Consider the following 72089-nt stretch of genomic DNA (forward strand, 5'->3'; position numbering starts at 1 on the left):
ACAGGTAAGTATGATGGGGTGAGGGGATTTGGTATAGGCAACATTCTATCTTTGGATATGTGGAAACGGAATGTCACAGGAAAATCTGAAAATGTGCGTGAGTGCTCCAGCGATCTTGGTAAAGTAACTATGGGGTGGGGGGTGTTTAGCATACAGTAGAAATATTTTATCCAGGACAAGCCCTTTAAATATTCCTTCTTTATGTCTGTGCACACTGAAGTGCAAGGACATGCAAATTTTGTTGCCTTTGTGCTATATGGACATTATAATACATATATAGTACAATTAGAGCGTATTTAATGGTACATTAGATTCATTTACATAAAGCCTAGTAATCTTTCTTCTGGGGCTGTAAAAAGGGCTAGATCAATAGGCACACATTCTATATAGCCGAGCCGCCTACTGGAGCCTCACAACTGCTTGTTCTACATGTCACAATTCATCCACATTACCGTTATTTGTCCTGAATTAAACAGAACATTAAAATAAGCATTAAAGGGGTATTCCCACGTTGCATACTCACCAGTCTTCACTGCTGTAAAATCTTCTTTCTTCCTGGTTTCTTGCATCATTTGGTGGGTGGGGTTTCACATGCAACCTGCTGTTTAGCTCCGCCCCTAAATTAGCATCTAGCTCCGCCCACCCATATTGGACTATGAAGTACAGGCAGCAGCAACTCCATTCTGTGTTACATACAGAGACTGCCTGTCTCTGCCATAATGAACACAAATTAGTTAGCTAGCCTGATAACTGGGAGAACAGAAGAAATGCAAGCAGCTCCTCTCCCCTATCTGAGATCAGGAAGCTAGGTCACATGGTGTAGACACAGGAATAGCTAGATACACAGGCTCGCTGCCATGCACTTAGCCCCTCCTCCCTCCCCCTGAGAGCAGCAGATACATCACTTGACTCATGAGCAGCTAAGCCAGGGCTGTGTCAACAATGAATTGAATAAAGTGAGATTGTGGACAAACAAAGCAGTTTTGCTGAAGCAATGTATTTAGGAAAAGTCTTACATCCACATTAACAAGCAGTATAGATAGGATCCTTGTGATGGGACAACCCCTTTAAAGGAGATGTTTTATTGCTAAGCCAGAGACGGGTGCAGCCACGGAAAGACTGCGCCTGCCATACAATCACTTTGCTGGGTAAGGTAGTTTTGACCAAAGATTTACTAACACCTCCCAGTCTGAGAAGCGCTGATCTATTGCAATGCTCCTCAGCTCACATGGTGCTACTGGACTTAGGCATCATAGCCTTCGTACACAACAGATGGTGGTTTTACTGGTTTCGTTTTTAGGCACACGGCCATTTTTTCATGGACACTAGGTATGTGAAAAATGGCATGGCAGTGGGTAGAGATGGCTGTTATTCACATGGCAGTAAATAATGGCCATTATAGAACTCAAAATGCTACTATCTATGTCAGTTTTTCACGGCTGTCATTAAAAACTAACAACAAATGGACATCTTGGATAAAACCTCTACTTACTAAATCTTTGCATGAGCCACAGCAGGAAAGCATTTTGATTTATAATATAAATCAAATCATCAAATATAATATTACAAGAGCACAGAATTTTATTTCCCATAATCACTCTTTCTGGTCAATTCACGTCTGCTGACACCTGCTGAAGGCTTATCATGGGCTGTTAATGAAGATAAAGAATCCAGATTCTATGAAATTGGGAGCGGTACCTTGCTTCGCACTGTGTATGGACTTGAGCGTGAAACAAAGAGAGGATAGGACATAAAAAGCTTAAGCCTAGGCAACCCCTTTAAGGGCAAAACATAAGTGTACAGACATAGAATCACTTCATTATGAAGCAGATAATGTTTGCTTGTAATTGTCTGCACATAATCCTAACTAGGCTTTACACAGAGCCATAAAGATTAGAGAAAGCCAGTCAGAATTGCTGAAGTGCAGGAAAATACATATTAAGATATAAATATAAGATAACAGTGACACCTTGTGTCCTGTTGTAGTAACTACATTTAGGGCAAGTTCACATGGAAATTTTGTCACAGGGAAAAAATTTTTTTTGAAGATATTTATGGGGCAGTTTTTTAAAGCAGCTGTTTTCCGAGCAAACGGGGTTCTGTTTTTATAAAACTTCTAGCTGTTTTTGAAGCAGTTTCTGTCTTACATTTACTTCTTTGGTGGCATAAGGCATGACACTGGCTCAGATTGACATGAAAATTGAGGAGGAGTTTGAGGCAAAAAAACCCCTGTGTGAACTTATCCTTTGAAGGCAGTTTCCTCAGATAAAAGCTATCGTATCTTTAGAGACAACTTTGTTCCATTTAATAGAGTTGTCCTCAGGTTGCCCCCCACACAGTGGCGTAACTAGGAATGGCGGGGCCCTGTGGCGAACTTTTGACATGGGGCCCCCCCGACACCGAAGATCTTGACCGAGTCCCTCCTACGCATTCCTGCGCGCTCTATTATGTTCCATAGTGGCCCCTGCACACAGTATTATACCCAATAGTGGCCCCTGCACACAGTATTATACCCAATAGTGGCCCCTGCACACAGTATTATACCCCATAGTGGCCCCTGCACACAGTATTATACCCCATAGTGGCCCCTGCACACAGTATTATACCCAATAGTGGCCCCTGCGCACAGTATTATGTCCCATAGTGGCCCCTGCACACAGTATTATACCCAATAGTGGCCCCTGCGCACAGTATTATGTCCCATAGTGGCCCCTGCACACAGTATTATACCCAATAGTGGCCACTGCACACAGTATTATGTCCCATAGTGGCCCCTGCACACAGTATTATACCCAATAGTGGCCACTGCACACAGTATTATGTCCCTTAGTGGCCCCTACAGGACTAAATACTGTCATGTCACCCGCTGACCGCTATACCAGGACAAATTGTGGATAAAAAATCTGGTCATGTGCATTACAATTTAGTAACTCCATGTACCTCATATTAATAGCAGTTAACCCCATCATCTCCCTCACATTAACCCCTGTGTGCCTCACCATAAGAGTTACTGATATGTGAGAGACATGGAGGTAATAATAAAGTATCTTCATTATTATTACCCCCATATGTCTCACATATCAGTAACTCTTATGGTGAGGCACACAGGGGTTAATGTGAGGGAGATGATGGGGTTAACTGCTATTAATATGAGGCACATGGAGTTACTAAAACACAAGTAATCACCCCATATGCCTGACATTAATAAGTAACCCCAGTACGTACCTGTGTAGCTTTAGTTTCATTTTCCTTCTTCCTTTCTTCCTCCAGTGCAGGACGGCAGGAGCTCAGCAGGGATAAGCCCCGCCTCCTCCTCTCATTGGTGGGCAGAGGACAGCAGAGAAAGGTAGGGGGGAGAGAGGGGGAGCGTCCTGAAGCGCTGACAGGAGCCAGAGCTGCAGCTCCTGTGTCTCAGCCGTTGCTGCAGCTTCGGGGCCCCCTGTTGGTGGAAAGTATTCCACCAACAGGGGGCCCCGATCATTATACTCGAGGGTCCGAAAAGACCTCCGAGAATAATGATAGCAGCGGTAGCAGCTGTCACCGGGCCCCTAATGTCCCGGGCCCTGTGGCAGCTGCTACCGCTGCTATGGTGGTAGTTACGCCACTGCCCCCACAGTATCATGTCCCTCCCTTCCCCAGGTTTGCCCCCAATGTGTCATGCCTAGATCGCCTCCATATCCCCACCCCAGGTTACCTCCACAGTATCATGTCTCGGCCACCCCCTAGGTTGCTCCCATAGTGTCATACATCAATCTAAGGGAAACCCCATTTTTGAATGAACTGGTGAAAAACTTGGTTGGCAAGACACCTTCCAGGATTCAGGTCTTTCCAGCTGTCTGAGCCCTTTAAATCAACAGCCATGAGGGTCAGTACCGTATGTTTTGGACTATAAGACGCACCCAGGTTTTAGAGGAGAAAAATAGGGAAAAAAAAATTTCAGGCAAAAAATGGTAAAATATTTAATATATGGGAGTTGTAGTTTTGGAACAGCTGCAAGGCCACATTGACAGGTGACCCTGCAGCTGTACGGGGATGTATAGGGCGTTTTTTTTGTGGGGCCAGGTGTACTTTTTAGTTATACCATTTTGGGAAATGTGTATTGCTTAGATCACCTTTTATTTAATTCAGATGCAAAACAGAGAGAAAATCCTGGCAGTTTAGCACTTTTGATTTTGACGTTCACTGTACATAAAAATATTAGTAGACCGGGCATTTTCAGACACAGGGATTCCTAATGTGTATGTTTCACAGTAATGTTATACTTTTATATGTATTCTAGGGAAAGGAGGTGAACTTTTATTTTATTTTTTATTATATTTTTTTTTAAGTTTTTTTTTTTTTTACTATTTTATTATCCCCCGCCTAGGGGGCTTGAACCTGCAATCATTTGATTGCAAGTCCCATAGACGGCAATACAAGTGTATTGCCGTCTATGGGAGATTCTATACATTACTATCGCGGAGGGTCATAGACCAGCCGCGATAGTAATATATATCTATGACAGGCCTGGGAGCCTTCATTAGGCTCCCGGCTGTCATCGGAACAGGTCGGCTCCTGCGGCCTCGCCGTGCAGGAGCCGGCCTGCATCACTAAAGGTATGGGGCCGGTGGGGACCGGCCCCGGGGCTAACTAACTGCCGGGACCTGCGGAGGAGGAGCGGATTTGCAGCATGGCCGCGCTACTGCCACCGCTGGTTTTCTTCAGCGGCAGGATCGTGGCAATCTGCAGGCCCCGGCAGCTAAGACAGTCCCCGGCATCTGCTGTAATAGACCGGCGGATGCCGGGGAGTGTCTTAGCTGCCGAGGCCTGCAGATTGTCATGCTCCTGCCGCTGCAGGAAACCAGCGGTGGCAGTAGCGCAGCCATGCAGTAAATCCGCTCCTCCCCCCACATTCGGACTATAAGACGCACCCTCATTTTCCTCCGAAATTTTGGGGAAAAAAAGTCTTATAGTCCGAAAAATACGGTAATTTTTTCTCTGCGAGAAAAATATTTTTCCTGAGATGTATTTAATATATATATATATATATATATATATATATATATATATATATATATATATATATATATATATATACATATACACTACAATGTTGCATTGCCTTCAGGGCTTCCCTTATTGTTTGATGTTTCAGAAAGGTTGAAGACCCCAGTGTCATCTTCTCAGAACACTTTCCCCAAAAGGTCAGGTTCTCCGTACAAGCCAGATTCTTTGGTATCTCCAGATTTTTCTGGGATGTCCACTAATTTGGAGAAGATTTCACTCAAGCTAGCAGAAAAATCTCTCTAAAGACACTGAAATAATGTTAATATTTCCATGGAAGTGCCTGCATGCAGTTATCGAACAGAGAATTGGCACTCCATTCATATTGTTACCCAGATTTGTAATACTCATTTTTGAATAACATCTTGTCTCTTCTCTGTTGGGCAAAGAGGCATCTATCAGAATTTACTATGGTTCCTAGAAAGGGAGAACGTTTTATTGTTATAGGTTTATTATCCAGCCAAGATTTTGTAGGACTTGACCGCTTATACAGGAGGATTTAATGATTTTTTTTTTTTTGCCATAATCGGGATATTGTCTAGGTAATGTACAATCATATCTTATCTCTTAAGAAAGGATGTAACCATCATTTTCATAAATATCCATGGCGACAAAGGGAAGGGAGGTAAACTGGAAAAGCTGGACTTTTTGATCTCAAATTATCGCAAATCTCAAGAATTTTTGTTATAGTGGGTGAATAACATGATAATATGCATCATTCAGGTCCACCATTCCCATCATGAAGTTCTGCTTGATCAGAGGAATAGTTGATCTTATTGATTTTGAAGCAATGATTTTAGACATACTTGAGTAAAGGCCTCAGATCCATGATAGCTCTGTATTAAGTTTTTTTTACCCAGGATCCTGCTTGCTCAAATGTTCTTATAAAACGCTTAGGGCTAGTTCACACGTGAACTGCCCGCGCGGGTTTTGACACAGAGAGAGACGCGGCGAGCCGCGTCTCTCTCTTGTCAAAACCCGCCCGCCGCGACCATCGCTGTCGCGGCTTAACCCCCTGCTGTCGGCTCAAATGAATGAGCCGACATAGGAGGGAGCTGCGGGGGGCGGAAGCCGCGCGACTGAGACAGCGCGGCTTCCGCCTGAAGAAAGGACATGTCCTTTCTTTTCTCCGCTAGCAGCAGCTCGCCGCTAGCGGAGAACAGAAGCCCGGCGGTCTCCATAGACCACCATTATAAGGGGAGGTTTTGGACGCGAAATCCGCTGTCAAAAACCTCCCCTATTACTCACGTGTGAACTAGCCCTTAGGCTGAGTTCACACGGGGTATTTTGGTCAGGATTTTGAGGCCAAATCCACCTCAAAATCCTGACCAAAAAAACGGCTCCCATTGAAGTCAATGGGAGCCGGTCAGTTCTTTTTTCCAGGTGCAGTTTGTTCCGGCGCCTGGAAAAAAAGAAGCTCCATGCTCATTCCTTAGACACTCCCTCGCTCCTGAAGACACTCCCTCCTCCCAACTAGGCCCACTCATTTAGGCCTAATCCGGAGCAGAGTGTGCGACTGGATGTTGGTGCACTGCACCTGCATTCAGTCGCAGCTACCCGTATTTTGGAGCGGAATCCGAGACGGCCTTCACATCAAATTACGGTCCAAAATAACCTGTGTGAACCCGGCCTAAGGGTCCATTCACATGGAGTAACATGCCGCATGACCTAGCACGTATACGGCATGTGAGATTTTGAGCGCCGTATACACTCCCATTGATTTCAATGGGAGCTGGGATTGTATACGCAGCGTAATTTTGCGCCCACAAAATCACGGCCACAAAATAACGCGGCGTATACGATCCCAGCTCCCATTGAAATCAATGGGAGCGTATACGACGCTCAAAATCTCACATGCCGTATACGTGCCAGGTCACGCGGCACATTACTCTGTGTGAATGGAACCTTAGAAGGACAACAGAAACTTCATTGGCCTTTGGGATTAAGTCACCCACTCAACTGGAGCTAGTAGTACAAGGAAAGCAGGTGCTACTAAACCTCTGAATAGTTTTATATATATATATATATATATATATATATTAAAAAAAAACAAAAAAAAACTCCATGGCTCAACCTTTTATTCCAGGACTTTGGGTGGGAATGATACAGTTTATAAAATACAGATAGAAAATATGTAAGTCTAATATGATACAGAACGCACTAAGCTTCAGCAATACATCCATATGCAGCTACACGCACACACACTCTCAGGAGCTGTTATAACTAGCAGTGCACTACACAAAATAAGGAACAGCACCAGCGAGAACTGCACTCCAAAACCACATTAATTATAATAGAAAAAAATTTGAAATAAAAAAAGTAAAAAAAAAAAAAATGTATATCTTTCACAGAAAGCGTGCCAATATGCCCAAACAGTTTAAAAGGAGGCAATGTCAAGAAGCTAGTGTCATTGATATGACCATGTAAAGGCCACAACTATTAAAAATAGGGATGGGTAGATTTTTAACTATATTTAAAAAGTTTTCTCTGAAATTAAAAAAAAGTTTGCTTTTATTTGTGCAAGCAGAGCCCCAGTGCATGGTTTTGTAGTTGCAATATAAGGCAACCCATGTACAAGACAGGTGTGGTTCCTGGCGAAAAAATAATTAAAATGATAATCTCCAATAATGCATTTCAACAAGGACTTGGTCCTCTTATATCAAGATCTACTTCATCACTGAAGGTTTCATCTGTGTCCAGACCCTTTTCTAAGGCCAAAGCCAGGAGGCCACTGGTGTTGTATGTCTTCACACAGGGATATATAAAAATGTTAACTTATGTTGTAAACTATAATGGAGTCTGTGTGCTTGCTGCGCACTGCCCACACACAGACCCCATTATAGTCTATGGTGTCCGTGTGCTTTTACAGCACAGCGCTTGCAATTGCTATTGTATTCCATTCGGGGGTCTCCATGCAGACTCTATCCGTACGGAATACACATGCTAATGTGAACCAGGGGTAACTTGCATCAAATTTTGCTTTCTACCACTTATGGGTGGTGTCTGGAATTAGTGCAGTCAAAAGGTAGTGTCTGGGATCACAGCTACGAGAGCAGACACAACCCAGTAATTCTATTTAACCTTTAAAAATCAGTCACACCACACCATGATTGGTCTATATTAGAGATGAGCGAGTACTATTCGAAATGGCAGATGGCAAATGGACGCAGCCGGCATGCAAACGGGGCCGACGTCCTGCCGCTTAACCCCCTGCGTGCCGGCTGCGTCCTTTCATTCCTATGGGTACGTGCTATTTGAAACTGCCGTTTTGAATAGTACTTGCTCATCTCTAGTCTATATATGTGGGCTATATATTTTGTGGTAAAATGACTTGGGTCTCAGTTGGTGGGCAGCATTTTTTGCACACAATATAAGTTGCACTTGGACTGCTCATACAAAGCACCGAAAAAACTTAGGTACTAAAAATGCACATAAGCTACTCAATGGGCAGAATATCTGGGGGCTTTGAGAAACCAGAAGCAAGCAAGAAAATTTCCTTAAAAGGTTTCCACACTTAGTTGCTTCCACCTGCTTCAAAAGTAAAGAACCAGATTTATTTTAGCTATGGCCTGCACAAGATAACAGTGCCACAAATCCTTACAATAGGGGTATGGTGATACTACGGAAAATGAAGTGGAATATGAAGCAGGCTTCTACTTTAGATTCCTCTTCACTTTCCCCCCTTCCAACTCTCCGTGGCAGAACGCTGAAGCCGAGCATAAGCTCTCCGCTAATGATTAGGCCCAGATGAATGAGCGAAATCAGTGTTGAAGTCTTGAGAATTCAATGGGAGGTGGATCGTGCTGCGATTGTGGGGCAGATTCCACCGTGTTAACATATCCTTACAGTCTCAGCTGAAGCAGCCAAATGTGTATGAATCCTTTAACAGTGAATAGAATGACCACTCTGGGCGCTTTGGATCCCTGAATAAACCCAGGACTACAAGATCAAGCTGGCCTCTTGCAGGAGGAGTGGTTGCTGGACGAGTGACAGTTTCACTAGGCTGGCTGTGTGTAACGTCCATTTCTGGTATGTGCAAGGATGTAATTCTTGACGTTATCTATGTACCTCGATTATGTATTAACATTTATATAATATCTTATATATTTATATATACCTATATACATGAGCAGGTAAAATACCTAGCTTAAAAAAAAAAAAAAAAAAAAAAAAAGTGGCAATTACAAGCCATAAATGAGAATAAAACAAATAAGCAATACACTGCAAGGCAGGTTTAAGAAACTTCATGGGGAGGTAATGAGATAACCTGCAGCAACTGAGTACAAAAAAAAATAAAATAAAAAATCGTTGTGAGATGGACAATGTGTGGACAGAAGAATGTGATATTGAGCCTTCATTTGTTTTTACAGTGCTGGGCTAGTACTTCTGACTAAAAACTAGGATATGTGCAGCCCCTACAAACGTTAGGGTGAAGGATTAAGAGCCCTGGAAGACACACCAGGGGAGAGGGGTCCGACATATGCTTGTGCATACTTGGAATTACTATACGAGGTAAAAGATCAGTGTGAAATCACTGGATACAATACAGAGGCATGGAATGCTTCAAGAAAAACAGAGGCTGACGTGACTGCACCAACACACAAGAACACATTTAGAAAAAGAAGAGTCCATTTAAGCAGCAAGGCCCAAAATAATTGAGAATGAAAGCTGCAATGCTCAGCAGTACTCTAGTACTAGGAAAGACTACAGGGACACATTCCTTACTTTGAAACACTAGTCAACTGGCACAGACAGACCCAAAGGACAGGGGGAGGGGAAGGAGAAAAAAAAAAAAAAAAAAAGAAGGTGGTCTTGCATATTTGTGACAGCACCTTTCCCTTACAGAAGTATGATATTATTTCCATACTGAATTTTGGCAAAAATGTTGTGAGTCACAACTCTGTAGGGGGCTGTATTCTAGAGACCATCACATGAATCTTAAAGAAACCCTGTCACCTACCTGTCATTCATTCTACCCCAAAGCTTAATGATGGGGGAAGTGCTGAGATGCATATCACTATGTACTGAACTTCTGTCTGGTAGGAGGACGTATAAGACATGTAAAGACAGAGAACACACATGGAGGACAGAAGAACTAAAAAATACATAAGGACTACTGCTTTAGTTTCCACTTCACATCTTAACTGTGTGAAAGCCTTCAGGAATCGACTTCTTGTGTCCTTCTTATAAGCAGCATTTCTATTGTTCAGCAAGTGATATGCTTGCGGGTCAGCATGCAGACTCCTGATCCCTTATCCACAGTACAGCCAGCGGTGGCATGGAGAGAGGTGCCCTCTGTCTGCATTTCTAGAGGTCCTCTGCTTCATGCATCCCTTTCAGTCTAGTAAATTTATAGTCACAGCAAGAACAACAAAATCTAGTAGAACAACCACACATCTTAGGACGATAAGAATATTAATAGTTAGCCTTGTCTGTAACGTTTTTCTTCTTTTTTTGATATATATATTTTTTTTACAAGTTCTAAAGCCTCTTAGACTTTACTGAACATAGACCGCACGCACACCCACGCACGCATACACACACACACACGAAATAAGGACGATCTGCAGAGAGGGACCTCTGAAAGCACCACCTCTGCCATCACATGCACACAGACATTTGCTTGATGCATGGTAAACCCTCCTTGTAGTGTTTGCCAGTTTTACTGTCTTTAGCAACCACGTTCTTGTTGGCTTAAAACTGCTTGGATAAGAGCTCACATAGGTGCTTGGAAACACTTTCTTTGCTGGTTCTCAGTGTGAGTCGGTACATCTGAAAAATGGAGAAGATTTCATTAGTAGATTGCTTGTCTGTTCTAATTGTAAGGTATAGTTCTTATCTGCTGACTACCATGGGTACAGCTGCTCACGTGTAGGCATCCATACATTTTGATGCACAATTAGTGCCATTCATCAGTGATTAACAAAAGGTGGTCTGGAATAGAGTCCCTACCCTCAATTCATAATGTACTAAAATAGTTAAGATCAGCTTCTTATAAAAAAAGAAAACCTAGAAATGTATGCTGAAAGCAAACAAGATATACTGTTGGCCTGTTTGTCAGTCTGTATATGTATGATCCACATAAACAGTGTTCTAGAAATCCTGGTGATCTGCAATGTCTTCAGAAAAAGAGGGAAGGTAGTGGAGATACCTACTGAAGACCCGGCCCCTTACAGCCTTTTCACAAGACAGTAAGGAGAGGGAGGAAAAGGCTCGGTCACAGAGAATTAGGGCCAAGGAAAAAGGCAGATGAAGGGAGAGAGAGCAGAGGGAGGGGGAACTGGCAAAATTATAGGGGCCATAGTGGATGCAGATGCAATCAGGCATAGCAGTCAGGAGACCCCACGGTCTTCCTCAACTGCAGTGGAGCTGGATTATTTCCTCTAATGGTTAACAATCTGTGCACTGTAAATGTATGACCCTTGCCCTCTGGGGAGATGGAGTGAGAAGATTTATGATGCACGGCCCTTCCACTGGCAAAGAATATGCAAATAAGATATCGTTTATGGAAAAAGCAAAAACTAGCTCTAGTGTCATCTTGTAAAAGATTGCTTCCATTAGATCAATGCCTTGTTTTCAAGAAACCTAGTGTTATCTGGGGTTAAAGCCAAACCAGAATATCTCCTCCAAAATGAACAGACTTATTCACAGACTAATATTTCAGGGTTACTGATACTCATCACTGCAAAGTTAGATACTTAGCACTTGAAGATGTAAAGACTGTAACTCAACTTACCTGCGCTTGGATATTGGGTTCTAAACGCAGCAAACATCCAACATGTACAGATTTTGTCTGGATGATGCCAGCACCCACATAGTTGTCTGGATTAGGGTCCACTTTTTCTAGCAGTGCAGTGCCAAAGCCCAATAACTAGTAAAGGAACAAAAACAATGCAATAATGAACCAAACGTAACAGTCGGAAAGTAATCATTTCCCACAGAATGGTGATGTAAGCTGAAAATACCACTACATTTAATAGAAAATTAAAGAGGCTGGACCAAAGTAGCAAGTTATCATCTCCTCACAAGAGGGGTGACAATGTGCTGGTCGATTGAGGTTCCACAGGTTCCCATTTTGCCTGCATTAAAGGGAGTCTAATCACTTATGCCATCTATGTTAAACTATTGCTACAGCAATGTTGAAATTCCGTTTTTTTTTCCCGTTTGTTATTCTGTATTATATAAAAAAAAAAATTCAATAAAAATCAGTTAAAAAACCCCCAAAAAACTAAAACATACAACCAAATTTAATGCAAAAGGCTGAGAAAAATAACATCATCACACCTTGGTTATAGCAGTAGTTATACAAACAATGTGATGGGGTAAAATACAGCGTGATGGACCTCACCTTTGCTTTTGTCACTTCAGAGTCCATGGGATGGTTGGCTTTAAAAATCTTCTGTGCTTCTTGCTGTGGTCTGTAATTGTGGAAAGCATTGTTAAATGGACTGCTGAGTAGATCAGGTAAAGTGTCATTTACATGAAACGGGATCAGTTCTTTGTGAGTTACAGTACTGTTCTCAGAAAATTTCTGGCATATTTCTAGGTTTGAATTTCTAGGGTTTCAAAAATTAGATTTACACGATCATCTTCATGAGCAACAGCTTTAACAGAGTACCTCCCTTAAGAGAGAACTTTGCACCGATCCAATGTGCCAACTGAAGTTCATTGAATGCTACTGCATATAGTAACAGCAGACTTTCAATGTTTGCTGATCTCTAAATTTTGTCTGCAACACATTCTATCAGCAAAAAAAACTTTGGAATTTTAGAGGAATAGAAATACCCCTTTAAGTGATGGTATTACACTAGGGTATGAACTCTAGGACCCTACCAATTCTGAGAATACATACAGCAGTGTCCTTGGTATGCTTAGGAAAGGGAACTGCAACCGGTTGGTAGGACTACTGTTCAGGAAAAACTTAGAGGTTGTAGTTTCCTCCGCTGCATACACTTAATTTTCAGGACTAGTAGGGGTCTTCAATCAACTAAGTGATGGCACATCTTTAGGCCACCTTTTATGAGCTGGATACACACTATATCAGTTCCTCTGTTACTAATATAATTACATAGATAGGGAAGTTGATCGCCCCTGAATTTCACTTTATAGGGTCCAATATACCTGCACGCACACACACTAATTAACAATGTGGAAATATAGAAATAGACTCAATTACAGGCTAAGCTGTTTCCAGCGCTGAAAAAAGTCTTGGGACGGCATCTCGGTAGCTTGGAAGAACTTGTTGATGGTAATTGGCAGTTTCAATGTTATGTTTTGTAATGTTCCTCCATACCTAAAAGTGAAAGGTGACAACATTAAAGCACAAGGAATTAGAAAAGTGTGAAGTGTTAGAAAAAGCAAATGGTGGCTGTAGTACCTGAACTTAATATTAATAAGAGGAGCATCATCAAAGTCTGCCAAGCATTCAATGTTCAACACCTGCTGAACTTGTGCCCCTCCTTCTACCATGGGGTCAACTGGCTTCGTCTGAATATTAAGCTGTAAGGCAGGATGTTAAGGATGACTACAAAATAAATGGCGCTGTAGAAAATATACTTTGCTTTCTTGCTACTCCTACAGGTCCTATACTCTGTTTCTCCAAAGCAATTAGTGACTTTATAATCATCTTCACTAAGGGAACAAGGACAAGAATTGGTGATAGATTTCCTTTAAGTCATTGCCCGGTCCTTTAACAAGTCATGTAACATGACTTGGATAATGGCCAAACCAGAGTTTGCTCCATAAAGAAAGGACAATCATCTGCGTACACTGCAGGGTACTCACTGGCTAGGTGAGAGGCCTTTTGGGGAAGCACCATTTCCTGCCAGCTAATGGAAGGAGGTTTTCAGCTGACATAAAACTCCTTGGCCCTAAGACCTATTTCAGCCCTTGCAACAAGCACTGACGCTATCGCTAACCCAAGAGACAGCCTTCAACTTTCAAAACATACAAACTCCTTGTAGACATTGTCCTTGATAGGACTTAAACTAGTAAGACCACAGTGCTGACCACTGATCAACTTGCACAATGGCTTAGGGCCAGAAACTGGCCTACAAACAAGCTGATCCTCCCACTTGCTTAGTACTCAGTTGTAGCTTCCATCATGAGCAAAACACTATAAATCCTGAGGAACATGCAGAAACGTAGACTAATGCGATGAGGAAACTTTTTTAATCAGTGTGCCCAGAAATCTTTTTTTAAAGGATATGATTCTGTAGGTCAGCTGGATACGACACATTGGGAGTAAAGCTCTGGAACTGCACTGAGGTTTTGTTCCCATAGAACAGATACATACGACCTAAGGTAAAGAAAACAAAAAAAAAAAGTATTGATGGATACTGAGAAAGCAAAAGTAAGAAGTAAAAACCAACCTTTACTTAGAAAGCCAGTGTCAGTCAGATTCCATTATCACTGCTTACCCAAGTTCTGGCGGAATTCAGACTTCACTCCAATCTGCAAAAGCTGGTTCTCAAACAGAACTCCATTATTTTTGCACACAAATCTAATGTAAAAAAAGAAAAAAAAAACATTGTCTGGTTTACAAGGCAACATACTTCAGGGGACTGGAAAAGATGGTATCTATGCTGGAAAAATTCATGCAAGAAGAAATGCTGTCCTCTAGAAGACACATAACACATTCTAATATAGGGATTTTCATCTACAAGGATGCAGTAAATATGTAAAAAAAAACCTTTAAAATTATTGGATGACATGTTTGCCAAATACTGCAGATAACAATCAACCAATAATGTTGGAAATGCTCCAGAGAACGTACATGACAGGGACACAGTAATCCTGGCCCCTGCTGATAAAGGTGACATTTACTATGATGAATATCAGGGGTGAAATGAAAATAAAAGTTCTCATTCAGGTTATTAGTTATACTTTGTTAGATATAAGATTATGAAGCCAGTGGTGCATTGACACCCAAATCTTGCACTTCCCATGTTTAATGTCCATTATATATGAAAACATTAAAATGGGTTAACCCTAGAACGCATGACGTTAAAAATACATAAATTTTAACGTATTGGGGGCCTTTTATCCCCCATGCAAATAATATGGAAAAACACACTTAAATTACTTTCACAAGTTTATTTCAAAATTGTAAATTAAAATCTGAATAGTGGGCAAAATTTTTATTATAATGGAGCAATAAGTTAAGCATGCAGGCCTAAAAGGCCCCAGGTATGCGTTCTAGGGTTAATCAACTTCCCAAAATTATCTGCAAATACATCCACTGCAGGGTTAAATACTCACTGTTCCCCAGTGCACCCTTTGTTTGGCTTTATTTTACTTGCTACACCTTGCACCGCTGTTATGTACATACAGTGAATCTGTGGACAAACTACATTTCCCATGATTCATCTGCTTGTTCTCACTTAACATTTGTTTGTTTTTTTACATCAGTTAAACAAGTGTTAAAAAACAGATGTAAAAAACGTGAGCTGAAGAGAGCCTAAAAAAATGTACCTAAATTAGGTCTATGATCATGTTCTAGTGACCCTGAAGACTCCTTCACTGCTCTGAAATGTATTACTGGAGGAGGCACAGGCTCCTTAAAGCATAAAAGGCGCCACTTCTGCAATGTCTTGTTTAGTAAGGGTTTACTCCATGAAATAACACTAGCATCTACTTTCCATGTGCATGCACGGATATTATCCAATCAGTGTCATACTAGAATGGCAACACCCAACTGTTTATTCAAACATTTCCAGGAGTAACTACAGAGAAAGAAAAGAACACAAAAGATGCTCCAAAATTGATATATCAAGGAGAATGCAGTTCTGTATTATAACAGACATGTCAGGCGTGTTTGGTAGGTCTTAGGTTAATGAAACGATATAAGACACCAGAATCAAGTGTATATTGTATCCATCAGTATGTACTGAAAGCGTTACGCCTGGTCAGCCCATATTAATACTTATGTGTGAATGGAACTTTAGGTATTCAAGTTCATACTACAGAAAAGTTTGTGCACCCATGTTATACCATCATACAACAATGTAGCTCAGTTATCTGCAAAAAAAAATCTTGGCTCCAAGGTGAAGCTTTGCTTTAACCTTTGAGACAACCTTATATGAGCACCTATAAAACACAGACTGAACATAAGACAGCCTAAGCACAGTACTGGCTTATGTTCAGAAGGTGGCAGGACAGGGGCATCTACAAGGAATGACACACGCATCAGTACACATGCCTGTCTTACTTGTTTAGGAGCTCATCAGCCTCAGCAATAGGTAAAGCAGGATCCTCGGAAACAGCAGAGCCAGAGCTGAAAGTGAGGAGGGAAAGGAAAGGATGGAAATGGCGAGGATGCAACCAAAAGGGAGAAAAAAACAATTAAATGTATTTGTTATAGACACAAGTGTTAGTCCCAACATTAACACACCACAAGAAATTAAACAAAAAAAAAAAAAAGCACGCCATGATAGAAAAGGGTAACAGAGGCAGAGACCTTTAAAGCTACCTTTATTAATAGTGAATTCATAATGTAAAATGGCTGAATAAATCTCTTATTATAAAATTACAAAGGAATCACCTGCAATAATATATGCCCTCAATACCCACCACCATCCCATGGAAGGACTTTTCAACCCTTAGGGAGGGTTCACACGGTGTAATGTGCCGCGTGATGTGGCACGTAGATGCCGCGTGAGCTTTTGCGGGCCGTTCATGCTGCCATTGATTTCAATAGGAGCGGGGATCGTATGTGCCGCGCTATTTTGCGGCCGCAAAATTGCACGGCGCATACGATCCCCGCTCCCATTGAAATCAATGGGAGCGTGAACGGCCCACAAAAGCTCATGCGGCGTCTACGTGCCACATCAAGCGGCACGTTACACCGTGTGAACCCTCCCTTAGCCTGCTATTGAACCCTTTAAATGGATTTTCAGTCTACACAAGCAGACAGCTCTGTTCTCTATATAATGGTTGAACCTATTCAAATAAATGGGAGCTGATCTGCAGTAACCTGGCCAATACACAGAGCAGAGCTGACTGCTCCACTCTATGGGTACCAGCTGTTGAGAATAGTCAATGAGTGGTGTTAATGGGTCTCAAACTCCCACTGAATTAATACTGAAGACCTTTTGGGAACGCTCCTTTAGGCTAAGGCAGCACGTAGCAAGTCACAGGCAAAAAACGCCATGGTAAAGACCACAGCGAACACACACAGTCACCAGTCCCCGATGCTCCAGCGTTTCCCACTGTGGTCCAGTTCTGCTGTTCCGAGTCTTATGTTGATGGAAGTCCCCACCATATGTAACAACTGAGGCAATCACTGGCGTAAGTAATAGACCAGGAATGTCACAGGTTACGTGTGCGAGTGATGTCCTGTGTCTTTTCCTTAGGCCACTGATTGTCATCAGATATCATGTGCGGCGGCGATTTCCACCAAATCAAGACTCCAGTGGGAGATGCTAGGCACAAGTGAGTCAACCCCTTTAAGCTTGAAGAAAGAATGTGTTATTGTCACAGTGTTGACTAAGCTAACATTTATTCATGCACTTAAATTACTTTGCATACACAAATAAAATACCTGTTCATATACTGTATTTAAGGCTCATGAAAAGTAACCAACATGCTTGAAGTGTTACTAAATCAGCCCTTACTCTGGAGGCTGAGCTGCATCAACCAAGAAAGATGAGGGACTCTCAGAGGGCGGCTCCAATTCACTGTATACCATCCAACACAGGCAGGCACAGCAAGACAGACATAGACAAGAAACAAATCCACCAGCAGCAAGACAGAAAAAAAGACAAAGACCAAGAAAAAAAAGACAGAAAAACTGACATGCAATTAGACAGTCGACAGACAGAACAGCGGCATACACACAGCACTGTAAACTGGAGAAACCATGGATAGGAGTGCACACCACAATGAATCTATATACAGCAATGGCCAGTGTCAACTTTCCTTATACAGAATAGTTCTTTGACGTCATTGGTTCTGTGAGGAGAATTGGCTGGTGTACGGTTTTACAAGTAATGCTTCATGAGAAAAAAAACCTCTGTAAATTAATAGAGATGAGCGAGTAGTATTCCATCGAATACCTCGCCGCCATAGGTATGCGTGTAAGTGGCCAAACACCAAGGGGTTAAGCGCATCGAATATTCAATGCATTTATCCCCTTGGTGTTCGGCCGTTTACACGCATTCCTATGGTGGCGAGTTATTCGATCGAATACTACTCGCTCATCTCTATAAATTAACTCTCCTCCAAAATGCAGGAAACTGGTCTGTAGACCCAATTTGCAATATACAAGTCAAATCTTACTTTGTGTAGATAAATCCAAGTAAATCATTTCCAAAGCTATTTGTGCACTGATTATTAAAAATAAAAAGGTCACAATACTTAGTCTTCAAAAACTACTAACGACTCATACCTGAGAAAGTTGTCTTCAGCACCAGCAGCTAGTGAGGAAGTGGCAGATGGGGAATCTGAAAAGACGTCCACCAGGAGGTTGCCAGCACTTGGTGCCCCTGAACCTGTAACAGGGGCACTCCTCAGGTTCAGGAGGTCAGCAGATGGTGAAGGAGTGGACTATAAAACAGAAACACTGTGCTCTAAATTGGTTATTGTGGGGGTGTCTGGTGCTAACTCACTGATCTGATACGGATTATTTATCCTTAGATAGGACAGGCCATCAAAATCCAGTCTTGGAGAACTGCTTTAGAGGAACCCAGGACTAAGTGTTTTGGGATGGGGGAGAGGGTGGACATCCAGCACCCACTGGTCAACTGTTTGAAGATGTGGTGCTCAAGAGCACTCTGGCCATTTCCCTGTGCCGATGGAGTCACATTGTAAAAAGATTGTACAAGTCATAATTTTACAGTTTAATTAGACTGCTACTGGGCATATAAAGAAAAAGAACTCGCCTGGTCCTTAAACCAGTAACATTTTATCCCGCTCCACATTCCCACCGCTATAACTTTTTTTTCATTTTCCTTCAATTTAGTTTTACAAGACCTTATGTTTTGTGGGCACAAAAGACTTTTTGATCAGTTTTTGAGAGGTGAGATGAAAAGAAACATCTATCGCTTCTGGCATTTGAAGTTTAAGGTTTAGTGCATTTATCGTGTAGAATAAATAACACTTATTTTATACTAATTTTATTTTAGGGGTGGTTGCAGATGTGGTGATTTTCTTTCTTAAACAGGAGCAAAAAAAGTATATTTAATTTTTTTTTTCAGTACAATTTAGGTGCTGCAGTCAGCATACAAAGGGTTAAAAGGTAAGTATGTTTCTGATTGACAAAAGTCCAGGGTATCCCCTCCACTGGAGTGAAGTGACAGAGAATAATACAATCCTTTTCTCCTCTCCAGACACAGTGTCAGCTGTGTGTTCTCCTGCATTTATTAAATATCAGTTTTAAACAATGATTTCTCTTAATCTATAGGGGCTACAGGCATAATCTTGGTCTTGTGTTTTTAATGGTTCTAACTCCTAGGGTTTTGGTGTTAGAGCAGTTTAAAGCTACAGTGTCTCTGCACGTGCTTTACTCAGGGTGAACACTAACACTAACTAAAAAAATAACTGGACAAACCCCCCTTTAGTCACATGGTACAGCAACAGCTCAGTTCCATTCACATGCCTATACAATGTACTGTATGTGCTTGGTATTCAGTGTAGCACTAACTTTAGATGAAGCGGACACTTCGACTAGCTGATTGGTAAGGGTCCTTGGAATCAGACCCCCTACTGATCATATATTGACCTGGGGCTCAGGGTACCCCTGCTGATCTTTAATAACATATCCTAAAGATAGAGCATCATTTATTTAGCCTGGAAACCCCATTAATGTACAGGATCTTACTGCAGTGCTTGGTGTCGCCTCCACTCCACCATTAATTTCAGAGTTCTGATCTTTTTTTCCTTCTTCTAACTCGCTGACCGCACCAGGTCCCTTTTTTTTCTTAAGTTTGGCCAAGATAGAGGACTCCCTTTCAGGGAACGGAGGCATCTCTTCCAAGACTGTAGCCTACAAAAGACAGAAAATTAGGCCTTTAATAAATCATAAATAAATAGAATACATAGGACTTTTATCTTTATTATGAACCCCAGTAAAACAGCAGCCACACATTAGTGGATCCTTTTGCATAAAGCATAATTTTTACAGTCAACTGTACGTGTGCTGCAAACACCACTCAGTGACAAGTCATTGCTAACATGATACATATCACAGGTGCTCACACTTTCTTCATATATTTCAAATGTAAAAATGTCAATTAAAATGAGCTTACCAGGACATCAGTGCTTGCAATGGAACTGAGCTTGAGGTACTCTACTGCCCTCTGCTGGAGCTCCACATCAGCATTTCTGATTTGACTATCCGAGCGCAGAACATCTTGGATAGTAGGTTTGGTTTCAGGAAAAAGGTTAATAAATTTAATGTAAGTGGAAAGTAAAAGGGCTCGAGTTGATACACTGCAGAGATGGAATTTGGAGTGCAGGAGGTTAAACTGCACCAGAGGGCTGCAAAAAAACAAAAAATATACATATTATAAAAAAAGGCAAATAACAGAAAAAATTACACTCAAATAAAATAAGTTCTTACATTTATACATAGAGGAATAGAGGCCCATACCGCCACATATAACGTAGCCTAAAAGGTTGTTTTTTTTCCCATAGGGCAGTAGAAGAACTGGGGGTTTTTTTGTTTGTTTTTTTTTTTTTGCTTCTTTGTGGCAAGACTCAGTGTCTAATAATTTAGACAGCTAGATAATAATCTGAATGAATGTTATATATGTATACTCACACTTCAGTACAAAGGCTGAGTGAGAGGTTTTTTGCCGACTGTACACACCTGGTTTTGTCTTTTGGTAAAAATTACCTGGTAAGGGTGCCTTGAGACAAAAAAAGGAGTGGAGAGAGTACAAAAAGGTTGGGAACGCTGCTATATACAGATACACCAGAAGAGTTAACCCCAATTGCAGCAGTATGATAACTGTTGTTTCAAAAGGGTCTAAGATATTTTTCTGGAAGACAAGCAGTAGCCGATGACCATATCACACAAGATCAACATACTAAATTGGACCTTGCAGTGGGCAACAATATCTACTCCATAAGATCAAAGTCTTGCAAAGAAATCCCCAGTTCTCCAGCTACAATGTTCAATCCTCCCATACGGCTTCTCTATATAATAGAGGAGACCACCTTTGCTTTACGACTCCTCAGTACAGCCAGCAGCAAGGAGTGTTCCCATTAACAACAGACAGGCAAGCTTTATTGATATTTAATATCCAAGTAAAAAAATAAGAGATACATGTGTTTTGGGGTCATTACACTATACCTTGATCTAGGGTCCCCAGCAATAAGGTTACCAAATTCGCCCAAGATATAACCCCCAACTTTAACCATGTTCTCATGACACGCAGGAGCCTGTAGAGCCTGTAAACATAGTTGAAAAGTATGTTTACAGAGATGAATTATTATACAATACACTTCGAAAAAAATTAACTATAATAAATTTAATAAACTTATTGAAATCAAAAAGTATACCAAAGTGGCATTTCTATGCCCTTCATCTAATCTTCACAATTCAGCCGTAAATCTATGACTAAAGATTGTGCTTTATAATTTACTTTCAACAAGTCTTACCTCAAACACAGTTTTGGCAGCATAGCCTTGTACATCATCCCGGTTAATGACAATCTGGATGACACGGTACCAAACTTCTTCACTGACATAATCACCAGCAATACGAATCAGGTTAAGAATAGTGTCCACATACCAGCTGTAATCCACAGCATATTTCTCAGCTAGAATGGCTACCTTCAACACCTGGGAAACAAATACATTTGAAGACAGTGAACAAAGACATATGCCTGAATATACAAAGCAACATTCCTCCTCAATACCAGCCGATCCAGAATGTGTATTGTCCCAAAACCTGCACCATGCATCAGTGGAGTCCATATTACCATGAACAGCCCATTGAGTTTTTGCAGTGGTGACAAGGAAAACGGAATAAAAAACAAAAACAAAACAAAGCAAAAAAAAAACAAAAACAAAAAACAACTATGCCACATGTATGTAAACATAGCAAACTATGTATACCAATGCAGACACTTTATGGCAAACGCTGACCAAAAGATCACATTCAGTGTATGTGTCAGGAAAGTTAATGAATACAATAGCCATATTATCAGTGAAGAATCCATAAATGTTATTTATGAAAACGTCAAACCATAAAAGAGAATAACCAGTAGATAAAGGTCACTTACAATTTCTTCCCGGATTGAATAATCGGCAGTCTCCAGATAGCTCAGCATTTCAGAAACAATTTGCTTGGCATTTGTACGGTCACACATTGCATATAGGAGATCTGCAGCTCGCTGCCTGACGCTGACATCTCTCTCTGTCTATAGTAATAAAGTACCAGAAAGAAAAATAAGTAACAGCCATAAGAGGCGCTAGTACTGCTGTTATTAATAACACATATAACCCCAACTGTATAGTGGGGATACTACAATGCAATAAATTCTATATTAAAGAAGTTTAGTGCCTTCCAAAAAGCAACAATGGCATGTTGCTAGGCTATGCGATTATTGACGGCATAGTTTGGGGGACGGGAGGAGGGGGGGTGTCAACCAACTGTGGACCCAAAATCATTTAAAATAAAGGACCTGCAAGGCTAAGAACAGCACATGTTTCTCAAAATTTTTGGGAACGTCAAAGTCCAGGTTTCACCGGTAAGATAATACAGTGCATCTTACGGTGTAAAAATTCCTTGACCCCCCTTCCCGTCACAAGCACTTTTTCGTTTCTGACTCTCCACCTTGCAAACCCCCTTTTTTTTTTTTTTTGCGTGTGTGTGTTCACAGAGCCAAATGGGGGCTTAATGTTTGCAGGACATATTGTACTTTGTATTAATTTGTATTTGTATTAATATTCTGTATGATTTACTGGGAAGCTGGAAAAAAAAAATCAAAATAGGGTGGAATTTGAGAAAAACTTTAAAGTTTTAACCCCTTTACAACAACTTTGAAAATAAAATAAATAAATTCTTGGAGTCGCCACCATATACTGACATTTTTTTTAAATTTTTTTGTGTATGGGATGCAGATGTACTTTTCAGACATACCATTTTGGGGACTGTGTCGCTTTAATAGTTTATCAAATTATTATTTTTTTAAATAAAAAAAAAGCAAAATAGAGGAAATATATAAATATATATATGTATAGCTATATACATATATACACACACATACATATATACATACACACACAGGTTTAGCCATTTTGATTTATTTTCCCGCTACAGCATTTGCAGTATAAGAAAAATATTTTTACATGTTTGCAGACTAGGCGTTTTTGGATATAGGGATGCATAATTTGTTTATGCTTATTGATCTTTCAGCTTTAGCGAAGGGGGTGTGTGATTCGAGTTTTTCTATTTCCTTTATGTCTTAGAAAAAAAAAATAAAAAAAGTCTAGGGCGTTTGAACCAATGACCTTTAGATCACTTATCTCATACACTGCAAGTCTAAACATATCTTCACTTTCATGATTAATTAATACTTTGATTAATTGTTCTCTCACCTTTAGGGCGTTGATGACCGTTTCAATGTGTGTTTTCACAGCTTCATGTGAGAATTCAGAGCTGGCTAGTGTGCACATGCTTTCCAAAGCTAAATATCGCAGATTGGTCTCTCTGTGTTGTAAGAATTGACCCAGCTGGTTGCAGGCTCTTACCAAAAGGTTGGGCTCACTTAAAAAAGCAGAAAAAAAAAAAAAAAAGAATTTAATTTTAGTTTCTCTGCGAAAGACAGTAAGGCAAGAGAAAAACAAAAAACAAAAAGTGTAAATATACCTTTCACAAAATGGTATGAAGGTCTACATTATTACGTGGGCGTATATTTGTTAAGATGTAAGGTCTGGTTCACATAACATTACAGAACTACATTTGGTACGTCCACTGGGAAAATCCACCGGTCTATACGCCAAAAGTAGTCATAGGAAGCAATGAGTGCTCGCTTGGCCTTCATTAGGATGTTGGCTTTTTAGCTGACCAAGGCAGAAGATCTACTAGGGCGGGGCCGGGCCTGTGGGTGGGGCAGGCCTATGGGCGGGCTTGTATGTGGGCATGGCCAGGTAAGTGGGCGGGGCCAGTAGGATCGTGACAGCAGGAGACAGCGGAGTTCTGTGGCTGCCCAGGGATCCCCGCTGTCTGCTTCTTCACAGCACAGGCTGAGAGTTATCTCTGGACACTGGCAGGTTGGGGCTGCGGCAGCCCCGCCTGCCAGTGTCCGGAGATGACTCTCAGCCAGCACTGTGAACAAGCAGACACCGGGGATCCCTGCAGCCCACGATCGACCCATACGTCCTTTGCGATCTACCAGTAGATCACGATCGACGTATTGGGCACCCCTGCTGTAGAGAAAGGAGCATCATCTATGGTATTCAATGTCAAAACATCTAGTAATACACAGTATTTTTTTTTTCCAGCAGTCTATGGGTCTCTGTTGCTAATGTATGGCTATGCGGTGGTATACATCAGGGTACCTCAGCGATACATTGGGCATACTCACAATATATACTGCATGTCTGTGACAGAAGACTAAATGTGATGTTAATTGATCATTTTACAGCTACTACAGTTCCGAATAAGCACAAAAGTCACCAAATAATCCAGCATTGTGTTAACCCATTGACAGCGCTCCCCGTCCGCTGCAGAAGCAGGAACAACTCATTTGTTTGGGATCCGGATGTCAGACCGCCACAAATCACAAATGCTGTGGATAGGTCATCAGTATAGAAACTACAGTTAGGGTGGGAAAACTGTGTGTGGGGAATTTAAAAAACTAAAAAACCACAACACACACCACAGAATAAATATCTTCCTCAATACTTTTACATTATTTGTAGAGGGCAACCACTGCCAGAACTTGAATGGCTACTGTCCTGCAGAACAAGCAAAATGGCTTGCATCAAGTCAAAGGACTTGAGACTTGTGCAACCCTCTCTGCTGCCATGCTTGCAGAGGATATGCATATATCACTGTCAACAGAAGATCTCAGCTGTGGATGTGTACATCCTATGGACATTGACAAGAATGGAGCTGAAGGAAGGCCAGACTAGACACAGGCTGTTGTGGGAGGATGAATAGGTGCAAGTGGTTACTGTCTCATCCATCATCCCTTCAGCTTACAGTGTTTCTGTTGAACTACACACACATTTGAGATCTTATCTATACATTTTGTTCAGGAAGGCATAGCAGCATGTAATAGGTCAGTCTGAAGCCCCCGACCTGATACAAGCCATGAGCTCTAGAAGAAAGCAGTGATTGCCCCTATGAAAAATGAGCAGAAATAATTAAAAACTATTTCAATATTTACATTTTTTATTCCCACTCAACCCTTTGAATATCTACAGAACTGAAGATATGCATCACGACAACACCCATGCATGTTATTGCATACACCTACCTATCGTAATGTATAATAAGGCTAATAGCCTCAAAAAGTATGGCATTCTTTGCGTTGGAGTGTTGCACTTTTTTTGACTTTGGGGGTTCCTGGGCTTTGTTCAAGATGGTCTCTAGGCATTCAACAAGCCGTCCTTTCACAGCTGCGTCCTCTGAGAACAGTTACAGATATAGTTAGAAAGGTTCATAACAGGTTAAAAACAGGTTCATGAATTGTCTGCCCTCATAGCAGAGCAGAACAATGACTAATGTAAACAGTCTGAACCGTGCCCAATATTCTGTGTGTTACTCCTCTGTCAGGAGTTACTCACTTTATATTTTGAACTCCAAAAGGTAACTTGTCAAACAATACAAGGAAATGTACAAGTAAGATACTGAGCAAAGAGCTTTCTTACCAGGTGGAGGGTAACACTGAAGAAGGCGCAGCAACTTTACAGAAAGCCATGGTGCAGGGACAAAGTAATATGTGTAATCCTGCAGGTCAGTTGAGGCGGAAGACACAATCTGTGTAAAAGAGAGGATTCTGATCAGAGCCAGCGATAAGACATCTATAATTTTTCATAAAAAAAAAAAGTCAATTAGTTGGATTTCAGCAATATTACTTTCCAGATCTACCTTAATAATTTTGCCTAAAATACCCCTTTAAAAGTTATTATTTCATATATAGCACTAACCTATCCTCTAATGAAAGTTTTTAAATGCTTCTTTCTACTCTACTTATGTGCCCGTTTTCCCAGTCTCAGAAGCAGTGGTTTTTGAACATGCTAATTAGCCTCTCGGTGCACCCATAATGCCCCCCTCTGCCTATTGTTTACTATGTATGTATACAGGTGGCTGCTGCTGATGACTTCCTGCTTCCTGTTTGCACACACAGATAGGAGAGAATAGCAGAGACGAGTGCTGCTGGGAACTTCCTGTGCTGGCTGGAGGCTAAATAGCATATGAATAAAAACGGACTTATTCAAAAACCATTGAGGCAATTTACATACTAAAGGTAGGTGTGGAATAGACTGGAAAGACTAAATGACTTTTCCCAATGATAGAGCCCCTTTAAATTTGACTCCACGTAGGTAATAGAATATTTATTAACCATAAAGAATTATACGATGTGAAAACCTGGGCAAGCCCAAGGGTCAGTGGACTGAGTGGCAGGTACAGCCAGGTCTTTTTTCATCTGATCTTCTCACTTATGCTCTCGCTGCAGGGATTGAATCAATGTACTGCTTCTCTGTTGTGCTTGAGCAAAGATGTGGAGAGAGAAAATGGTGTATTGTGAAGTGCAGGGTGATGAATTTGAATGGTACGTTCTGCTGAGAGGAGGTTGTTGAAGTGTTAAGAGTGGGGAGAGGATGGTAGGGGTTTGTATTTATACTGTATTTGTGTAAGATTATGTATTTAATTGTATTTAAAAAAAAAACTATTAAGAAAAATTTCATTAAAAAAAAAAAAAGAAAAAAAAAAAAAAAAAAGAAATTACAAATTCCAAGACAATAATAAAATGGGAGAACCAAACATTGAAGAGCAGGAATAATCAGAAATAAAAACAGAACACTATATAATTGGAAATTAGATTTACCAAAATGAGAGTTTGGGGGGGGGGGGGAGGAGGAGAACAGCAGCTTAAACGCTTCTGTATGATGGAAGAGGGCAACACTGCTTAACTAGAAATAATACATACCCTACTAAGTCTAGAGACTGCCAAAGAGACGCATGTCTTGAAGTCATCAGGATTCTTCCTGCAGAGGCAGGTAATGAGGCTTACAGCTGCAGTCACCACTCCCTGATACAATAAAGAGAACATATATCAAGCAGACTGCAGGCAAACGTCCAATGTCACATTATATTCCCCTTACCATTATAAGAAATTATATATAAATAATCATTTTCTAAATCTGTTTCTGCAGGCTTATAGTTAAATGATTTGTTATTCCTACTCCACACCCAAGCCCTCATCATAAAACCCATCAATACACCACACATTAAACAGGATAATGTAGAACTGGACTAAGGTAATATTTACTCGCTGTGCTGCAGAGGAAGGCTACAGCACAGAATCATTGCTGAATAATTAAGTTTGGCTGTAACTTAGGAACATAATACAATATTGGCTCACATTTCCTAATAGTGTTAGACCACGAAAACAAGACTAGACAGTCCTAAACTGTGCCACATTTATCAAAGTGCTTGATGTGGTTTGATAAATCTGACATATTTATCATTACATCACTTAGTTGAGCACAAATTCCTGGATTATTTTTGGTGCAATGTTGCAATGCCTCCCCCCTTTTCTGCATAAATCGGAACCGTATATGTTACACATACACACACACTTTTGGGCCTATCTGCTATTTATTTTTCCTTTGGGTTTTATTGTTATATTGGTGTTTTTCATTAAGTTTCATTTCATGTATATGGTGTATATACAGGGCATATGTAGTTTGTTATTTAGCTCATGGGTTTTTCTATTTTGACACATGCACTTTCTAATTATCGCTTATGGAGTTATATGGCTTATATTTACCTTGCTACACTTGTGGGTTTTTTTCCCTGATATTTTAGTACAAGTGCCCGTTTCATTATTGTTGTCTATGGGAGGATATGGTCCATATTTAGCACATGTGCAATGGGTATACTTGGATGTACAGCATTTATGTCATCAGGCTTGTCGAGATGTGTAGTTATTTCCTACACATGAACAGTGTATTTATGAGGAGCAATATAATAACTTCTCTAAAGTCAGACAAATGTGAGGATCGCTAAAATATGGACCAGTGTTATTTTTGATTGTCTTATTTGGTGTATTTGAGGTATGACAATTTACTTTACCCTTCACTTCTGAGAAAGCAGCATGTAGCGTATCGCGTGGGTTGTGTGCTTTCTGATGATTTTCTTTTTTTTTTTTTTTTAACTAACAAAGAGGGGGGGGGATCTATCTTTACATTTTTTTGTCAAATGTCTTTACAAGGTATAACAGCAATTATGCTTTTGATTGTTAATGGGGGATGATATTGTTAACTAAAGTCCATGGTATCCCCTCCCGAGAATAAAATCCTTCTCTCCCTGTGCACTGTCATCGGCACGTGTTCTTCTAGCCAATTGCAGTTTGCAGATAAAGGTTCCTGCGGGAGCCATGTCCATTATCGTTCTATGTAAACACAAAGATAAAACTTAGCCTGTTCTCTGTAGAAGCATGGTAAGTGCTCTACCTGTGTAATGTAATATACATTTACTGTGCATATTATTTGATCTGCTTTAATGTCAGATGTCTAATAATCAATACATAATCTCTCATGGTAAAGGCAAAGTTTATGATACTTCAGTGTCTTGTTCATCAAGAAGAATACAGGAAATGACAAGAAGAATAGACAGCAGGCAAAGCTGCTGAGACAGAAAGATTGGAAACCCCTTTAGGCCGGAAACACTGTGGGAAAAATCGTGGTGTTATACATTAACTGCAAAGTGGATGGGATTCATGCCTACTTTGTGGTAAAAAGCGCAGCGCGGACACGCTGAGATTTCAAAAACTGGTTTTGGAAATCACAACATATCAATTATAACTACGGAAAGGCCAGTGGCTTCCCCGTAGATATAATGATAAAAGAAAATCTGCGGAGGAAAACTCCAAGAACTTTCTGTTTAAAGCACTGTGGCAAGAACCGCAATGTGTTCCCGCTGCGGTTTTTCCTGCAGTGCTTTAGCACTGTGGATCGTCCTGTGGGGCCTTAGCATCATAGACAAGATTCTAGCCCGTGCAGATTTAAGCCAGTTTCACACTTCCGTGTGCTATCTGGCAGCGGTGATTGAACGGAATGGGCGGCAGGTGGGTGGCATATGGATATCATCCGTGCTTCCACAGGCTCTTTCATTCTATGACTTGGAGCCGGGCTGCAAAAACAAACAGGAATAGGACCATATTTTGAGGCCTGAACTCTTGTCCCACATAGTAAAATTCACTGTTATGTGTACGGACCCAAAGAAATGAATGGGTCAGTGTGCTATCTGGGAAAAACCCAGATAGCCCACTGACTACTCATACAGTTGTGTGCAAAGGGGCTTACAGACATTTAAATTGCCTTCTGCTCTTGCAGCTTCTCTGAATGTCTCCTGCTCAGGCTAAATGGTAATGTACATTCGGTACATATATACATACTCAAACGCCAAACAAGAGCGGTTTAAAATGGTCAGGGGGTTAACCACTTTGTACTGAAAGTTGCTGCATGGTTGGATACCAATTTCACTTTGACGACTGATAGTTACCAGACTGGCAGTGACATGGGGTTGGGGAGAGGAGATATAAGAAAATGTTTTTCGGCTCGGTTTTTTGTGAGTTTTGATAAGAGATTTCCGTGTTCTCTCTTGTATATATTTCATCTACTGTGACAGTTTACTATTAAAAAAAAAAAAAAAAAAAAAAAAAAGTCTCATAGGTGAATTTCTGCAGGGAACTTTCAACAGCATATGAAAGAGATTTGTAAAAATGACTGTTACAACAATTTGTGGCAGATTTTATCTACATAAATCTGCACCATTTCCATCTCCTGCGGAAGTACCTTAAATGTTCACTCACATATGCCAATTGTTTTTCGTATTTTCTGCGATTGTCTGAAAAATTATGGCAAAAACTTGTAACAAAACTGGCTTGTCTTTGATCCAAACCAAAATTTTATACTTTGGAATCAAAAGGCACAGATTTAATCTTATACCACCCCACGCCATACTATATCATTGCAATAAAACCGCATTGTGATGGATTCGGTTCAGGAGGAAAAAAAGGGTATGTGATTTTAAATTCATGTACACTCCAAACTATAGCTGACCAAGAAATAAGTGCTCACAAGTCTGTCACTGAAAAAATTAAAACATTATGGATCCGAAAAGATGACGCTTCCGCACAAAGACAAATTGTTAATTAGTAAAATATAGCAAACTATATAAATCTACTATTGCTGTAGCTGGAATGATGCACAAAAAAGGTTACCATGTAATTTATTTACTGCATGTTAAGCGTTATAGAAACAAAACATCAGCCTCTATAACTCCCTTCTTCTGTAGTGTTAATTTTCTCTTGGGTAGCAGAAAATAATTTGGGCTCCTAAATGTTCTAAGTCATTGGAATACATTTTTTCCATATTTAGCCCCAAATACATCCTAAAATTGAAGATGTACAATAACATTTTCATAAACACCTACCATGTGCTGATCATTAAGAAGATGAACTACCCGTGACGTCCATTCACCCATTGGCACAAGGTCAGGTGAGGTCTTGTATAGTCTTAATAGGCACAGAGCAGCACTCTGCTTCACACTATCCATTGTGTCTCTGTTAAAGACATCAGATCATCATTAGACACATGGCCGTGTCAAAGGGATTCATGAAAAACAGAAAACAGCTATAAATTAAATACAGAAATAAATTCTACCCTGCAACAAGAATTCTGGGGATCTCTGATGCAAAAGCTTCAGCCATTTCCCTGCTACCAACATTAGCGATGCAATGCAGGGCCAGGCACATGAAGGTGGGGTTACGGCTGGCCAGGTCATTCTTGATGGCATTGTTAATAAGTCGAATCAGCTCACTGTTGGAATTCACCAGAACAGAAATAAAAAGATAACCCTAAAACAAGGGAGAAAGATTCATCAGGTACATCAAAGACAGCAACCTCATAAAAATACATTCTTTTCCAGGTCTCAGTATAAATCCCGGGAAGTCACGCACAAAGCGAACAACAAAGATATTACATGGTAGGTGGATAGACTTTCATAGGGATGTCAAGCAACCTTATCCATCAAGTTAAGCTTTAGACTATAAAATGTGACCTCGTATCTGAAGGGTAAATTCAATAGTGTCCCATAAAAAATAAAGAAACGGAGAAATTGTGGAGAGGATTTATAGTATATCAAAAGCTGTGATTTATTTATTTCCTACTACAACTCCCCTGAAAGAAGCATCACCAAATCTTGTGGCTCACGGCTGCAATAATTTAGGTAATAGGAACGTGATGTAATAGTCTGTTACTTAAATGACAATGATAAGGGGTTAAAGTGTTTCACTAGTGGTGGTTGAACCACTAAGGGCTCGTTCACTCAGGGCAAGAGGGGGCGAATTTTGATGCCGAATCCACCTCAAAATCCACCCCCTCACAACAGAGGTCTATGTAGACCGCTAGCATCCATTTTTCCCATGAGCAAATTTGTTCCCGCTCATGGAAAAAAGAAGCGAGCTACCCTTTCTTCAGGCGGATTCCGCGACTGATTCAGCCGTGGCGTCTGCCTCGCAACAGCACCCTCCGGACTAGGCACAATCATTTGGGAAGCCGCGACTGTCGGAAGCCGTGACTGTCTCGGCAGGTGCATTTTGGTCCTATTTTGACATGGCTTCCCGCGTCAAAGTCAGGATCAAAATACGTGGTACCTAGCCCCCTGTGAACTAGCCCTAATATGTCTAATATCAGGGGAAGGGGGATCTCATGAATGGAGCAATGGTGTGCGTTCTCAGCCACCATTTCAATGCCATTCTGAGGGATCCCTGGAAATATAAAATAAGTGAATGACTTCATATATGAATGATGTTACTTACTATCTGCTTTTCTGTGTATTTATTTGAGCTCAACAAGTTGACTGCTTCCATGTGCCCAAAATCAATGTCATGGCCGAGCAGGAAGATGAAGAGGAGTTTACACACATATTTCTTCTTACTGTAGCCATCCAGGGCTTTGTCTCCTAGTAAAGCAAAAATCAAAAGAAACAGGTCTTACGAAACATCAAAGACATCCTACTCTGACTAAACACATGAACATATATATGCTTAGGCAGAAGGTTATAGATTCACAACAAATAGTTGGAGACCACTCCAACATAGACTAATTTCCTTAGTTTTTAGAGCTCTTCAGATGATGAATTCTTGTATAAAGCCAGCTACATTGAATCAGTTAGAAGTGAATGAAAACTTCCTGAGAAGGAGTTAAATGTTTCCATACAATACTAACAAACTCAGGCCAGTGACACAATCGCCACAGTCCATAGTCAGGGGGCCATTCTACAAATTGTAGCTGCCAATTCCCTTTAACAACTGATGCCTACAACCTGCACATGCTTAGTCAGAAGGCTAGAACATAATGGAAACAGACATGCAGCAACTATAGGCAGGTATCAATAAGAAAAAAAGACAACAATATAATATACATTACAATAATAGTATTCTGCATAAAATACAGCACACTATATAAAAAGCTAGTATCGCTGTAATCAGAATGAAGCACAGAAAATAAGAAATACCGTAAATGACCAAGCAATTTTTACTGCACATAGAGCGTTCTAAAAACTAAACACAAGCCTTTATAAATCCCCCATTTCCTAACGTTAATTTTCTTTTGGCTAGTAATTAATTTTTCTTTCTTTTTCTTTCATCTTGCGCCCAACATTCTAAAGCTGAAGATATAGCTGTGGCTACAATGTATATACTGATGACTGAATACTAAACAATACTGGACACTGGTGAGAAAACACAAGTCATCTAAAATGTTGGTTACTTACCCTTAAATTTTGACCGGATGTTGGCCAGTTCCTTATTGATTCTTTTAATTTCCGCTTCTTTGCTCTTACCTAGAAAACAAAAACAAAATGGGGGAAATTTATCAGGCTAGATTGTTACATTGCTGCTTGTGGCACCTCTTTTACAATAGTTACCTATAGAGGAAAGGTAGTCACTATAGGTGAAATGAAGCTATTCATGGCACCCATTAAAATATGCAATACCACAATAATATATTGAAGAGTTTCTTGAATTTTTATTGTAGGAGAAACCAGGAGAAATTAAAAAAAAAAAACCCTGGCATAGAGGTGCGTAAAAACATTCTTTAATTGTATATTTGTAGACTGCTTGGTCTGCTGCCATTGGGGGATGTGAATGTAAGTCAAACATGTGTAGCTAGTGTAAGGGCAAATATGATTTACTGCAGTGATCAGTGAGCAAGGAATTAATTGTATTAACGTCCCACAGGTCTCTTCCGGCACTGCTTATCCAGTTACAGGAGCTTCAAGACTTACAAGAAACTATGACATCACATCTCTCATGCATGTAATCACTAAGTCAAGCGTACCATAGATGTGACATCACTTCTGGTCCAGCGGGGATTGGAAGAACAAGGAATCAGACCTGAAGCAAAAAATGATCTATATATCCAGCTGAAACATGTTTTCGCATCTCAAATAGCAATGTCAGAGATTCCCACAGAATCTAACAATGAAGTCATCCCAGTGTTGCTTTAGTGCAATGTCCACTTCTAAGCTCGGCCTGCACAGCATCACTCAAGGCCACCCAGCTTTCCAGGACACTGAGGCTTCCACTATAAAACTTCCTTCAGTTATCTGTGCAGCTGGATAGCTCTGTGCTGTGGTAAAAAAGTGAGCATGGTACAATGCTGAATCAGCACTGAAGCCCATTTGTATTGTGGATAGCAGGGTCCCGTTGCTCGCCCTCCCTACTGATTATAAACCGGTAACATATCCTAGCAATATGCAGTCAAATTTCAAGATGAAACACTCCTGTGCTTGTTAGGCTGGAGGTAAAACACAGTTTACACAACACATGAAAATGAAGATAAAATTAGGAAAGATTCAGTTATCCTTTATGGAGGAAAAAAAAAAAAGTCGCAATCATTCTTCAGGTAATGACGAAACTCCAAACTGCTGATAAATCTAGAACAATCTATATGATCATTCAGGATGCATTTTCCCTGAAAGGGATTTTAAACTAATAGCATGTTCTTATAGCCTTTATAAAGACTATTCATCTCTTAGCTTTATCTTGCATTTTTCTTCTTTATGCCAAGTGCGGTCAGACAATACAGGGGGCGTTCCATCACCGCCTTGTTTCTGCTCCGTTGGGCATTCTCCTCCTCCTTATACATTTTGCGGTAGTCTTGTGTAAGAAAAGGAGTGAAGAGGAGGAGAATACCCAACGGAGCACAAAAAAGGCAGTGTTGGAATGTTGTGCTCGTAGTGCCGAGGGCACGCCCCGTTGTTTATGAGCGCAATTAGCATAAAGAAGAAAAAAGAAACATTCGAAAATGGTGGTGCGGACCTTCAAGATAAAGGCAAGAGATGAATAGCCTTTATAAAGGCTTTTCCTATGTGCTATTAGTTTAAAATCGGTTTTTAACTATAGAATCCCTTTAAGAAACAATTGTAACTAACAATTTTACTGTTTCCAACATGAAATAATACGCGGCTGTGCACATTCACACCTGCTATATAGAGCAAGTAACAATAAAGTAAATAAAACTTGCCCACAAAAGTTAGGGTCAGTTCACATGTGCACCGTCCGCGCGGGTTTTCAAACAGAGAGAGCCGCGGCGAGCCGCGTCTCTCTCTGGTCAAAACCCGCCTGCCGCGACCATCGCAGTCGCGGCTTTCCCCTTCTATGTCGGCTCAAATGAATGAGCCGACACAGGAGGGTGCTGCCGTTAGGCGGAAGCCGCGGCCCAGTTTCCCGCCTGAAGATAGGACATGTCGCTTCTTTTCTCCGCTAGCAGCAGCCCGCCGCTAGCGGAAAAAAGAAGCCCCGCGGTCTGCATAGACCACCATTGTAAAGGGACGGATTTTGAAGCGAAATCCGCCCCTTTGCCCACGTGTGAACGAGCCCTAAAAATCTCCCATATTTGTTAATTATAGTAAATAAAAACATAAATGTATACACAGGGGGTAAATAAAGGGAGTACCAAAAATAACAAGCAGGTACATATGCCATAGGGAAGCAACAATTAATATATATGACTGACAAAAGGAGTATTAGTATATTAATATATATATATATATATATATATATATATATATATATATATTACTATAACAGCAACTATCATAGATAGAAATATATGCGCAAAGTAATATAGTTCTAGCGAGGTAAACAAAAAACTTCATAAAGGTGTCAAAGGAACTATAGATGGATTGACATATAGAAAACAACCGTAAGTAAAAATGGTAAAATAGTCCCTAGAGTAACCCACTTGGTTATCATACCCCTCAGTGAGTGCTGAAATGTTTCTCCTGGAATATCAGCCCATGGAGGTAATATAGATTTTTCCCGTTGGAATATTAGCTTGTCCATACTGCCATGCTCTGAATAGCCCATTTTACCTCATCCCAGAGATACTCTATATAGAAAGGGTCAGCAGCATTTTAGACATATCTAGCTGGCACAGGGCTCTCTCAGCTGTCCTGTATCCAGAGGAGGTACTGGGAGGGTGGGTGAAGCATATGGTGCGGCATAGTGTCTGGACATGATTTAGCCTGCTCAGAGGGCAGCAAGTGTGTTTATACCATGAAGAGAGTGTAAAAGTAGAATATTACAGCAAAACACCTTCAAGTGTTCATTGTCAAGTGGATTCTTCCCAAAATCAGCAGCAGATTTAATACAGACTACCTCCCATTGAATAGATAGGAAACAGACTCGGAAAAAGTAAGCATCCTGCTTGAATGTCCCGCAGAGTCCAAGGCTCGAGACTAGGCCCGTTCAGCAGAGGAAAGCCAAAACTCTGCCTTGACCTCCGCCATGGGGAGCGGAAAATGAAGATTAATGTGAAGTGGATGTCTAGGCGTATTTGCAGCACTGGTGGTTTAGTGTCGAACATGTGAAAGACAAGATCCTTTTCGGCTAAGCCCTCACACGGCAGAAATGCATCAGAAGAAAATGCTTTACTAAGAGTAGAAAGAGGGAGCAGGGCTAAATGTCATGAGCAACTGGCCCTACATGTACAGAAGAAACATGGCTTGCTTAGACTTTGTGGCCAGATGGGATGATACTAAAAGGAGTGATATCCATGCACTACTTATACCCTTAAGATGCCACTGTGAGATCTCAGCTTTGTAAACCCTTTGGAGGAAGGAGTATGAGCAGATATATTAGAGGCCGTCCCAAAGTTGTCAGCCAGTGAAATGTATAAGCTCTTCCAGATGTATTTCCTACACAGGATTTATAAGATGCCATCCCTGCTCCATAAAATGTGTTATAAGGCTGACTCCAATTGCTATAGATGTATGGGGGAGGGAGCAGACCTTATTCATGTTATGTGGAGTTGCCAGTATCTAAGATGCTTTCGGCGGGCAATAACTCAATATATTGGAAATGTCTATTACTATGGTACTGCTATGGACCCGATATTATGTGCGCTAGGCTATGTGACTACACTTTCTGTACCTTGATGTCCAAAGACTTTTAAATCTAATATCAAACTGGAAAGATCGAAATCCTCCTATTTTAGGTGACCTTAAATCTGGAGTGAATATGATTAGAGATGAGCGAGTACTGTTCGGATCAGCCGATACGAACAGCACGCTCCATAGAAATGAATGGATGCACCTGGTACTTCCGCTTTGACAGCGGCCGGCCGCTTAACCCCCCGCGTGCCGGCTACGTCCATTCATTTCTATGCAAGCGTGCTGTTCGGATCGGCTGATCCAAACAGTACTCGCTCATCTCTAAATATGATGTTTTACCTTGAGAAATCCTACTATTATAAATGTGAAAGTTTGTGTGTTTGGATGTTTGTTGCTCAATCACGCAAAAACAGCTGAACGGATTTGCATGAAATTTGGCACAGATAGTTTGTAACCTCGATTAAAACAAAGGCTACTTTTTATCCCAGTAAATGACATGGCTTCACGACTGTTATTAATTTATGTTCACATACTATATTAAACTGCTCTTGCAGCAGCTTATCTCAGGTTCTTCTCTGTCCAGTTGAGCCAGAGGGAAGAGGGTAGACACAAATACAGAAAGTCAAAAGCAGACTCTGGAGGCAGCGTGTTCGGACACTGACTCAAGAAAACACCTTTAATACAAATTGGCAGTTTCCCAATTTTAAACATGTTGAGGAAACAAAAATTGAATGTGTCACAAATTTCCAACCCCCAAGTACAAGTTGAGCAGCAGGCCAAGTTGAAAGCTGCCGAAACGCCATAGCAGGCGGGGCATCGACACCAGCAACACACTCACTATATGGTGGCCCAGCGAGCTGCTGAGATGTCGCAACAATCACAGGCACGGTGGTAGGAAAAAGTTCAGTGGCAGGCCAGCTTGAGAGCTGCCCAAATGCAGGAGTAGGCGGATCATCAACGGCAGCAATTTCAAGAATATAGGTGGATAATCAACATGAAAATGTCTTGGCCCCATAGTTTGATACTCCAGGATTGCTTCCTAGAAGGTTGCTAGTAGGAAGAACCTTATGTCTGTTGACCCTTTTTTTGGGAGATGAACCGACTGAGCTACAGGCTCCCGACTGATAGTATGTGGCTGTGCTTTGTTGGAGTGATGTGGGAAGGCCGTCATGCTGTTTACCCAGTTGAAGGGATAAAAACGAGAGAAGGAAACTCTTTAGGCAACTATTGTAGACTCATCAGAACAGATTCCAGGACTGATGGATGTGGCGATATTGGGGACCACTTCAGTTCACCCCTGGACTTGTCAACTCTGGTTTCATCTCATTATATATTCACAATAGCATTCGGCTCTCCGTCATTTAGGTCTGCAAGGGGACAAAGCCTGTCCACGTAAAAAGCAGTTACAAAATAAAACCAGTGGAAAAAAAAAAAGTCCTATTAGTAGGAGAATCCAATGCAGATGTGTCTCTATCCTGAATGGGCAGGAAAAGTGGGAAGGGGGGGGGACGGGGGACATATGTGGTTTTGTTACTTTTGAATCTTAATTAAAAGTAATATAAAAAAAATGTGTCCTCAGCACATAACTACACATGTCGTACCACACATACCATACTTTACAATGTACCCCTTTCAGGAAGCAGACTCTTATTTCTAACAGACCTGGACAATAAATCAGTTGTCATCATGTCATAAAGGTGACGGACAACAAAACATTACAACTAAGCAATGAAAGAGATTTTATATAATGTTCATCAGCTCAGTTGTGTTTGCTTTTGTGAATGAAATTTCATTGTTCTCTAGGTAAACGTTCACTTTTACAACTTTCTGACATATTCAGTGATGATAAAAAGGAAAACGAGGAAAAAGCAAATTAAGGGAGAGAAACACACACACACAAAGCCAGGAAATACAAAAAACCCGCCTGCTAAAACAGCAGGCACCCGTGGTAATCCAAAGACCCCATAGACTAGAATGCAAGGACTCTTACTGAGGCTGCGACGCAGATGTGAACAATGCCTAATACACAGCAAAGTATCTGAATGAAGTGTGATAACCTTGTATCCAAGTAAGGGGACATCAGAAGTATCTATCAGGAGGAACTGATATCACAGGTTTTTTTGTTTTTTTTCTTAAAGGGTGTCTCTGCCTAGAAAAGAGAGGAGACGCTCTTCTAGCCTGTGCTGTATACCTTGCAGTGAGAATTCAGCTCTGTGTATATTGCTGTTTAGCTGCAGCTTGCTTTATTTACCCAAGTATTTCCCAACACACAAGTGACTAATATATGAAACTTACAAGTTCCGCACAAAGAAGTCTGACATGGCGCCCATGCACATTACTAGACTTCCATATGTCTGCAATTCTGTACAGAATTCAACCGTAAAGTTTGGCAATATACAAAGAGATACTGGGGTAATCTGGTACATTCTAGAGACTCTGACATTCATGGAAATATGGTAGTCATGTGTGATTTTTATAGCTTTTTTTTTTTTTTTTTTTTTTTTTACATATTTTGGTTGAAGTAGTCTAGTGGTCACCAAATTTTTGCTGTTGTTCTACATTCACACCTGTGCTTGGGTTTCTGTTCTTCAAGTCTGCATGCTAATCCGAAAAATGAAAATCCAAAACGCAAAAAAAAAGCCCATAGATTATAATGGAGTGCACCCGGTACCAACCTGAAAAAAGCAAAAGGAAAAATACTTTTTTCTTCACATTTTTCAAGCAGATTCATGGGACAGGATCCCTGAATGAAAACCAAGCGCTGGTGTGGACACAGCCTAAGGCTACTTTCACACGGCAGTGTTTAGTCAGTGATTTTGAACCAGAATGTCGGGTTTTTCTGTCCACTTGAAAAGTCAGACATCTTTACAAGCGGACAGTGAAGAAAGGGCACGGAGTGCAAAAGAACGCCCCCGATGCCCATTTAAATAAATGACAAGTGTCACGGACACAGCTAGTGTCCGCTCCTAATGTCCGTGCGAGATTTTGAACGGACACTAGGAGCGGACACTACCTGTCGTCGGACACAGACGGTAGTGTGAACGCCCCCTTATATAGCTAAATTCAATTCTACCTGCTCAAGTATGCTCAGAAGCCTAATACACATGAATAGATAGACTTGCACATGCACAGCCTTCTCTCCTTCAACTGTGGTCACAAACAAAGATCTGTTCTTCAGGTATTTATGACATATCCTGAAGATATAGCCAGAAATTCCATGATGGGAATACCCCTTTACAGGAATATGGGGGGGGGGGGGAGTGAAAATTCAAGGTAACCTTTGAATTCAGCACACTGTCAGCTTTCTAGCAGTATATATACTGTATGTATGTATATAAATCCGCACATCTCTGAGGACATGAAAGATCCTGTGTCAGAGCTGTTTTGGTGTTGTACAGATCCACCATCTTGGCTTACGTTTACACAGTGTCTCAAAGCCCACTTCCATACTCTCTCATTCATTTCCTTGGGAGTTAGTAGCAGATTCTCTCCTTTAGCTGATTTTTTATAGCCGAAAGGCATCATGGCCCATTTTCAGGTGGATTCTGCTTTGCCATTGAAATGAATGGTTTTTGGCAGTTTTTGTAAAGACTATGCCATTGTTTTTCAGGCTCCCATTTATTTCAATGGGATTTGCAAGACAGAATCTGATGATCATGCTTTTCCCACAAATCTAGTTTAAAAAGAAAATAAAGAATCGGCTTGAGGAAAAAACCTGCCCAACTCCCTTTGTCTTGAACAGGAGAGTTAGGAGGCATTTTTTGAGGAGCAATCTATCTTAAAAATCTGCCTGCAAAAAACTGTGAAAATGGCATTAAATGGGTTTTACCATCTTCTAAACTTATTGCACACTGTGAAAATATGGAATCACTGTATAACTGGTAGGGATTCAACCCCTGAGTCCCCCATAAATTCAGAATGAAGAGGCTTCAGCAGTAGGGTTGAGCGATCGTGTTTGGAAAAGATCGGATTCCGATCGGCAATCGAGAAAATTTCACGATCGGAATTCCGAACACGATCTTTTTAGGTGGGATCGAGATCAGTGATTATTTCCCACAATGCTTCGCTACTGGGCAAGCATTGTGGGAAAAGCTAACAATGTTAGGCTTCACACCGAGTATACGCTCCACTCATTCTGAGCGGAGTGTATACTCAGTGTGAAGGCTCTGCTGCGGTTCCATAGGAATGAATGGAAGCAGCCGGCACACAGCCTTAACCCCCTGCGTGCCGGCTGCGTCAATTCATTCTAATGGGAGACTAGCTAACATCTCTAGTAGCTACTTACCAGCAGAGATGGCTGGTCCGATGCCTGGTGTTCTCGTTCTTCTTCGCCTCGCTGCCCCCGCCTCCCAGGTTAGTGTTTAAAGAGCTAGGAAGAAGGCGGGGCTTGTGGCTTAGGAGAGTGTGGGTGGGTACTGGGAGGGGAAACGTCACTTCTCCCCGCCCTGTACCCGCCCACACTCTCCTAACCTGGGAGGACTGTCAGCTTTCTAGCAGTATATACACTCATCGGCCACTTTATTAGGTACACCTGTCCAACTGCTCGTTAACACTTAATTTCTAATCAGCCAATCACATGGCGGCAACTCAGTGCATTTAGGCATGTAGACATGGTCAAGACAATCTCCTGTAGTTCAAACCGGGCATCAGTATGGGGAAGAAAGGTGATTTGAGTGCCTTTGAACGTGGCATGGTGGTTGGTGCCAGAAGGGCTGGTCTGAGTATTTCAGAAACTGCTGATCTACTGGGATTTTCACGCACAACCATCTCTAGGGTTTACAGAGAATGGTCCGAAAAAGAAAAAACATCCAGTGAGCGGCAGTTCTGTGGGCGGAAATGCGTTGTTGATGCCAGAGGTCAGAGGAGAATGGCCAGACTGGTTCGAGCTGATAGAAAGGCAACAGTGACTCAAATAGCCACCCGTTACAACCAAGGTAGCCAGAAGAGCATCTCTGAACGCACAGTACGTCGAACTTTGAGGCAGATGGGCTACAGCAGCAGAAGACCACACCGGGTGCCACTCCTTTCAGCTAAGAACAGGAAACTGAGGCTACAATTTGCACAAGCTCATCGAAATTGGACAATTGAAGATTGGAAAAACGTTGCCTGGTCTGATGAGTCTCGATTTCTGCTGCGACATTCGGATGGTAGGGTCAGAATTTGGCGTCAACAACATGAAAGCATGGATCCATCCTGCCTTGTATCAACGGTTCAGGCTGGTGGTGGTGGTGTCATGGTGTGGGGAATATTTTCTTGGCACTTTTTGGGCCCCTTGGTACCAATTGAGCATCGTTGCAACGCCAAAGCCTACCTGAGTATTGTTGCTGACCATGTCCATCCCTTTATGACCACAATGTACCCAACATCTGATGGCTACTTTCAGCAGGATAATGCGCCATGTCATAAAGCTGGAATCATCTCAGACTGGTTTCTTGAACATGACAATGAGTTCACTGTACTCCAATGGCCTCCACAGTCACCAGATCTCAACCCAATAGAGCATCTTTGGGATGTGGTGGAACGGGAGATTCGCATCATGGATGTGCAGCCGACAAATCTGCGGCAACTGTGTGATGCCATCATGTCAATATGGACCAAAATCTCTGAGGAATGCTTCCAGCACCTTGTTGAATCTATGCCACGAAGAATTGAGGCAGTTCTGAAGGCAAAAGGGGGTCCAACCCGTTACTAGCATGGTGTACCTAATAAAGTGGCCGGTGAGTGTATACTGTATGTATGTATATAAATCTGCACATCTCTGAGGACATGAAAGATCCTGTGTCAGAGCTGTTTTGGTGTTGTACAGATCCACCATCTTGGCTTACGTTTACACAGTGTCTCAAAACCCACTTCCATACTCTCTCATTCATTTCCTTGGGAGTTAGTAGCAGATTCTCTCCTTTACCTGATTTTAGAACAGGTCAGGATCCAAAGGAAAGCTCACCCATCACCAATATGGGAACAGCCCACCAGAACATAGTCTAGTAAAGCAAAAATATTCTAGCAGAAAACATCCAAATTGCAATGCCTACTACTTAAGAGGGTGAGCCCAAGGAGCCTCAGTCCACCACCCGTCATCAAAGTGCTCACGCTTGCCCAGATCAAATCCCATCTTTTAATACACCTGATGGTTCTATAAGTCAGCTCATTTATCAATGGGTATAACACTTGTATTGTGCTAGGACACTGGTTATAGCGCCTAAAGTTTTTTTTTTTTCCAAATCTCATTTTAACAACATTTTCAGTTTTTTTTTTTACAGAAAATAAAACATAAAAAGGAGGTAGCAGTGGTATGAACATTTTGAGCATATAAGATGAAACAATACAAAGAGGGTCAAACCCTCAAATTATCTGAAAAAGACTGATTAAGTATCATGTATGTAAAGTACAGGGATTCTTGTTCTTAAAGAAAGGAATAGCGCCTAAAGTCTGAACAGCAGTAGTTCACCTACCAGTGTGCCTGTGGCGTGCCTAGTATAAGTTTATTTATCCTACTACATGTTCACCTGTCAATCATCCTGGTTCACAGAATTCAGGCCTCAGCCATGAGCTAATCCACTTCATGCCCTCAACCAGTCAGTCAGTGTGCCAGGAGCCATCTACCCAACCAGTGACTACATTCTGTGTGCCAGGAGCCATCTATACCACCAGACACTATAGTCAGTGTGCCAGGAGCCATCTATACCACCAGACACTATAGTCGGTGTGCCAGGAGCCATCTATTTCACCAGTCACCACAGTCGGTGTGCCAGGAGCCATCTATACCACCAGTCAGTATAGCAGGAGCCATCTATACCACCAGTCACTGTAGTCTGTGTTCCAGGAGCTATCTATAACATCAGTCACTACAGTCGGTGTGCCAAGAGCCATCTATAACACCAGTGACTACAGTCTGTGTGTCAGGAGCCATCTATACCACCAGTCACTACAGTCTGTGTGTCAGGAGCCATCTATACCACCAGTCACTACAGTCTGTGTGTCAGGAGCCATCTATATCACCAGTCACTACAGTCGGTGTGCCAGGAGCCATCTATACCAGCAGTAACTACAGTCTGTGTGTCAGGAGCCATCTTTAGCACACCAGTCACTATAGTCGGTGTGCCAGGAACCATCTATACCACCAGTCACTCTAGTCGGTGTGCTAGGAGCCATCTATACCACCAGTCACTCTAGTCAGTGTGCCAGGAGCCATCTATACCACTAGACACTACAGTCGGTGTGTCAGGAACCATCTATACCACCAGTCAGTATAGCAGGAGCCATCTATACCACCAGTCACTCTAGTCTGTGTTCCAGGAGCCATCTATAACATCAGTCACTACAGTCGGTGTGCCAAGAGCCATCTATAACACCAGTCACTACAGTCTGTGTCAGGAGCCATATATAACACCAGTCACTAGAGTCAGTGTGCCAGGATCCATCTATAACACCAGTCACTACAGTCGGTGTGCCAGGAGCCATCTATACCACCAGTAACTACAGTCGGTGTGCCAGTATCCATCTATTCCACCAGTCACTACAATCAGTGTGTCAGGATCCATCTATAACACCAGTCACTACAGTCGGTGTGCCAGGAGCCATCTATACCACCAGTAACTACAGTCGGTGTGCCAGTATCCATCTATCCCACCAGTCACTACAGTCAGTGTGCCAGAATCCATCTATACCACCAGTCACTAGAGTCGGTGTGCCAGGATCCATCTATACCACCAGTCACTACAGTCGGTGTGCCAGGATCCATCTATACCACCAGTCACTACAGTCAGTGTGCCAGGATCCATCTATACCACCAGTCACTACAGTCAGTGTGCCAGGATCCATCTATACCACCAGTCACTACAGTCAGTGTGCCAGGATCCATCTATACCACCAGTCACTACAGTCAGTGTGCCAGGATCCATCTATACCACCAGTCACTACAGTCGGTGTGCCAGGAGCCATCTATACCACTAGACACTACAGTCAGTGTGCCAGAATCCATCTATACCACCAGTCACTAGAGTCGGTGTGCCAGGATCCATCTATACCACCAGTCACTACAGTCGGTGTGCCAGGATCCATCTATACCACCAGTCACTACAGTCAGTGTGCCAGGATCTATCTATACCACCAGTCACTACAGTCGGTGTGCCAGGAGCCATCTATACCACTAGACACTACAGTCAGTGTGCCAGAATCCATCTATACCACCAGTCACTACAGTCGGTGTGCCAGGATCCATCTATACCACCAGTCACTACAGTCGGTGTGCCAGGAGCCATCTATACCACTAGACACTACAGTCGGTGTGCCAGGATCCATCTATACCACCAGTCACTACAGTCGGTGTGCCAGGATCCATCTATACCACCAGTCACTACAGTCGGTGTGCCAGGATCCATCTATACCACCAGTCACTACAGTCAGTGTGCCAGGATCCATCTATACCATCAGTCACTACAGTCGGTGTGCCAGGATCCATCTATACCACCAGTCACTCTAGTCGGTGTGCCAGGATCCATCTATACCACCAGTCACTCTAGTCGGTGTGCCAGGAGCCATCTATACCACTAGACACTACAGTCAGTGTGCCAGAATCCATCTATACCACCATTCACTAGAGTCGGTGTGCCAGGATCCATCTATACCACCAGTCACTCTAGTCGGTGTGCCAGGATCCATCTATACCACCAGTCACTACAGTCGGTGTGCCAGGATCCATCTATACCACCAGTCACTACAGTCAGTGTGCCAGGATCCATCTATACCACCAGTCACTACAGTCGGTGTGCCAGGATCCATCTATACCACCAGTCACTACAGTCAGTGTGCCAGGATCCATCTATACCACCAGTCACTAGTCAGTGTGCCAGGATCCATCTATACCACCAGTCACTACAATCAGTGTGCCAGGATCCATCTATACCACCAGTCACTACAGTCGGTGTGCCAGGAGCCATCTATACCACCAGACACTATAGTCGGTGTGCCAGGAGCCATCTATTTCACCAGTCACCACAGTCGGTGTGCCAGGAACCATCTATACCACCAGTCAGTATAGCAGGAGCCATCTATACCACCAGTCACTGTAGTCTGTGTTCCAGGAGCTATCTATAACATCAGTCACTACAGTCGGTGTGCCAAGAGCCATCTATAACACCAGTGACTACAGTCTGTGTGTCAGGAGCCATCTATACCACCAGTCACTACAGTCTGTGTGTCAGGAGCCATCTATATCACCAGTCACTACAGTCGGTGTGCCAGGAGCCATCTATACCAGCAGTAACTACAGTCTGTGTGTCAGGAGCCATCTTTAGCACACCAGTCACTATAGTCGGTGTGCCAGGAACCATCTATACCACCAGTCACTCTAGTCGGTGTGCTAGGAGCCATCTATACCACCAGTCACTCTAGTCAGTGTGCCAGGAGCCATCTATACCACTAGACACTACAGTCGGTGTGTCAGGAACCATCTATACCACCAGTCAGTATAGCAGGAGCCATCTATACCACCAGTCACTCTAGTCTGTGTTCCAGGAGCCATCTATAACATCAGTCACTACAGTCGGTGTGCCAAGAGCCATCTATAACACCAGTCACTACAGTCTGTGTCAGGAGCCATATATAACACCAGTCACTAGAGTCAGTGTGCCAGGATCCATCTATAACACCAGTCACTACAGTCGGTGTGCCAGGAGCCATCTATACCACCAGTAACTACAGTCGGTGTGCCAGTATCCATCTATTCCACAAGTCACTACAATCAGTGTGTCAAGATCCATCTATAACACCAGTCACTACAGTCGGTGTGCCAGGAGCCATCTATACCACCAGTAACTACAGTCGGTGTGCCAGTATCCATCTATCCCACCAGTCACTACAGTCAGTGTGCCAGAATCCATCTATACCACCAGTCACTAGTCAGTGTGCCAGGATCCATCTATACCACCAGTCACTACAGTCGGTGTGCCAGGATCCATCTATACCACCAGTCACTACAGTCGGTGTGCCAGGAGCCATCTATACCACTAGACACTACAGTCGGTGTGCCAGGATCCATCTATACCACCAGTCACTACAGTCGGTGTGCCAGGATCCATCTATACCACCAGTCACTACAGTCGGTGTGCCAGGATCCATCTATACCACCAGTCACTACAGTCGGTGTGCCAGGATCCATCTATACCACCAGTCACTCTAGTCGGTGTGCCAGGATCCATCTATACCACCATTCACTAGAGTCGGTGTGCCAGGATCCATCTATACCACCAGTCACTCTAGTCGGTGTGCCAGGATCCATCTATACCACCAGTCACTACAGTCGGTGTGCCAGGATCCATCTATACCACCATTCACTAGAGTCGGTGTGCCAGGATCCATCTATACCACCAGTCACTCTAGTCGGTGTGCCAGGATCCATCTATACCACCAGTCACTACAGTCGGTGTGCCAGGATCCATCTATACCACCAGTCACTACAGTCAGTGTGCCAGGATCCATCTATACCACCAGTCACTACAGTCGGTGTGCCAGGATCCATCTATACCACCAGTCACTACAGTCAGTGTGCCAGGATCCATCTATACCACCAGTCACTAGTCAGTGTGCCAGGATCCATCTATACCACCAGTCACTACAGTCGGTGTGCCAGGATCCATCTATACCACCAGTCACTACAGTCGGTGTGCCAGGAGCCATCTTTACCACTAGACACTACAGTCGGTGTGCCAGGATCCATCTATACCACCAGTCACTACAGTCAGTGTGCCAGGAGCCATCTACGGTATACCACCAGTCACTACAATCAGTGTGCCAGGATCCATCTATACCACCAGTCACTACAGTCGGTGTGCCAGGATCCATCTATACCACCAGTCACTACAATCAGTGTGCCAGGATCCATCTATACCACCAGTCACTACAGTCGGTGTGCCAGGATCCATCTATACCACCAGTCACTACAGTCGGTGTGCCAGGATCCATCTATACCACCAGTCACTACAGTCGGTGTGCCAGGATCCATCTATACCACCAGTCACTACAGTCGGTGTGCCAGGAGCCATCTATACCACTAGACACTACAGTCGGTGTGCCAGGATCCATCTATACCACCAGTCACTACAGTCAGTGTGCCAGGAGCCATCTACGGTATACCACCAGTCACTACAATCAGTGTGCCAGGATCCATCTATACCACCAGTCACTACAGTCGGTGTGCCAGGATCCATCTATACCACCAGTCACTACAGTCGGTGTGCCAGGAGCCATCTATACCACTAGACACTACAGTCAGTGTGCCAGAATCCATCTATACCACCATTCACTAGAGTCGGTGTGCCAGGATCCATCTATACCACCAGTCACTCTAGTCGGTGTGCCAGGATCCATCTATACCACCAGTCACTACAGTTGGTGTGCCAGGATCCATCTATACCACCAGTCACTACAGTCAGTGTGCCAGGATCCATCTATACCACCAGTCACTACAGTCAGTGTGCCAGGATCCATCTATACCACCAGTCACTACAGTCGGTGTGCCAGGAGCCATCTATACCACTAGACACTACAGTCAGTGTGCCAGAATCCATCTATACCACCAGTCACTAGAGTCGGTGTGCCAGGATCCATCTATACCACCAGTCACTACAGTCGGTGTGCCAGGATCCATCTATACCACCAGCCACTACAGTCAGTGTGCCAGGATCCATCTATACTACCAGTCACTACAGTCGGTGTGCCAGGATCCATCTATACCACCAGTCACTCTAGTCGGTGTGCCAGGATCCATCTATACCACCAGCCACTACAGTCAGTGTGCCAGGATCCATCTATACCACCAGTCACTACAGTCGGTGTGCCAGGATCCATCTATACCACCAGTCACTCTAGTCGGTGTGCCAGGATCCATCTATACCACCAGTCACTACAGACGGTGTGCCAGGAGCCATCTATACCACTAGACACTACAGTCAGTGTGCCAGGATCCATCTATACCACCAGTCACTACAGTGAGTGTGCCAGGAGCCATCCACGGTATACCACCAGTCACTACAATCAGTGTGCCAGGATCCATCTATACCACCAGTCACTACAATCAGTGTGCCAGGATCCATCTATACCACCAGTCACTACAGTCGGTGTGCCAGGATCCATCTATACCACCAGTCACTACAGTCAGTGTGCCAGGAGCCATCTATCCCACCAGTTACTCTAGTCAGTGTGCCAGGAGCCATCTATACCACCAGTCACTACAGTCAGTGTGCCAGGAGCCATCTATATCACCAGTCACTACAGTCAGTGAGCCAGGAGCCATCTATATCACCAGTCACTACAGTCGGTGTGCCAGAATCCATCTATACCACCAGTTACTCTAGTCAGTGTGCCAGAATCCATCTATCCCACCAGTCACTACAGTCGGTGTGCCAGAATCCATCTATACCACCAGTTACTCTAGTCAGTGTGCCAGAATCCATCTATCCCACCAGTCACTCTAGTCGGTGTGCCAGGATCCATCTACCCCACCAGTCACTAATCCTCTACCACCCATTCTAGCAGCTAGGGCACAATCACAGCTTCTATACTCTGCAGCGGCCACAATGACAGGACCTTCCCCGCACCCTGCGCTGACAGGATCTCCCCACACCCCATTCAAACTTCCTCACCAGTGACAGGAACCTACCAAACCCAGGCCGCAGCCGGGGCCCAGCCAGCATCAGGCCCCTAGGGGCCCCACATCCCTCCACACCGGACTCTACTTACAGTTCCTAATGTCCGAGATGAACACGGCCAGTCCTCGCATCCCATCCCCTTTTGACACGGCCGGCATCTTTCCTAGTAGCCGAGCTGACCAGACCTGGGCGGGGGCTAGTGCTACCGCACTGAGGAGGAGGAAGGCGGGAGCTGTGACAGCTGCTGCTTATGGAGTCTATGACAGCGGGCGCTTCACCCCAGGACACGGCCCCCGTCTTATTATTAACGATATATTACAGAGAGGGAATGTGAGAGCTGCAAGCTGAGGGAAAAGCAGGGAACAGCAGGAAATCCGCCGCAGGGGCTTCTCCCGCCCTTCCCGTCCTCCCATTGGAAAGTGACAGCAGAAGCATTCAGCTGATTGGACAGGATTTACGTCCATCAACGAGACACCAGAGGGAGGGGAAAAAGGGTGTGTAGTGGAAATGACGTCACTTTTGTAACTTGGACCATTAGCGTACTTGCTTCAAACTCGTCTTCTATTGGTTGCGTGTGCCTGACTGGTCTGCTCTTATAGGTGAGCACGTCAGCTGGAAGGCGGGGCTTAGTCTAAGCGGCCACGCCTCGTAGCTGATGTACAGTCAGAGTTAACGGTTCCTGCAGTCGGTGGTAGGGGTGGTCGGGTTGTGATGACCGTACACTACAATCTCACCATTAACTAGAAGTATGGCCGCTTCTTTGAAGTAGTCTCCCTGGATATGCTCGGTGATTCCATTACAGCTCACTGTTTATTTCACCCAGCTTTCCTTGACGCCTGAAACGTCGCACAAAGCTGTACTATTCACATTTGCTTTTCAGGGATCAAGGAAAGTGTGTGTCATTAAAGGGAGTGTATAGCAATAGCCTTAAGAAAGACTATTCTTCTCTTACCTTTATTATTCGGATCTGCGCCACCGTTCCTGAGAAATACCTTTGTTCTTCCTTATGTAAATAAGTTTTCTCGCAGCATTGGGGGCATCCCCTGTGTTGTCTGAAAACTCTCCAGCAGCGCCTCTGTCTTCTCCAGACCACCTCTTCTCTCGCGCTCCCATCGCGTCTTCGTCCAAAAGCGCCAACTGCGCATGTCTATTGGCCATTTTCCTGTTACCAAACGGGAGACTCGCTTTTGGATGAAGACATAAAGGTGACGCGGGAGAAGAGATGGTCCAGAGAAGAAGATGGAGGTGTCGCTGGAGAAAACTCATTTACATATGGAAGAAAGAAGAAATTTCACAGGAACAGGCATGCATCAGAATAATAAAGGTAAACGAAGACTAGCATTTCTTAAAGGGATCCTATCATTAAAACACAATTTTTTCTGCCTACCACGTAGGAATAGCCTTAAGAAAGGCTATTCTCCTACCTTTAGATGTCTTCTCTGCGCCACCGTTCCATAGAAATCGGTTTTCGTCGGTATGCAAATGAGGTCTCTTGCAGCACTGGGGGTGTCCCCAATGCTGCGAGAGAACTCTCCAGCGACATCTCCATCTTCTTTAGGAACGCCCTCTTCACGCATCTTCTTCCGGCGCTGGGGGTCAAACTTGTAGGCCTCAGGCAGAGCCGGCTGCGCATGCCCACAGGCCACAAGAAAAAAGCCGCTTACTTACTGTGTAAGTGGCCATTTTTTTCTTGTGGCTGCAGGCATGCGCAGTCAGCTCTGCCCGAGGCCTACAAGTTTGACCGCCGGCGCGTGAAGAGGACATTCCTGAAGAAGGCGGAGGCTTCGCTGGAGAGTTCTCTCACAGCATTAGGGACGCTCCCAGTGCTGTATGTCGCTGGGGCTTGCCCCCAGTGCTGCGAGAGAACTTATTTACATGCTGACGAAAACCGGGATTTCTACGGAACGGCGGCGTAGAGATGACATCTAAAGGTAGGAGAAGAATAGCCTTTCTTAAGGCTATACCTACGTGGTAGGCAGAAAAAATTGTGTTTTAATTATAGGATCCCTTTAAGGCCTTTCCTACGTGTACTTAGTTAAAAAGGGAATTCTAATGATAGCAAACACTTCTAATGATCATTAGGAACATTCTAATGATTAAGGAAACACTAAACAATGGATAAAGTTTGTTAAAGGGAGTCTATCATTGCCTAGATCATTTTTTAAATAAGCGTATCCTTACATAGCCTTTAGCAAGTCCATTCTAGACATACCTGTCTTTGATTCTCACAGCCGTTTTTGAATTAAATGGGTTTTCTTCATATGCAAATTAATCTTCAGGAAGCCCTGGGGGCGTTATCCCTGTGCCCTGAGTGCCCCTGCGTCAACAGCGGACTCCATTTCTCAACACCCTCTTCTTGATAGATGACTTACTGTTTCCAGAGCAGTTAGTCACGTACAGCACAATTAAAATTCCGCACATACTCTGTATACGCTTATTTAAAAAACAATCTAGACAATGATAGCCTCCCTTTAAGATCGGCGCACTGGTGGCAGATAAAGGACCTCTCACCAAGTACAAAATGGCCTCTAACTTTGGTCATGTTTAACCGGTTAAGGACCAGGCCCAAAAGTATGTTAAAGACCAGGCCTTTTTTTTCAAAACTGACATGTGTCACTTTAAATGGCAATAACTTTGAGACGGTTTAACTTACACAAGTGGTTTTGAGACTGTTTTTTTCGTAACACATTATACTTCATGTTAGTGGTAAATATTAATCAATATTTGTGTATTTATTTATAAAAAAACTAGGAAATTTGATGGAAATTTGGAAAAAATTGCAATTTTCAAAATGTGAAATTCTCTGCTTTTCAGGCAGATAGTCATACCACCCAAATACATAAATAAATATTATCTCCCATATCTCTGCTTTATATCGGCATCATCTTTTGATTGTCTTTTAATTTATTTTGGACGTTACAAGGCTTACAAGTGTAACAGCGATTTTCTAGATTTGCAAGAAAATTCCCCAAACCAATTTTTTAGGGACCGCTTCAGTTCTGTAAGGAATTATAAAGGCCTGTATAATAGAAACCCCCATAAATCACCCCATTTTCAAAACTACACCCCTCAAATTATTCAAAACAGCATTTGGGATGTTTGTTAACCCTTTAAGTTTTTCATAAGAATAAAAATAATATGGCAGTGAAATTTAGACATTTTATTTTTTTTCATTAATACATTCATTTAGACCTAAAATTAACACATTCACAAAGGGTTAAAGGAGAAAATGCATCTCACATTTTGTTATGCAATTTCTCCCGTGCACAGAAATACCCCACATGTGGGCGTAAACTGATTTTTGGGTACACAGCAGTGCATGGAAGGGAAGGAGCGACACTGGGTGTGTGAACAGCAGATTTTGCTGGAATAATTTTCAGGCACCATGCCTCATTTGCAGAGCCCCTAGAGTACCAAAACAATGGAAACCCCCCAAAAGTGACCCCATTTTAGAATCTACACCCCTCACAGAATTCATCAAGGGGTATAGTCAGCATTTAGACCCTACAGTTGTTTCACAGATTTTACTAACATTGGGATGTGTAAATGAAAAATTACTAAAATGTCACTTTATCCCCAAAGTTTTAATTTTCACAAGGGGATAAAGGACTAAAAGCCCCCCACAGTTTGTTACACAATTTCTCCTGAACACGGCAATACCCCATGTGTGGCCATATTCTGCTGTATGGGTACATGGCGGGGCTTGGAATGGAAAGAGCGCTATTTGGCTTTTGGATGGCAGATTTTGCTGGAATAATTTTAGGTGCCATGTCTCATTTGCAGAGCCCCTAGAGTACCAATACAGTGGAAACCCCCTAAAAGTGACCCCATTTTGGAAACTACACCCCCCACAGAACATATTAAAGGGTAGAGTGAGCATTTTGACCCTACAGCTGTTTCACAGATTTTATTAACATTGGGGCATGAAAATGAAAAATTACTTTTTTTCCAATAAACTGTCAATTTAGCCCCAAATTTTTCATTTTCACAAGAGGATAAAGGGGAAAAAGCTCCATAAAGTTTGTTAAACAATTTCTCCTGAACACAGAAATGCCCCATATGTGGTAATAATCTGCTGTATGGGAACATGGTGGGGCTCAGAATGGAAAGAGGGCTATTTGGCTTTTGAAGGACAGATTTTGCTGGAATATTTTTCAAGTCCCATGTCGCATTTGCAGAGCCCCTAAAGTACCAATACAGTGGAAACCCCCTAAAAGTGACCCCATTTTGGAAACTACACCACTCATAGAATTTATCTAGGGGTATACTGAGCATTTTGGCCTCACAGCTGTTTCACAGATTTTATTAACATTGGGATGTAAAAATGAAAAATTACTTTTTTTCCCAATGAATCGTCCATTTAGCGCCATATTTTTAATTTTGCAAGTAGTTAAAGAATTAAAAGCCCCCCACAGTTTGTTACAAAATTTCTCCTGAACACGGCAATACCCCATATGTGGCCATAATCTGCTGTATGGGTACATGGTGGGGCTCAGAATGGAAAGAGAGCTATTTGGATTTTGGAGGGCAGATGTGGCTGGAATAGTTTTGAGGTGCCATGTCGCATTTGCTGAGCCCCTAAAGTATCAATACAATGGAAACCCCCCATTGTGACCCCATTTTAGAAACTACACCTGTCAAGGAATGAATCAAGGGGTATTATCATTTTGTGCCTAAAATGCTTCCAAAAAATGAATGTCCAAAATGAAAATTTAAATTTTGAAAGAAATATGCCATTTCGGTGCCCCATACATTGCACCCACTTTGTGTTGTCAGAGACCTGCACTCCTAAAACTATTAAGGGGCCATCCCGAGGGGCAAAAAATATATATATGTGGGTGTAAACTGCTGCTTGGGCACACAGGAGGGCTCAGAAGGGAAGGAGCACTGCGCTTTTTAGCTTTTGGGGTACAGATTTAGAGGGACTTTCTGGGGGCCATGTTCCTTTTGGAGAGACCTGGAGGTAACTGTAAACCCCATTTTGTAGGGGCAAGTTTAGGGTCTCTGCAAAAGTGTCATGGCATCCAAAAACCAAACCGTCTGCGCTCCAAAAACCCAATAACCCTTCTTCCCTTCTGTGTCCGGCTGTGCCCTAATATCAGTTTATACCCACATATGACATTACGTCCGTTATCCCGGGTACACCAGTGTCATACATGTGTCATACATGTGGCATAAACTGCAGTTTGGGCGCACAGCAGGGCGCAGAAGGGAAGGAGCGCGATGAGGCTTTTGGAGTACAGATTCAGATGTTTGGTATCTGGACGCCATGCCATGTTTGTAGAGCCTGTAAGGTACCAGAAAAGTGGATTCCCCAAAGGAGTGACCCCATTTTGAAAACTGCACCCCTCAAAGAATTTCTCAGGGGGTGTAGTAGGTATTAGTATCCCGGACATGACTGCACAGCGGATGGCGAAGAGGGAATGTGTAAGCGGTGCGGAGTACATTGCAGACACCAAATTCCCTACTATGTCCCAGTAGCTCCTATGATTGGGGGAGTCACTCTGGGGCTCATTTTGGGGGTCACTTCTGGTGTCTTTCCCTTGTAAACTGTAAATCTGGGGTGTCTCCTGAAGTACACTGACACAGCTTATACATTCCCTTCCTGACGCCGCCAGTTGTATTCTAATAATTTGGCGATTTTGGTTTTTTTTGTCTTCACATTGGTAGATGCTATATTTTCTTTATTCTTTTGGTGACGCGGCCATATAAGGGCTTGTTGTTTGCGGGATGTGATATATTTTGTAATGACACCATTTTTGGGTGCCTACAACATACTGAATACATTTTATTAACTCTTTCTTGCTGGATTTAAAAAAAAATAAAATCGTGGCATTGAGTTGTACCCTTTAAATTTTTCGCCATGCAGCGCACAGTAAAAGTAACATGTGTCCTTTATTCTGCGGGTCGGTACGGTTACGGCGATACCTCATTTATACTATTTTTTTATGCGATACTAATTCTGCAGAACAAAAACACATTTGGGGACATAAATCAGTGATTTTTGCATCGCCATCTTATGAGAGGCGTAACATTTTTATTTTTCGGTTGACAGTGTTGGTTGAGGGCTTATTTTTTGCGGGACAACCTGCGCTTTTTATTGGTACTGTTGTGGGGTGCATATGATTTTTTGATCACTTTTTATAGCATATTTTGTAAGGTGATATGGTGAAAAATCACTACTTCTGGCGGGTTTTTTCCGTTTTTTTTTTCAGATGTACACCGTATACATTAAATATTATTTCAGTTTTATTGTACAGGTTGTTACGGACACGGCGATACCAAATATGCATTGTTTTTATTAATTTTTAGTACTTTTTTATATAGTTCATTTTGTATAGAGAAAAAGGGATTTTTGGGCTTTATAACTTTATTACTTTTTTCATACACTTTACTTTTTTTTTAACTTTTTTTTTTAACTTTTTCATGTGTCCCTTTAGGACACTTGAATCAGTTGATGCTTTCATGAAAGCATCAACTGATTTTGTATAGTAGCTTGCAGGACACGAGCAGGACATGAGCCTGCTCGTGTCCTGCAAGCAGCAGAGGAAGTGAGACACATCGCTCACTTCCTCCATCGGTCGGCAGGATCAACCAGGTATGTGGGGGCTCCGGTAGTCTGGGGTCACTGGCCAGACCCCAGACTACCTTTTACTGACATCGGCACCCCCCGATCTCGCCGCGGGGGGTGCCGATCAGCTTCAATATGCGGCGGATCCCTTTCGATCGCGCCGTGATGTTTCACGGCGCGATCGAAAGGGTTAAAACGTTCAGTCGGAACTGAGTCCGACTGAATGTTGTTGAGGGGGTGGTTAGGTGTCAGTAACACCTAACCCCTGCCCTCCCCCCGCCCCACCCCCTGCCTAGTGAGTCTCTGAAGACCGGCCGTAAATTTACAATCGGCTGGTCTTAGAGACCAGGACTGCTGGCCGTAAATTTACGGCCAGCGGTCCTTAACCGGTTAATAGAGTATGTGATCAAGAATCTGGACCAAAATGTAGTGCACTTTAACTCAAAATGTTGCTTTTTCATGCCAGAAAAACCTCTTTAAGGTTTGCGTCCCACGGGTCATAAATGCTGCGATTTGCCCGTGGCAGAAATGCCGTGGGAAAAATCGTGGCGTTTGACGGTAACTGCAAAGTGGACGGGATTCTTGCAAATCCCATGCCCATTTTGCGCTTAAAACCGCAGCATGAACACAACATGATTTCCAAAACCGACCCGGTTTTGGAAATTGCAGCATGTCAATTATGTCTACGGAAACGTTGACGGTTTCCCCATAGATATAATTGTTACAGAAAGTCTGAGGAGGAAAACTCTGTGAACGTTCTGTTTAATGCGCTGAGGGAAGAACCGCGATGTGTTGCTGCTGCGGTTTTTCCCGAAGCACTTAATAGCTGCGGGTCGTCCCGTGTGGCCTTAGCCTCAATTTCCTGCCACTAGGTGCCTCCCTTATTGCTGTTTGCTCTACTAGGGAAGTTCTGCCCATAGAGACATCACACTCAAAAGGGTTATCCAGGAATTACAGATTTTTGGCAGGGGACCAGAGAAGGTAAAAAATTTAAATAAAACATAAAAACCAAACTCGCCTATCCCCTTGAAGCCTGCCGGCCTCCCACGCATGTGCAAGAGCTGGAGTTTCAGCTTGCCCTCAAACAACAAGAGGAGGAGACGGCCCAACAGAAGTTAGTCATCTACTGTGTCCAGAAGATCTGGACAGGAGGAAAGGTAAGTAAGGGTTGGTTCACATCTGCGTTGGTATTCTGTCCAGGGGAGTCCGCATTGGGACCCCCCCAAACGTAATACCAAACGCAATTGCAAGTGCTGTGCAGTAAAAGCACACGGACCCCATACTCTAGAATAGGGTCTGTGTACTTGCCGCCCGATCTCCACACAGACCATGTGGACAGGAAAGTAGTTCTCAGTCTACTTTCCTGTCCACATAATTCGTGCAGGCAGCATGCGGCGAGCACACGGACCCCATTCTAGTCTATGGGGTCCGTAACACTGCTCAGTTTCTGTAAATAATATCCCCTCTGTAACCACACAAGCACCAGACATAGATAAAATTAGGTTTGTAACATCTTTGCCCATTCGGGCCTCTGCACCATCCTTTGGGCACATTCTACGGCGCAGGAGGCGTGTCCATTTGTGATCCTTTGCTCCTCCGCTTTTAGCACAAATGCAGCGTGTCAATCCAGCCAGTGCTATTAGTCCTTTGGTCTTTAAGGAGTTAAAGTTGTAAGCTATTTGATTGACGTTTCCCCTGGCCAATCGAGCTTAGGGCGGATTCCCTTTATATATGAACCAGACCACATTGGGTTTGTAGTATCTCAACTCATCACCATGTGGCAAGTGGAATGGGTTGCTGAGTATTGCTTGGAGTTCTGCAAGTGCAGTGTTATTCGGGTTGGTGTGAATTTACTTTAAAAGCTAACTTTAAGCAAGGACTGTGTTAAGGAGCTTTGGCTTGGTCACCCTGATCCTTCTACTCTTAAGCAGGCCATGGCTTTGGCTGTCTGACTTGATTGTAGACTCTGGGAAAATCTTAGAAAGTGTAGGGCCTGATTTCCCCTGCGTCTTTGTCTCTCTCTCCTGGTATTTGTGGACCCCAAGATTAGATGAGAGCATGGTCTCTGAAACAACCTCTGTCTGTACTGTGGTAAACCAGGCCATCTTATCTGACCCTGCTCTATCAAACCCTGCACGTTGGTGGAAAAACTTCAGTGCCTGAGTGCTAGTCAGAAGTAGCACTTGGGCAACCAAGTGTTTCCTGAAAATTTTAATTATATTTCAGTCCTCAGACTTTTCCCTAGACCCTAGTGGACTCTGGGGCTGTGGTGAACTTAGTTCAACTTTTTGTGTATATCAGCTTTATGGTTAGAATTTTTTCTGCTAGATACTCCTGTCTGTTACTAGGGTGAGTTTTGCCCCACTGGCCTTGGGGAATATTTGGTTCAAGACCTTCTTAATCTCTTTGCAAGTGGGTTCTGTATGTTCTGAGGTCATAGGCTATTTTTGTTATGGAATATCTGTCTTCTGATGTTGTAGGGCTCCCCTGGTTGGACTTTCATATCCCTCTTTTTGATCTAAAAAGGAGTTGTTAAAATGAGGACATCAGTGTTTGTCCCATTGTATTCTTTTGTACACCTTAGGGTCCATTCACATGGAACAAAATGGTGAGGAATTTGTGGAATTTCAGTGCTGAAAAAAAGCCACCATTGACTTTAATGGGTCCCTTTTTCTGCTAGCAAAAAGAGGAACCCATTGAAGTCAATGGGCTTTATTTTTTTTTCTTCTTCTTCTTCAGGGGGTACTGGAGTACATGATGGAGAGAATATTGGTGTCTCATTTGGTACAGAATTCTATCCAATACCTCATTCACTGGTGGGATTTATTGCCATGTGGGTTTCTGACAGGCTTTCATTCTCCATCTCATTAGCCTGTCCCATCATCAGAAGCCCTCAACATGGTTCAGTAACTTTAGAGAGGTTTTTCAGGCAGCTATAACTCTCTTGTCCAGAATCACATTCTATTAAGTGAGGTTAATTTCTCTGAAAAATTTGTGACTTTTTAACCCATTTCCCCACTCTTAGGGTGCATTCACACTACTGATACGCTGCCTGATTCTGAATGTTAAAACACGTTCAGAATCAGCGCATATAAAGCAGTTCCCATTCATTTCAATTGGAGCCGGCATATGAGCGCTTCCCATTGAAATGAATAGGCTGCTTTTTTTTCACTACGAGCGCTCCCATTGAAGTGAATGGGAAGTGCTCGCGTGTACGGCTCAGAATGAGCAGAGCTAGCTGTACACGCAAGCACTTCCCATTTACTTCAATGGGAGTGCTCGTAGTGAAAAAAGCAGCCCATTCATTTCAATGGGGAGCGCTCGTATGCCGGATTTATACGCGCTGATTCTGAACGTGTTTTAACGTTCAGAATCAGGCAGCATATCAGTAGTATGAATGCACCCTTAGTGACTGTGCCTGACTTAAGGTTCTAGTGTCTTAATAATTCGGATGTGCTACCATGTGACTGGATTGCAGTGTGTCAGGAACTGCAACAGCCTTCAGGTGTAACTCAAGCCAGGTTGCTGGCATGAGTCATAGTAAATTTGTTGCCCATAGTGTCACCAACCCTGTCTGCCTTGGTCTTTTCCTTAGTCCATCTTCATAAAAAGGGAAATGAACAGGGTTCAGAAAGAGGTGAGTAGTGCGTCTTTAGCACATAAAAGTTCTATGTGCCAAAGATACACCACAACTATTCTCATCTTAGTCTTCTGGTGTAGATGGAATAAATTCCCCCCAATACGTATCTGCAAGTATCGGTCCAATAACATGGTAACCAGATTCTCTAATAACAGTGTATAGTGCCCAAATAACACAGCATATGTCACAGATGTCCTGTAACATTGTATCTGCAATTGATATCCTCATAGTAATGTGATGGCCTAAAAACATAACTGCCATAGATACCAAAGTTTTATATATATATATATATATATATATATATATATATATATATATATATATAATTTTTTTTTTTTGTTCTCGATTTCCTTGACTTTAATAAATGTTGTAAACTTTTCTATTTAAAAAAGGAACTCATGTACATATACCCTGAAGATCGGAGAATAGTATTGTCTGAAGTGGCACACTTTGAGGGTTGTTAGTTTCCAAGACTAGTGAAGGGCATATCCTCAATGTCAAAGCATGCTGGAAATTTGAAGATTTGCTGTTTAGTCTCTGTATTGTCCGAAGGGCAGGGTGTCGGTGGCAACAGCAGACAAGGCATTGCTTCTGCACTTTCACACTGGCTGCCTCTGCTTGTTTCTTATTTACCCCCACCCTTCCCCTCCCATGCTTGACACTGCCCTTCTAACATTACATGGCACATCAGGCACCAAAATTAACTGCAGTTGTTGCTCAGGAACAGTAGAGAGAAATTCCCAATTGCACTATAATCGGTGGCATGATTCCCATTAACAGATGCCAAGAACTTGAAATGGAGAAGCTGGTGAAAGGTCCTCTGTAAAGACCAATGTTCTATATAATGTTAATAATGAACAAAGTTCAGGCCCCCATAAATAATTCTTGCATGGCTGTGCAGTCTGCAGAAGATGCCAGGGTGCAGTTACTAGCAGTCTGTATTATGTCTGGCGATCTGCTGATGGAGTCTCCAGGCTGAATGTTATTTACTGGATCCTATGCCAAATCCCAGCAGTGTGTGTGCTCTGCAATCCTGCTGACTCAGAGTTTTTCAGAAACGTTCACTAGAAATGTTTTCCTGTGATTCAGCAATATTTCACCATAAGAAAACAGTCAGTAGAAATTTTTTACTAAGAATGTGGTAAATATCATAGCTACTTATGGGAACTAACTTAACAACATGCTTAAGTTGAAATAGCAGTTAAAGGGGTATTCTGAGAATAAAGTATTGATGACCCACTATCAGGACACATCTCCAATATTAGTTTGGTGTGCCAGGTTATGGACCCCCCCACCACCAATCAGCTGTTCATGCCAGTACTATAGCCTCTTCACTACTTAACATGTGCAGTGCTGTGCATTGTATAGCCTCAGTGTTTAGAATTGCATCTCGGCCTCATTCGCATGAATGGGACTGAGTTCTACACAGGCCACATGATAGATATACTATAAACGATGTCCTTGGTGTTGCATACACTCTGAAAGTGCTCTGTGTAGGTTGTGTTGGCATGTTGTACGTAGCAGTCATTGGCAGTGGTGGAATTCAACAGGATGAGGACCAGGGTATTTGGGGGTCTAAAGACTGAACCCCAATCACTGCTTTGCATGTGTTTAGGCTAAGGCCCCACAGTGAGCCACAGCAAAAAAACTGTAGAAAACACTTCTGCTGAGAACTTTTTTTTTTTTTTTTTCTTTCCCCTCTGCTCATATTATACCTACACAGAAAACAGCATTTGCGTAGGTATAAATGACAGACACATTTTTTATTTTTTTTAACTCTTCAGTGTGGGTTAGGCAGAATCCTATTAATTTTGCACGTAACATAGAACACTGTTTTCACGACTTGGCCCAGTTTCAAAGCTTTTTAGACATTTATTTCTAGGGCTGGTGATGTGATTTGAGCAGTGCTTTTTGTTGAACAAATCTTGTCATGCCCCCACCAGTTATCCCATATCTTGCTATAGGAGATGACTTGTGAAATTCACCTGTAGGCTGGTGCCCCACATAGAGTAAACATTGTAATCTTTGCAGTGTCAAAAAACTGTTTTACAGTGACTGCAAAGTGGATGGGATTCTGGCTAATCCCGTCCACACACTGCAGAAAAAATATCCTCAGCGGAAATGTAAATCACAACATGTTAATTATGCCTATGGAAATGCTGGTGTTTTCCATATAGGTATATTTTAAGCAGAAAAAGTAATGCATTTCTGCTCCCCCCCCCCTGCTGCGGCTCAGTGTGTGGGGACTTGGCCATACACTATTTCCCTGTCCCTTTAAAGTAACTGACACTGGAGCTGGCTGTTACTTTGCCTACGTTATGGGCATGAGCCCCTTGTCAGTTGCTGAGAAGCCTATGCCAGTGTAGGAGGTACGGGCAGACTAGGCTAGAAGGAAACACTTTGAGGAATCTGTTACAGGTATCATGGGGGGGGGGGGGGATGTTTTGAGTCATGATTGGCAGGCACCGTGGGGCAACACTTAAGACTAGCACTGTATGTAGGCATCTAAAATATGGACTGAAAAGGCAGATCTGTGGTAGGTGCACCCATAAGATTAGTTTAGTAACTTGCAGTTTAGGATTTAAAAAAAAAAAAAAAAAAAAAAAAAGCATTAAGCAAGCTCTGCTCTACATTGTGTCCAGCATGACCTCCAGTCTGTGGTGGCAAATTAAGGAGTTGTTTAGGTGATAGGATGATCTTAGATGGGTACTGACGTTTCAGAAGTCAGTTGAAGGGGAAAACCCTATAGCTGGTTTCAGCACTAGTTACAGTAAGGGTACACCCACACAAGACTACTCCACTGCTAAATTTCCATCATTAAGATTGAACACTTGGATTTTGTGAAAGTTGACGAAAAATGCCCTTTTTTTTTTTTTTTTTTTAAGCGGCATTCAGACAGTAGGTCTCTTAACCTTTGCATTATACTGCAGGTTATAGCCACAGCATGTGGATGACCTCTGGTTTGTTGCCAAAGGCAGCTACCCCACTGTGGCGAGCAGCACATATAGGAGAAAACAATTGGTAATATTGGGTTCTAACAGGTCTGAGGAGGTAAGCTGCTGAGACGTTTTTCATAACATGCATGCCCAGATGAGTCAAGTGTGCAGTATCATGGAGATGCAAGAAATGGCTGTTATCTAAACTAGTAGTGTAGTTTTGGCCAAGGATTTTTGGAGTCTGGCACCAGAATCCAGCACTATAAACAGCCATGCAGATGGGTAGGTTAGTGTCACCTGAATCCGTTTTCTCCTTGTGAAATGGCTAATTGTCATTTTTGCAAATGTGCTTTTTGGAGCAACAAGGTCGTTGCCACTTACCTATTTGGCACAACCACAACACCCTCACTGCTGCTAAGAGCTAACATATCTGCAAGGCCAACTTGTATTGTGCCAACATATTCCATAGGATTTCGGTACTGAGGGATGACATTACCATCTCTCACTGTCCCTAATGAGGTGTTCAATCTAAAATCGATGTCAGTATATCATTGGAGTGTGGAAGGAAACTGGAGTCCCCAAAAAGAAATCCACAAAAATGTGATGGGGAGATCATACAAACCCCATACAGATGTTGCTCTTGGATAGATTTGAACGCTGCAAGGTAACAGTACTAAGAAACGGGTCAATTCCCCCCCCACATGTTATACACCATTGTGACAGTTCATTTCTCCTATCAGGACCTCCATGGAAATTACACTGAAGACCGTATTTCAATCCCAGGAAATGTTAGTTGGCGAAAAGGAGACCATGGAAGTAAAAGCACCTTTTGGCTTCCCAAACAAGCACAGAAGAACAAAAGCAGTGTCTCCTTATGGGTAAGTGTATTATAAGCAGTCTTGAAATGTATGATGGGATTGGCTGTCTATAGGTGTGCTGTGAGCTTTTCCTAAAGTGTGTGTGTTGCACTTATATTAATTAATAGAAGTATTTTGGTACTTCATTGTGTTCTGTTCAGCAAGCTGGTGGGAGAGGTGGCTTTGACTGTGATAAAGAATACAGGATGGGGAAGAGACAGCAGGCACACCTGCTGGAACAGCAAGAAGCGGTGAAAGAAATAGATCCACTTCATAGGATGTTATATTTCTTCGTAAATGAACTATTCATTTATGAAAAGCTGTTTAGCATTTTAGTAGCATCTTTTGTTACTCTGATGTAAGGTCACCGCAAACATCAGAGTCTTGTCATATTTCGCCAACTTTAGCTGGATTTGCCAAAGGTCTATAGACACACTTTGGGTGTAGGGCCAGCTTAAGGTACCAGACATCTTATGTGAAAGGGCTTCCAAGGTGTAAAGCCACTGTCATCTGCAACTGTAAATGCACATAGTAATGTTAGTGTGAATGAAGTCCTAGTATGAGAGGTTTGTAAAACCTTCCTCTACATGAGAATGTCTTATACCCTTCAGAGCGGCTAGAACTAAAGCCAGCAACAACCTGTCCTGGTCTCTTCAGCTAAAAAAATCCTCGGCCTCTACGAATGTGTCCATCTTGAATTTAACAGAGTCTGAAAGCTTTGATTGTGAAACTGCTGGAAATAATCAGTCATCCTCCTCAGATTCAGATGGCAGTGAAAAGCCTGCAGAATTTCAGGTATTGGATAATATATAATCTCCACCCTTACAGCCATAACATGGAAAATAAAATGCTGTGGCAATTTGGCATCTGAATATATTTGTTCCCCTCAGGATATGGTGAAGAACTCTGGCCTGATGTTTGCTAAGGACTCGATCATTGGCCTGAAGGGGAAAAGTTCTAAACTCAGCCATCACGGTCACAGTTTGAAGGTCTGCAGGTTTTATAAAGTCTTTATATACATGCTGTTTTATAGGCACTGGCTGTATTATATCTGTGCGCCAGCCGATGACATGCATTAGCGTGGCACAGATGCAGTTCCTACTTGCTTTTCCACCTCTTGCAAATGGCACCTTGTCTTAGTTATTCTCTCGGGGAATATGGGTGAAAGCTCTGAGACGTGAAAGTGTGGCTGGCATTCCCTGTGATGCAGATTTCTCAATGTCTTAAAGAGGTTGTCCCAATATGGACACTTATCCCCTATCCACACAATAGGGGATAAGGTACATAGTAGATGAGGTTAAATGAAGACTTGGGTTCCATAGAGTCCATAATTTAACCCTACAGGTTCCTTCTCTGCATTCTCTTTCAATTATCATTCTTGTATATTGGGGCCCAAATTGCGCACGCAAATCTGTAGCCATACCAGTGATTTATAGAGGCATAACTATGTTCTTGTCATGAGAATCTGGACCTCTTTTGCTGTATCCCATAACTTTATTTGTCTTGGCAGCAACTGACTGGCACTGGCCACTAAAGTAAGCTTGCTGTCCACCAAAATCCCTAAGTCTTTTTCATTGGCAGTCTTACCCAGTAATTTACTATTAAGTACATAATCTCATTTTATTTCCTCAAAATGCATAACCTTACTGTAACAGCCCTGCCTGTTTGGACCTCTGCGCCATTCTTCAGCTCCATGCTATGATGCAGGAGGCGTGTCCATATATGATCAGCTGCTCCTGTTATAGTACAGCTGTTGATTTGTTGCAGTGTCAGCTCAGCCAGTGCGATTTGTCCTCTGGTTACGATGGAGTTAACTTTGTGTACTGGTGATTGGCAAATAAGCTGTCAATCAAGAATGGGGCGGGTTCTGGACTACCTTTAACAGGCCACCAGTTCACACGTGGTTGATGGATATTGGGACTCTGCTCTTGCTAAGCGTTTTCCTTGCTCTTAATTGTATTTATTTACCTTGGATTAAGTTTTGGTACTGCTTTCTCTCTAGCTTTGACCCTTGACTTGCTGACCTTTGTTGTCTTGTCTGCGTTTTGTGTTTTACACTTGTCTAGAGAAGGGACTGTCGCCCAGTTGTCCTCTACCGCCTAGGGTAGCTGAGGCAAGTAGGTAGGGACAGGGGCTGGGTTCAGTTTAGGACTCACTGTCTCTTTCCCTTCCTCAAGGTTTCAGCAGCAGCACTGGGGATTTGCTCAACTAGCAATTTCTTAACACTGTCTAAATTTAATTTGCAAAGTCTCGCCTATACTTCTGTATATCCCCTGTAATCTATCATTTTTGATTACCATACAGAGTTTAGTATCATCTGCAAATATGGACTCCCATTTCTATCAACACTTTACCAGGTCATTATTAAACGAGAGGACCGAATACTGACCCCTGTGGCCCAGTCTGTGATCTAGTCTGATTATTTACCATTAACAAGTACCATCTGTTTCCTATCAATCAGACAGTTGCAAACCCAAATGAATGTTTTCTGCTAGTCCCAACATACTCATTTTGCATACCAACCTTTTGTGGTACAGTATCTATCAAAAGCCTCTGAAAAGTTCAGATACACCAGGTCCACTTTATTACCTATGTCAGTCTATAACTGAACTCTTCATAGAAGCTGATCAGATTAGTCTGACAGGACCAATTTCTTAAACTTCAGGATGGCATCTCTTAGAAAACCTTCAAATGTCTTACCCACCACAGAAATCAAACTTGCTGACGTATAGTCTCCAGGGTCACTATTAGACCCCTTTTAGAATATTGGCACCACATGTGCTATGCACCAATCCTGTAAAACAGTCATTACTGAATCATTAAATTTTTAGCTATAAGGGCCTGTATCAAAATACAGAATTTCCTGATCTGGACCTGGCAACTTCTCTATTTTAATATCTTGAAGGCAGCACTGCACTTCCTCCTTAGTTAAACATGTGAAATTCAAAGAGGGCCTTTCACAATTTTGGGCACGTGCTGTTTAATATCCCGCTAGCAGTAGATTAACCGCATGTGCCCCAAATGGTAAAAGGCCCTCTTTAATGGAGAATTTATATTACCCCCCCCCCCCCCCCCCAAATCATAGTTCATTGGATTTTCTCATGTTTGTGTGTATATATACAGTAGGGAATAATTTAATGAAATGTATTCTCTGCCTTGATATTTGCCTCCTTTTGTCTTTTTCACATGGTGTCTGATGGAAGTGAATGGAGCACTGGTCACTCAAGCCACTGATGCTCCAATCACAATGAAGATGCAGAGACTCCTGATCACTGGGGGTAGGGAATAAGTTTCCATAATGGGACAACCCCTTCAACTAGAGAAGGGAGGAGGTCAATGGTAGCTGCCATAAAATTAAATGGGAGCGATGAGGCTAGGAAATCATGATTAACTGAACATTTTAAGTCTTACGATTAATGGACAATTATACTAGGATACTCCGTTTTTACTAGCCACATTATGCCACTGCCTTTTGGTTTTAGATATTCATAATCTGCAATCCTGATTGGATGGCATACAGTGAGTAACATCTCCTTTAGCTAATGGCAGTGTGAAATAGCATGTCATGGATTTGAAATGATGAATGTGAACAAGCTCACATCAGTTGATTCAGTTGACTTTCAATTATTACCAATTGCCCAGCCCTAGGGAGTGACACGACTTTTGGAGGCAGAGAGATAGAAACATAGTATGGAGGGAGGAAGCAATTCTTTGAGTCACCCTCTCAACAGTGACCAAGGCAAGCTAAAAGGATACAGGATGAAGGGCATTGAAATTAATGACAAACTTCTATAAAATAAATCCCTGGAATACTTTGCATGAGTCTGATGGTGATAGTACTAGCAATATTACTAATAAGCAGTGCTATACTTATTTTCTTACATACTTGTACTTTAGGGCAAGCAGCTCTCCACTGCATACTCCGCCTGACTGCTCCTACTGTTGTAGTTATCAACATACAGGTTATAGCTATTTTGTAGAAATGGACCAAACAATTCTACCACTTGTTGCCAGATAAGACTGACTTCCTGGTGGATTTAGTTCGCTATCATTCCTCTCATAGATGTGAAAAGCTGATGTGTATCCTGTTGCACTCTCTTGTTCTGTAGAATCTTATTCCAAACTTTGCTCTTAGATGGAATAACTTCTTAAGGTGTAGTCTCCCTTTGAACCTTACAATTAACTCATCAGTACAAATGTTGTGTGTTGGTATAAAGTTTTAAAAGCTTCAGTGAGCATTGTGGTGATGGGCCTGATTTTGTATGTCATATTCTAAGGCACCTCTAGGTGGTCACTGGCTGTCATCATAATGGGGGGGGAATTGCATGAGCACTTCATAATGGGTTGCTGGAAAGCTAGGGGTATTATGCACAGGGTGGGTGGAACAGTAAGAGCAAATAGTCAGCTTTTTAACAAGCACCATAGCTAGTGTGAGGCCTAAATTTTTTTTATTTTTAATTTCAGAATGATTTGTGGGCATCCATTTATTTTGTCTAGCATAAAAGGATCGTGGCTTTTGGGAGGTGTGTGAATTTGTTTGGGCCACAATATATTCTAGACTTTCATCTGTAATGAACAAACAAAAAAAAGTAACTGGTGTAAAACCTTTCACATTTATACCGGGGGAGACCTTAGTCAGGGATAAATGGAGTGGCAGAATCCGAAGCCACCCAGCTGGGAAATGCTACTTCTAGTGGCACACTCCCTGCTGGTAGGGATATTACTTGAACTGCGCATCATGGCTTGTTTTGGAGACATTTCTCCAATAGCCGTCTCTGGTCCTTATAGAGGATGGACCGGGACAGTGACCACTAATGTCTGAGCTGGCAGTAAAACCCTCAAAATTGTTCTCACTGTCTGACACTCTCTTCAATCAAAACATAAAAGGGCATATGCCTCCTCCACAGTGTAAAACTTCTGCACCATTTTATTTTTTGTTATGTAACTGAAAGGAATTAAAGGGGATCGATCACTGGATTTTGCTGTTTTAGATAAACATATGCCTGAATAGCCTTTATAAAAACTGCTATTAAAGTCCTGCTAATTGTTAAAACACACACACACTTGTTTTTCACACCCTCCTCTGTGGTTCTTCTATGCAATTCCCTCCTCCTGCTTTCAATTCACTACCTCACAACTGTCTCTTCCCTGCTTCTGGAAAAGGGCCTGTGATGTCACTACTGCTGTGATTGGCTTGTCCCTGTCGCATCACTACAAGGTCCTTCGTTGTCTTCTAAGGGCTCGTTCACACGTGAGCACGGGAGGTTTTTGACAGTGGATTTCGCGTCAAAAACCTCCCCTTTAAAATGGTGGTCTATGCAGACCGCCAGGCTTTTTTCCACTAGCGGCGGGCTGCTGCTAGCGGAGAAAAGAAGCGACATGCCCTTTCTTCAGGCGACAGCCACGTGGCTTCCGCCCCCGGCAGCACCCTCCTATGTCGGCTCATTCATTTGAGCCGACAGCGGAGGGGAAAGCCGGGACCGATGGTTGCGGGTTTTGACCAGAGAGACGCAGCTCGCCGCGTCTCTCTTGGTGTCAAAACCCGCGTGGGCAGTTCACGTGTGAACTAGCCCTTAGTAGTGATCTACACAGAGCAGGGGCTGCAGCTCCCTGTGTCGAACATATCTGTGTCATATATTTTGATAAACTTGCTGCAAAATCTGGCATGCACACAGGTCTTCTCTCTATGAAGAGGAGCTTGAATGGAGCTGCAGGTACAACATTAACTACCAGTACTTACAGGGCTGAAACATCAACATGCATATTGTCAGCCCTATACACACTGAATGGAGCTGCAACCTTCTCCCCACTAATCACACTTTTCTCCAGCACTGAGGATAGGTAATATATACAACTATTGTCTGTTTTTAATAGTTATGTAGAATTTTTGCACCTTTCTGATGTATAAAAACCTCTTACTAGTGACTTGAGAAAAGCTTTTGATCAGTGTGGGTGCTGAGCACTGAGCCCCTTAGTTTCTGCTCTTTAAACTTTCTAGGTTTCCATACATTAGCTGCCCCAGTTTCCTTGAGGATCTAAGCAACCATCTAAGAAATAAACCAGAACCAAGGGACTTGGTTCTTAGCTATAAGAGCTTTAACTTAGAATCCCACCAAATAAAACTTGGCAACATATCTGAAGTTTGAGAAAATGAGTGACATGGTGCAGCAACATAACTTTTTCAAAACTCAATAAAACCCATTTTATGAATATTTAACTTTTTTTTTTTTTTTTTTATAATGTAGGTACATATCTAAAGTCATGAAAATCATACCAGGTAGGCAGGGGTGAACCTACCTGTTTCGCCGCCCGAGGCAAACGACAGAAAGCCCCCCCCCCCCCCCCGGGAGGAGGGGGCGTGGTGACATGAAGGGGGTGGGGCGAAGCAAAGGGGGCGAGAGCAGGCACGGAGAGGACCTGCTCTCTGCCTGAGTGTGAGGGGAGTCCGCTGGAGCAGCGCTGCTTCTGCGGCCTCCCCAATCCACCGCTCGGTGCTAAGCCAGTCCAGGACAGCTTGTCCTGGACTGGCTTAGGTAAGCAAAAATGCTGCCCTCCCTCTGGCCCTGACATAGCGCCTCTTGAAGCGGTCGCCTCATGGGAGGTGTGGCGCTGCAGGTAGGTGAGGGGCCCCCCCCCCTTTGTCCATGCACTGAATAGGCCGCTTTCTGGTGTTTGTCTTAATCCTTACTAGCATAGCAGCTGGTATGTTGACAGTTTCTGCCCAGATTTTGGCCTTCAGGTCTTGTAGGGTCCTTGGCCTGTTGACACAAACTTGAGATTTCAAAAAAATCGCAAGGGCCAAATTGAGGGAGCGGTCTAGCCACTCCAAATTTCCTGGAAAGCCTCATCTAAATATGGGGCAGTGTTCCCTCAAAACAGTCAACAGTCATTGATGACTTGAGTCCAATTAATCAAGTCGTGAAAGAGGAGAGAAAATTATTCACATGTTCACATACCGGTCTGAATTCACTGGCACTGTGACCTAATTTTCTTTAAAAAAAAAAAAAAAAAAAAAAAACACACACCAGGGACCAACAATGCCAGCTGAGGAAAATGGCAGTTTGTCTTAACATGGTGAGCCATGTAACAATCTATTTCCAGTCTGGGAGAGGGCCCAACGGGGCTACATTGAAGCAGTTTCGGAATGCGCATTGAGTTGCTATCTCAGAACATCTGTTCAAAAGGTAAGCCTCAAAAGCAAACTCACACTCCTCACTGTTCCAATGCATGATGGTGACTGACCCGAGTAGGGAACAAATCACGCTTCTTGAATGAGACCACTCCCACCTTGCTATGACCTTGTGTGCCAGAATGGTGTGAATTTCAAAAAAGTTGTTGCCGCACCCTGTACCTTTATTTCCATTCTTATCTTCCACAATATACCCCATGTAAAAGTTGTTAGTGATCCCTCACTGTTTTGAGGTTACAATCTTCCAGATGTTTGTAGGACACTGTTCTCCTACTTTGGCCAGTGATGCAAAGTTGAATGCTTTCAATTTGCCCTTGGACAATGCATCTGCTGTTGAGTTGTTCACTCTAGGCACATGTTCAGCCCTGAATGGTATATTATGTTGCATACACCGCAACGCAAGATGTCTCTAAAACTTCTTCTTTGGATAGGATTTATTTGATGGTGTGAATAGATTGACCTACCCCCTTATTGTCCAAGTAAGACAATACATTTATTGCGGAAGTTCAAGGCACTAAGCTCCACTGCTGCTACTATGTGGAACAACTCAAGCAATGCAACGTTACACAACAGTCCTGCTTTGTCCCGCTCAGATGGTCATGCACCAGCAAACCAACACCCATCCAAATAGGCTCCATAACCCACAGATCCTGAGGTATCAGTATAAAGTCAGAGTTCCTGGTTGGAGTCTTGTTCACCAGCCGTAAAATTTTTTTCATGTTCAAGTCACTCAAGAACTGTTCCCCTACAGCAAGGTCCTCCTCCATCTGGCTTGTGACTCGGCATTAAGAAAACATTTTAAAATTCAACAGTACTTAGTTGCAATTGCCAAAAAATTTTTTAAAAAATACTCCCCCAGTGGGAAAAGGTTACACATAAAATTCAGGGATTTCTGCAAAGCTTCCCTCTTCTGTGAGATCGATCTTGGCACTCTTGCCTCAATCTTCTGCTTAAGAGCTTCCACCTTTGTCCTCTGAGATACAAATTGCAGTCTTACCACCGGTCTCTGTAGCAGCCTCATCTGGCTCACCAATAGCCTTTGCAGCTGCCTCATCCTGCTTGGCACCGTGCGCTGGAGCAACTTCATCTTGCTTACCATCAGTCGTATTGACCGTACATAACACCTATGGATGTTCTCTGCCACTTGTGCTGCAAACATGTTGGAACTGGCATAAAGAACCTTTGCTACATTTCCTCTTGTAATCCCAACTAACCAGCTGCTGCTTAGCACTTGGCATGGTAGTTTTGCTAGTTTGCGTACTTGCCACTTCACTTCGTTCACACATCTCTGGCCAAAAATGAAAATTATTATATTTTGGCCAAAATATAGTACCTCGTTACCAACCATTTTTTCTAAAGGCTCTATCATACTCACATCAGCTTAATCCTGCATTAAAAATAAGATCCATATATTTGAAGAGAGGCCAGAGCAGTGTTAACTTATTCAACCACCACATTACTGTAGACCAAGAATTCTGTCGCACAATCCATTATCGTTCTAGTTTCCTTGTGTCCTCCTTAAAGGGGCTTTATCATTGGGAAAAGTCATTTTTAACTAATCACATCCTTGCATAGCCTTTAGAAATGCTGTTTCACACCTAATTTTAGTATGTAAATT

At 42.6% G+C, this 72089-nt stretch overlaps 1 protein-coding gene across 2 annotated transcripts; it reads right to left on the minus strand.

The window, feature by feature from the left end:
• Positions 1-8262: 8262 nt before the first annotated feature.
• LOC142210801 (AP-2 complex subunit alpha-1) lies at positions 8263-49649 on the minus strand. 2 transcript variants are annotated; one of them, XM_075280230.1, is made up of 23 exons: positions 49370-49649; positions 33008-33076; positions 32052-32194; positions 30895-31088; positions 30665-30794; positions 27153-27254; positions 25870-25978; positions 25476-25626; positions 23590-23758; positions 22272-22409; positions 21646-21828; positions 21338-21435; positions 20289-20520; positions 19862-20026; positions 18431-18588; positions 16253-16318; positions 14463-14545; positions 14251-14341; positions 13421-13543; positions 13220-13336; positions 12392-12461; positions 11780-11914; positions 8263-10815 (listed from the first exon to the last, which is right to left on the minus strand). In XM_075280230.1, exons 1-23 carry the CDS (start codon positions 49434-49436, stop codon positions 10738-10740), a joined length of 2871 nt encoding a protein of 956 aa, XP_075136331.1. In that variant the 5' UTR covers positions 49437-49649; the 3' UTR covers positions 8263-10737. The 2 variants fall into 2 exon arrangements, with proteins under 2 accessions (XP_075136331.1, XP_075136332.1); XM_075280231.1 differs by lacking the exon at positions 16253-16318.
• Positions 49650-72089: the final 22440 nt, after the last annotated feature.

This window comes from Leptodactylus fuscus, chromosome 6, assembly GCF_031893055.1.
Source record: "Leptodactylus fuscus isolate aLepFus1 chromosome 6, aLepFus1.hap2, whole genome shotgun sequence".
NCBI lineage: Eukaryota > Metazoa > Chordata > Amphibia > Anura > Leptodactylidae > Leptodactylus > Leptodactylus fuscus.

Bases quoted from the DNA above. Each gene is read 5' to 3' on its own strand.
- LOC142210801 (XM_075280230.1), bottom strand. From the start codon at position 49,436: ATGCCGGCCGTGTCAAAAGGGGATGGGATGCGAGGACTGGCCGTGTTC. The intron at 23,759-25,475 runs GTAGGTGTATGC...TGCTTTTTTAAG, and splicing joins CTTATTATACATTACGATAG to TGAGCCCAACCTTTTGGTAA. The intron at 13,337-13,420 runs GTACTACAGCCA...TTTCACTTTTAG, and splicing joins CTTATTAATATTAAGTTCAG to GTATGGAGGAACATTACAAA.